This window comes from Lucilia cuprina, chromosome 2 (assembly GCF_022045245.1).
Source record: "Lucilia cuprina isolate Lc7/37 chromosome 2, ASM2204524v1, whole genome shotgun sequence".
NCBI lineage: Eukaryota > Metazoa > Arthropoda > Insecta > Diptera > Calliphoridae > Lucilia > Lucilia cuprina.
In genome coordinates this window covers 25,824,971-25,897,059 of record NC_060950.1, presented here as the reverse complement: position 1 = coordinate 25,897,059, position 72,089 = coordinate 25,824,971, and the positions used below count along the sequence as shown (strand labels likewise).

The 72,089-nt window shown below is 29.5% G+C and overlaps 1 protein-coding gene across 4 annotated transcripts; it reads right to left on the bottom strand.

The window, feature by feature from the left end:
• Positions 1 to 24,856: 24,856 nt before the first annotated feature.
• On the bottom strand, positions 24,857 to 60,110 carry LOC111678895 (myb-like protein I). 4 transcript variants are annotated; one of them, XM_023440338.2, is made up of 11 exons: positions 58,891 to 60,110; positions 53,858 to 53,884; positions 39,050 to 39,207; positions 34,402 to 34,678; positions 33,500 to 33,600; positions 33,039 to 33,311; positions 32,395 to 32,904; positions 32,168 to 32,251; positions 27,690 to 28,046; positions 26,880 to 27,377; positions 24,857 to 25,293 (listed from the first exon to the last, which is right to left on the bottom strand). In XM_023440338.2, exons 1-11 carry the CDS (start codon positions 59,988 to 59,990, stop codon positions 25,157 to 25,159), a joined length of 3,522 nt encoding a protein of 1,173 aa, XP_023296106.2. In that variant the 5' UTR covers positions 59,991 to 60,110; the 3' UTR covers positions 24,857 to 25,156. The 4 variants fall into 4 exon arrangements, with proteins under 4 accessions (XP_023296106.2, XP_046807047.1, XP_046807058.1 ...); XM_046951091.1 differs by having other exon boundaries at positions 39,050 to 39,186; XM_046951102.1 differs by having other exon boundaries at positions 39,050 to 39,180.
• Between the last annotated feature and the right edge of the window lie 11,979 nt (positions 60,111 to 72,089).

Genomic DNA, 72,089 nt, shown 5'->3' with positions numbered 1-72,089 from the left:
AGTGCGACTAGAAGGGTATCTATTCATAGTTGCTGAAATCTTATTAAATAATCACACAGATCGAACGACCATATAGGCAACCAGACATAAATATTTAAAAAGCGATATAGCATAATATACCATGTTGCAAATCCAGCTACAGATTTTGTCTCGATCTCTTTTCGTTTTGATCGCTGCTGAACGTCTCTAATACTTATTATTTCGGGGCATTATGTCCAAGATTATATAAATTTATGTTTGGTTTAAAGAGTTCAATCTATTCATAACTGCTAAAATCTAATCATTTGAATTCAAGGTAGGTGAAGCCATTAGTCAACATATAACCGGACCAGAAGACTTTGCCTTCTTCATCTTTTAATCCCTGCCTTCTGGCTGAAGTTCTCCTGGATGGTCCTGATTCTTCTATATTAAGGAGTGTCTTAATAGCTATAGATTCATGTAAAATTACGAACCACTTTTCGTGAGTGTAGTTTTATGCGAATTAACAAACATCAAAATTTGAAATTAACAAAGCAAAAACATTTCAAGAACAAACAAAAAAAAAACGTTAAAGATTAGCAACAAAAAAAATAGACGACGTATGTTGCATGTATTGCATTTAGTGGTATTTGCGGTATTCTATTGTGCATCACACAAAAAAACATACACACAACATTTTGTACGTTGATTCTCATTTGAGTTTTACAATAAAACTCCAAATTGCCTTGTGTTTCTTTTTCCTCCGATTAAAGAAGTTTATTCAACTTTATAGTTTATCTGGCACCTGTCATACCTAGAGAATGAAATCAATGTTGCTACTGCATACTTACCTCATTGACTACTGATCATTTTTGTTCATTCTTTGTTATTCTTTACAAGTATTTATTTTTTGGCTAAAGCAAGTTATTCGTCTATGTTTTAACTGAAAACACTCCCACTGAGTTCTATGAAAAATAATCAACTATAAATTCAATAAAAAAAAATTCTAGCAAAAGTAGCAGCAATATCGATGTCTGGGGCAAAACTCAATTAAATCAGTTTTGTCTTCCTGTTTGCTATAGTACGTTTGTTTTTTACATTCCTCCCCCTCCTTTGATTATCTCCTTATTTCCTATCTTTCTAAGCTAAAGCAAACTAATTTCGAATTGGCCATTTTAACAATTACAATTAAAACTAGCGTTAATTCCAAAGAAACCAAACTGAACATTAAATTGGAAATGTAATTTGAAAAAAAAGACAAGAGATTTGTTTCTCTGATTGTTTTTACAATCATATTACAATGCCAATTCATTTAGTTTTAGTTTCTTTACAGCGCGCGTATTTGTATCTTTACCATCGTTGCAACGATCGATCGATCGAACCAACCTACTACTTAATCTTTATTTAAAATGTTGCCCAGTCACCTGTATCTATTCGTTATATTTTCTGCTACAAACAAATATTTGTACAATCGAATATTGGCTAGAATAAAAGTTTCAATTAATGTGCAACTGCATTACTTCTTTCAAATCAAAATTAACAATGTTTAATATTAAAGTACTCTATAATGGGTCATGCTGTTAGTGTATTTAATACAGTAACTTGTCTTCGCAAGTCACATTTTTATTATGTAAACATTTGAGGTATATCGATCCATAAGCTATATGTCTAACAAAATCGCTATAGATTTCGAAATAACGTAACTTGATATTGCGATATATGTTTGGCTACATGAATCGAAAAGCAAGAGGTGGCTAGAGTTTAAACCCAAATCACAGTGGGAATATGATGGTTTGAAAGATTGATGTGAAGTCTAGTTTTGGAACTAACGACGCCGTTCAAAAAGCAAGAACTGACTACAGCTTAAGCCAAAATCGAAGAGGGCATATTGGTTGATAGACTGATAGGAAATCTATATTTAGAACCACATCACTCAAGTTTGCGTTTCGATGTTTCGCAAACTTAAGTGATGTGGCTACAGTTTAAATCGAAGCCATAATTTAGACTGGAAGCCAGTAACACACGAGATTGCTATGGCTGTTTTACTACGGTGTTCGAAATGTATGAACGCGTTATGTGCGATCATTATAGGTTGGTAGTAGTTTAATGTTAGCATTCCTATATAGTAGATTCCTCAATTGTTGACTCGTAGCTACTTTTCATGCTATTTGGCTTCAGGTTCTATAAAAGTACCGGGGAGACCATTTTCATTGTTTTAGTGGTCGTTAAATCCCCTTAAACCGATTAATTGGGGACAATACTGTACGTAAAGGAGATTGTCGAATGTTACATGAAACGGCATGTTTAGAAACAATACTTGTAAAGTTGAGGTTCGTGTTATATGTGAGGCACATATCTATAGTCATTGGCCTGTCTAAAGTGGCATCATGGGCGAGAGTTGTGGCAAAAGAGAATACTTTTCTTCTCTAAGGTTTGATGTTCGTGTCATAGTTGATCATTGTGCTTTGTGAGAGTCACATATTTATATTCATTGGCCTACATAGTCCTTCTGTCTAAAATGGCATCATGGGCGAGTGTTGCGGCAAAAGTGAACACATTTCTTTTCTAAGGTTTCTGCAAAACTGTTACATGATATCGCTACTGGATTTGACAGCCATTGGTTAAATACTTTTGAATAATTCTCTACAGTATATTTTAACCATGAGTTGGTATTCGATATAGTCAACCATTGGCAACCTATTTTTATCTGAAATAATAAAGCTCTAACTACAAAGTAGAAACAATGTAATAAAAATCACCAAAAGTTGATAGTTCCCTCACGGCTAGTTATAAATGTTAATGTACTTTACGTGAGTACGTGACCTTACGGCTCAATGTCACTGTAACCTTTTGCACCCATTGAAGGAACTTTAGACTTTCCACCACTTGCCTAAATGAAGAAGAACATTCAGGTGGCAATCATACTCCTGGAGTACTTGAGCTATCTTATTTCTAGCCAAGTAACACTTTTGCTGGAGTTCTCGATCTCTTGCCATGTGATCACGCTGTAGAATGACAGCCAGCATGAGACCAATCCCAATGATTAAGTAACACGACAAGGAGATACAACTGCTGTACACATCAATAGACTGAGGTTTCTACAAATAAAAAATCGTATCGGTTGTATTACTATATCTTTGAGACGGAACAAACGGATCCAACATTATCATAACTCTTTCACGTATAAGGGATGAGTCTGTCTCAAGATTTTTTACATTTTTCTCGATTTAGAGCGTTATTTTAAGTTCACAGCTACAGTAAATGGTTATTTCCAATAATATATAATAAGTTATTTTTAAGAATTTGATGTCACTACATGCTAAAAAGTAATAATATCATTCAAAAACACGTTTTCCATTTTTCATTAAAAATTATCGATATCCAGTCAAGAACGTTTCTAAATCTTTTAAATTCCTCACAACCACAACACAAAACTTGTTGTTTTGGCAATAGCATTGTATATAGCATATTTGTTAGACCGAAATACATCCCCAATAAATGAGGGTCCATCTATTATGTCAAGATGACATAACAAAAGAAATGTTTAGAATCAAATACGATCATGTAGCATATCAGCAATATGATTTTTGTTAAGATGGCAACAGCAGCGAGATGCTTAATTAAGTAAAACGAAGAAGTAAAACCCTTACTGATATCTCAGGTAATGGAGGAGAATTTTTTAAATGTTTATCAGTTCCAACAGGATCAAGATCCTCCCTAAAGTAAAAAGGCGTACTAAATCCGTACTAATATTCCAGATAGTGGGGTGAGTTTCATCAATTTATATCAGTTCCGATTTCTGTATATAATGATCAATCTACGGAATGATAGACAACTACCAAGTGATCATCTGAGAATTAATTAACACATGCTGAGGCCCTATAACAGGACGGGTACCCAACTATTTAAGACTTTTCCCCAACACATGTTTCATTGTCATATAACCGAGTGGCATCTGTTAAATTGGCAACATCACCAATGATATATCAATTGTATATATTAGTCATTTAACAACCATTCTCTCCCCGCGATTTTGGGCTTAAAATACACGATCCACAGAGAAACTAGGCCAATGACTAGCAATGTGGGTAACTGGGTCACGTAGTTTGAGAATTTATGTTTTTCTATTTAGATCAAATAAATAACAGGAAGGGAGGAGGGGTGTGCTGCCGTTAGTCAGAAGAACCTTCCTGGCGTTAACTATTGGCAACGGTCCGTAAATTTGTTAGCATTTAGAAACCGAATGTGTATAAAATTTTGATTTCTACAATGAACAACTTTGCGTTAACAACATTACATAGTGTTGTCGTATGTACATATCTACTTTGACAGTGGATGTTATTGAAAAAATTATAAACATTTGGTGTAAATTTGGTACCAGGCGTGTATATTTTTTCCCTCTATGTGCAGATTCCTTCATATTTGCTGACAACTAATTAAGAAATACAGTTACAGAGAAAATTATCTCTAATTGCGATATCGCTGACATCTAACTAGTTTGCTCTGTACTATAGCTATAGCTCTGTGTCGTGGAATTTCCTCCTATGGTTCTCATGGTTCTCAAAAAAGATTGAACAGAAATACTTTCGATGTAAAGGACATTCTATTCCGTAAAAAACTCAACTTCATGTCCTTATATTTTATTACAACGATCAAAAAAAAAATCAATAACAATCAATTAGCATAAAGAAAATCTGAAACCATACCTCAATTTCCGAAAAACAATCTGAATCCTTTGAATGCAGCTTATCTTTAAATCTACATATATACATATCATAATAACTTTCATTCCTACAATTTTTAAAAATTCATCTTTAATAGAAATATACAATAAATATCTATTTCACGGTCGATACACTAAAGATCACATTATATTATCCAGTCATTCCATTCAAGTAGGGTACACTATCACTTTCATCTCATACACTCTCACACTGAGTTTACTCATTCATCCATCTGTAAATACATACAACGTATAAGCAACGCAAAACGAATGATCAGTTGGTTTGGTGGGCGTGTCACAAAAATCATCGTTATGAAATTAATTTTTAGAAAAATCATTGTTACTATTGCTGTAATTTTTATTCATTTGTAATTTTACTTATTTTTTTTCTTTTGTTTCTTTAGCTGCCGCGCTGTTGGTTTTTGCTGTTAGTCTGGTAAATTATATTTATTTCATTCTATGTTTTTCGTTTTCTTCAAAAGTTTGTATTTCCCTGTAGTTTGAGATGGCTCTGACCTAAAAAGATGAATTTATCTTAAGATTAAGATTAGCTAGATTACTTTTGGACCTTAAAGTTTTATTGTATAAATTCTGTATGTAAAGGACTAGCAATAAACATAAATAATATACAGATTTTACGATTTTTGAAGATTCTAGCTATAACAGTTTCCCCAATTAGTACCTCAATATTGATATGAATGTCAGAGTTCTTAGTGCAAAATTTGATGATTATACATATCTCTAGAAGTTTCCCAAATATACAAATTTTTGCAACTTAAATCTTATGGGAGATGCCAACCCCCCTTAACGATGGTACGCATGGAGGTTCAAGTTCTTCGCACAAAACTTGAAGATTCTAGCTCCAATAATTCAATAGGAAATACAATCTAGTCCGCTAATTTGTTACACAAGTATTGATGATTATACATATCTCTAGGAGTTTCAAAAATATACAAATGTTTGCACCCCTAACGATGGTCCGCATGGATGTTTACGTTCTTCGCAAAAACCTCCAATAGTTCCCAAGCAATCAAATCCGTCGCTAAAATCAAATCCGCTTATTTTCTCAGAAAGGAGATTTTTAGTATGTAATTCCTATGGGAAGTGTCACGTCCCCTCTTGCTAGTCCGGCAATTTTTGTCCTAAATATTCATGTCGATACTAAAGGGGTCTAGACAAAATTTAAGGACTCTAGCTGTTATACTTTTTCAGTTATACGAATTTAAGATTTGTTTATATAAGAGGTGTCCCGCCCACTGTATATAGGCTTCCCATTTTACTAACATGCGTTCACATGGATGCCAAAGTTGTTCAATACAACTTGGGGACTCTAGCTGTTATAGTTTCTGACATATGCAACCTAAACAAGTATGAATTTATAGTCGGACATTGCCGACCATATGATACCCTACACCAGTCAGTATGTTATAATTTTGAATTTTTTTTGAATAAAGCATTTAATTTGTTTTATTGTGGAATATTTTTACTTATTGTTGACAAATAAAGAGATTTTCTACAAGAGGGCTTATAGGGGAGAAGGGGTAAATATGGGCCTATCCTTATAAATTATGGTAGATGAATTTATGTCTACTTCAAAGTCATTTATGTAAAATTTAATCGTTTTATAAGTAATTATAAGTTAATTTTGACCTTCAAGTCATTTTCTGAAGGGGAGTCAGTATGGGGGCTAGGGTCAAATGAGGCCCGATCACAATAAAAATTAGTATTGTCATTTATTGTTTTATAAAACTAATTTTTGCTGATTTTTGTTGATATTATAAAACATTTAACGTACTTATGAGCCTAAAGGCCCGATTCGGGGGGTACGGTTGTATGCGGGCTAGGAGAAATTATGAACCGATTTGAACCATTTTTAATAGCGATTGTCCTTGAACCAAAGAAAGAGTATGTAATAAATGAAAATTGCGCCCTGTAGCGTGCGCACAAGGTTTACATGGACACACAGACAGACAGACGGTCAGACGGACATAGCTAAATCGACTCAGAAAGTGATTCTGAGGCGATTGTCTGAAAGTGGGTCTAGGACCAATATTTTTGGGTGTTACAAACTTCAGCACAAACGCATAATACCCTCCCCACTATAGTGGTGTAGGGTATAAATACTTATTATGCATGTAGGAGTGGCACCTCTCCTACTTGAATTTCCAAAACAAAAGATATATATGCATTGAAGATACATTGACTCCTATTAAAACTACAGGGTTTTTTTAAGTCAGTTGTTTGATACATTGGTAGTTGATTCCTGTTTGCCTTGATATTGCGTGCAAGGCACCATTAGTTTTAGAATCTTGCTGAGGTAATTTTTTTGGTAGTTTCTCTTGTAATTGAGAAAAGCTAGCGAATGTGTGTGATTTTTGTAAATGTCTATTGATTATAAATGCAATTTGTACATTTTTGTACAACATGTTATTTCTACTCCAACTGTTAATAAATTATTAGTGTTTTTTCCCCCTTTTTTATTTATAATTGAATTTCGCATGGGTTGATTAGAGGTTAATTTCCGTAGAAATTTTGTTATAAATTTAAATTAAAAGAAGTTTAGATATTTAATGAATAATGTATATATATGATATAATTTATAAATTTCCAAAATAGTTTGAAATTTTTAACCATTTCCTTTAACAAGAAAAACTTTACATTAATGTCCTTTTTATTATCCTAATGTTAACTTCAGTTAAGCCTGCAAAGAAAAAAATCTAAACCAAATCAAAAGTATTAAATTTATAATAAAAAATATCACCACAAGTATTTTTGATGCTTTTTTTTTCTCTACTCCTTTTTGTATTTAGAAATCTATCATTTAAAGCGGCATATGTTACTTTCATTAACAGTATCAAAAGCACATTGAACAATATCGTTAAATTGGATCTGCATATAAAGCACACAGCCAATAATAATAACAACAACAAAACCAACAGCAACAGTAATACATGTCGATCGATCGTACTGCAACATAAGACACTACAACGACAACAGCAACAATAAAATGACAAAAAAAAACTAAAGTGGCGACAGCAGGCAAAGTGCCACATATTAATACTTAAAGGAATAAACAACAAAAACATTAAACATTTATACCACAACAACAACAACAAATATGAAAAGTAAACGACAAAAAAACTATCGTAAACGCGACAAGCAGCAATTGGGCTTTTAAATAAAACAAACGTATATTCAACAATAACAGCAACAACAATAAGTATTACAGCGACAAGCAACACAAACTGCAACAATATTTTTAAGAGGCATAAGGATCACTTGAGATGGCACACAATAAAATTGCTACATGCTTAAAACATTTTTTATCCAAGATTTTGCTTTTTTTTTTCTTTCTTTGTTTTAGGTATTTTTGTTTTGTTTCTTTTACTTCTTTCACTGGCTTTGTGCTGCTTTAAGCATTAAAAAAAAACTTATTCCCACACGCGATCTTTAAGAGAAGAGGTTTTGTGTGGCTGCGCGATCGTCATATGTTTAAAGGAATAACATTTTGATCATTACAAAAATTGTTTAATTTCTTATCGGAGGATGGTTTCAGAAGATCTTCGTACGATTGGACTTGGTCAAATTAGGGTCGTAATTCTCGAACAACTTTCGAGATCGAAAGTTCCAGCAGTTTCCGGTTCGACTTACAGACTATGATTACTTCGAATGTATCCATTGATAACGTGAAACAGTCACCTGCAAAAAGCAGCTAATTGAAACAGAAAAATATTCTCTCATCGGTGCATTAGTTCATTAAACACACGAGATCGATTCAGAATTATAGGTGGCATTCCAGCACAACTGTTCTACAACTGTTACATGCACCTTGGATCGATTACCAATTTCAAAACTCTGGATGTAAAAACATCTATGAAGGCCTCATCAAGACCATATACATGTGATGCTATAAGATCGATCGATGTCATAAAAAGCATCACCCTTAAAAAAAAACAACATAGGTCGGAGGTTTTGGCATACTCCGGCCCCATACACCCCTCTATAATTAAATTAGATTGAATGCGGAAACTTCCACAAGGAACATGCATTTCGCACACAGGTGTTAGTCTAAGCAAAATAGCGAATAGTGTCACTTAACACCGTAGCTGTTAAGTGACACTATTTAAATGCTGAAATTAGGGTAAAATTCTCTATCAGATGTATGTGCCAACACTCCAACGATTAGCATGGCTGCTTACATGGCTGCGATCAGTTTAAGACAAGCCACTAGATAGAAAACGAGAGTGGAAAGCTACTATTCCGTGAAATAATATGATTATTGGAAAGTTGTGAATGTAGGAATACTTCTTAATTGACGCATCGTTTGGCATTGAGTTTGGTGCATTTCAGAATTTTTTATACCCTTCACCACTTTAGACTGGAGGGTATATTGGGTTTGTGCTGATGTTTGTAATAAAGAAAAATATTTGTCCTATACCCACCTTAAAGTATACAAATCGGCTTAGAATCGTTTTCTATGTCCGTCCGACTGGTTAACTCCATGTAAACTTTGTGCGCAAGGTAAAGGTTGCAATTTTCAAGATAATTATATGAAATTTTCCACACACTCTTTTTTGTCCTATTGAAAATTGATAAAATCCATTATCCATTATTTCGCCTAGCCCCCATGCAACCGTACTCAACGAATAGGGTCTTTGGGCTCATAATTAAGTTAAATGTTCTATTATGTCAATAAAAGTCGGCAAAACTTAGTTTTATAGAAATTTTAATGACATTACCGATTTTTGTAATGATCGTGCCTCATTTGACCCTAGCCCTCATACAAACTCCCATCAGAAAATGACTTGTAGGTCAAAATTCACCTGTAAACACTAATGACACTTCAAATTCTACATAAATAACTATGATCAAGATTTTGGTAGTGAACTTAAACACTTTTTAAGAAATATCTATATATAAATACATATGAAATATCAAATCTATTGGTATCTGTTGCTAATGGATTCGAGGTGATTCACTATTAATATCTAAATTTAAAAACAACGAAGCTGTGAAAACAGATGATTTGCCTTTGAAGCATTGCCGAACCATAAAACTACAGCTTGCTGAGTCAGAGGCATAGGAAGACAATACCATACTCCAGATGTAAAAGTATAATAACCTTCGCATTGTATATAAAATTCTGTCGTGAGTGCTCCCCCTGGAAGCACTCATGAAAGAACCCATCTTGGTGGTGATCAAATGTATACTCGGTTTTTTCTTGAAATGATTTGACATGACGAAAAAAATAGGTAGACCGCATGGCAAAGTTTCGTACTTTATATTGTATTGCTTATTGGAGAGGTCACTACGAGGTGCATGTAGTGGCTGTGATATAAACCCAAATTCGCTGGAAGAGAAAATCTATTAAAAGTTAAGTTTGGTGATGTTGCCGATACAACAGATCCCCTACAGAGGAGTGGCCGTGGGACTAAGCATTGGAAATGATTTGGTGTTAAGTGTATATGATGCAGGATGAATGATTGTGTCGGATGTTGCTCTCTATGGGTGTTTCAAATGAATAAGAAGTGTGCTGGGTTGAATGATGATGGATGTAGCCATCTTTTGCAAGTGATACCATTGAATTTTCCATTACTCCATTCTTATCAGATTTACCCCAGTGTGTTCTCTCAGTCCGAAGAACTCCTTGGCTTATTTGATGGATAGGCTTTTCCGTCTAACAAATGAATCTCTATTTTCTATTGCTAACTCAACATAGGTCATCCCATCTGCGTTGTAAACGGAAGTGAATTTTTGCATCTCGGAAGTTAAGAAATGCGACAGCAATTGTCAGCTTTTATTGCTCTTGCACTGAGCAAAGTTCTTGTGCATGTACCGGCAGCATGTAGAGGGTCTGTGTTATATTAATAAAAAAATATTAATATTATTCTATAAATTTAGTTTAATGTCTGGGAAATCGACTGACGAGAAAAATAAATCGATGCATTTCATCTTTTTGTGGATTAAAATGCCCGTTTGTGATTGTCCAATACCTTAAGTATACCATTTCAGACAAAATGAGAATCCAAACAAAGCGATTATGTATCGTGTCACATTTTCAACATACTTTTGAAAGACTAAGAAGTTGTGGAACATACAAAAAAGGTAGATCTTAATAAAGTCCTTATTATAAAGAAATGAAAACAAAAGACTTAAGAAACAAACTTTATTTAATACTCGCTGAAAATGTGTATTAAAAATACAAACTACTAAACATGGCCATAAAATTGTATGATATAATACTTTTAAACAACTGTTTTTTTAGAAAGAAAACGAAATCTTTGAAAAAAAACTCTCCAACTAAATCGCACTCCAGAAAAAAACCCTTCGTTTAACTACACAAATATGACTAAAAACTACTACAACAACTAACTAAGTAAGTATGTAGTATGTGGAGTTCAAAATACAAATGTTCTATGATCATGTGAATGTACGAAAAGATCGCGTTTAAGCGCGACTCAATTACATTTATTAAATGACTCTGTAAAGCTCCTCTCTAGCTGAATGTGTAGACAACTAAAAGAAAATAAAAACTTAAACAAAAATTGTTGCTGATTTATAACTTGGTAACGCCAATGTTTAGTTTAGTTAAAAAAAAATGTTTTCTATTTTTTTCATTTCATTTTACACCAAAAAAAATTATGAAAAAAACTACAAATGTGTTGAATTGTTGAAAATAGTTTATGGCTGAAGCATTAAAAAAATTAAAAATATGAACTGTGTAAGAAAAAAATGTAGGAAAATTATGTTAAAGAAAACTTAAATTGATGTCGGTTTTATTTGGCTAAATTATGGAAGATAAAGAAATGATTTCATGATGAGTGTTTTTCTTTTACAAGGAATTGAAAGACTTTAAATAATGTCATTTAATGACTGAAGCTAAGTAATAGAGGGAGGATTAGAAGAGAAAACTTTTTCTAAATTTAGAATTCTAACCAAAAAGTTTCTTGTAGTTAAGGGCCACAAATCTTAAATGCAAGGATAATATTTTGCATAAGAAATTTTTGCTTGCTGGTAAGCGATAAACCACTGTCCGAGCTCGAAAAGGTATCTGGAACTATGCGAAATATTTTTTTTCGAGCGCGTGTCTTTAAAAAGGTTTTAACAGATCTCAACATAAAGAATAACTTTTCTCGATTTATTTCGAGCTTTCTCAGAGATCGCACATATGAGATTCAATCTCATCTAACGAGTTCAAGATGAATTCAAGCGAACCGCAAGGCTCCGTTTTTCCCCTAACCTATTTCTAATCTTCATAAATGACCTTTTATGTCAAACGTCCAACTCTATCTGTCATTCTTATTCATTCAATTATAGGCCACGCCCTCTAGAGATTAGAACAATCAGGCGCAATATTAATGAATGTTGTTTCTTAACACATAAACTCTTGGCAGACATTGTTGTTCCATCTATATATATGGGTGGTTTAAATATTAAGGAATCGAAAAGTCTTGATGTTATGGGCATGAGAGATTAGTACGATGTCCGCTGCATCTTGCAAGTATCAAAAGAAGTATTTGAGTGTCTCGGTTTTTTTAAATGGTGTTCTCTTTAATATTTACATTTACGAGACCGAAAATGGAATACAGCTTTCATACATGGGGCGGAACTTCGAAGTCTGTATCTATCTATCTATCTATCTATCTATCTATCTATCTATCTATCTATCTATCTATCTATCTATCTATCTATCTATCTATCTATCTATCTATCTATCTATCTATCTATCTATCTATCTATCTATATATCTATATATCTATATATCTATATATCTATATATCTATCTATCTATCTATCTATCTATCTATCTATCTATCTATCTATCTATCTATCTATCTATCTATACTACAATGGAATATAACTAGGGAACTTGTTCCAGCTACCCGTATAGTTTTTCGTTACACACGTCCATCTTCAAGAAAATACCTACTTGAGGTAGATTGGCCAGTTGATAACACAACACATTACAGGGAAAATTAATTCTTCAACTGCACTGTTCGTATGACGAATAACTTCCTGCATAGGTATTCTCAGGGACTTTCAATATAAGAAGATTTAAATCAAATGTCCACAAACACTACGCTCTTTATCTTCCTTCCCACAACCTCTTTCCTAGTTTCAACGCAATGCCTTGCATAAGTAGGGATCGTCATGACAACTAGACTTTATATGCGCTGTGTAACTTTAAAATAGTTTTTCAAATATTTTTATTGAAATTACAAATAGATCGCAAGATCTAAACATTTTTTCAACCCACATCGCTCACAAAACATTGACATTATTTCATTGTTGTATTCCTAGCAAACCAATTCATTCAGATAAGAACTTTCACATACAATTTGTATTCAGCAAAAATTTTATTGATTTCTATTTGTCGCAAATATTTTGTTCCAAAGATTTTAAATGGATTAAGTATTTAGATCTCAATATATCTTCTCATAGATCTTCGAAACGGCAAATTAATTCTAAAATAATCTTCAAAAAGAAACAACAACGCAACGATTGAAACAAATCCATCTAAAGTTTGCCAAATGATTTATGTGTCTTTCTCTCTCTACACCCTCAATTAATAGAAAACAACACAACCAAACCAATATTTAATAATAATTATCGACTTGAATTCAAGAAATAAAAATCAACTTTAAATTCTTCTAAACTTGCAAATATAAAATTAAAAGGACTGTATAGTGATCATGATTATTGTTGCAAAATTATATTTAATTTACAGTTAAACGATCACGTACCCAAAACGTTTTAACGCACAAATACTCTGAAACGTCATAAATGAATGCATGATATGAAATCAAATCAAATGAAACCACATTTCAGACACAACAATAAAATTAGATAAAAATTTAACTTCAGTCAAAACACCAACAACTTTTAAACGGCTCAAAAATTGACCTCAATTATCGATTTAAGTTTATTATTGGTTTTGCTGTTTCGGAATGGAATGAAAAAAATGAAAAAGAAACGAAAAAAATCAAAAACACCACAACAAGAGGATTTAAAGTGTATAGTTTTCGAAACTCTTAATTTGTTATTGTGTCGTTCTTTTGGATGATTTCAATTCGCGTGTAAAGATTTTGAAAATTGAAAATCACTTCAACAGTTATATAACGACTATGAAGTGTGCTTCAATATAATGAATAATAATGATATATGGGAAGTTTGTTGAGTTGAATATTTGAAATATTTTCTCTCTATATTGGACATCTCCCTAGCAAAAACTCTGTAATGGGTTGTACTTACATAACCACTTACTTCTCATTAACTATTTACTTGCCGTCTGCATTACTTTGAAGTACTCGAGTAATGACTTTCTTTCCATCTGATAAAGAAGTAAATTTTTTCGGCTTTGTCATTTTTCTTAACATTTAACTCACAAACCGTTCTGGTTCATATTCTCACTGGCTGCTTTTTATTATTAAAACCAAAACAACAACTTACTCAACAACTTCTTTGTAAGCTATATATACTTCTTTAACTCCCTATTTATAAGCAATCGTAGAAGTACTTGCCTCCAATGACATCACCGTGTTAAAATAATGAGTTAAAATGCTAGTGACGAAGTAGTGAAAAGAGCTTTTATTAGCATTTTAACTCATTACTTTTCAATGTAAGTTTTTCCTGGATTGTAAATGCTGTGGTCGCCCAAACCAAACTGTACTTTTAACAATTAACAAAAATTGATTGGATTCGTCCAATGTTCAAATAATATATTTTCCCAGCAAAAACTCGGTAATGGGTAGTACTTCCCTAACCACTTACTTTTCAATGACTACTACTTCCCGTCAGCATTACTTAGAAGTACTCTAGTAATGACTTTCTTCTAATCTGATATAGAAGTACTTTATTTTCGGCATTGTAATTTTGTTGGCACATTTTATTCAATTGCGTGTTAGAAATTGTGTTTCACAAAAAAGAAAACAAAATTAGTTTTTGTGAAAACCATTGTTTGACGCGCAATAAAATAGCTAAGCATTGGTGCAGTGAGTAGAACATTTGACTGACAAACCGAAGTCCCTGGTTCGTATTCTAGCTGGCTCTTTTTTTTTATTAAAAATAAAACAACTTACTCAACAACTGTTTTGTAAGACAAATTGCAAGTACTTCTTTAACTCCCTATTTGTAAGCGAGCGTAGAAGTACTTGCCTCCAATGACATCACCGTGTTAAAATAATGACTCAAAATGCTAATAAAGAAGTAGTGCAAAGAGGTTTTATTAGCTTTTTAACTCATTACTTTTCAACGTAAGTTTTTCCTGGGTTCTTTCTCAATTTCTGCCAATCATCTTCAATGAAATACCGGGTCAGAGCATTTTATATTTATTTTAAACAAGTTATATATATGTTTATCATCTTTGATAGCTCTTCCAGGAGAAGATGAATAAGATTTTGTGATCTCATAAATAAACTCGATGGAGTGTAGTCATAATCGAGACTGTAAAATTCCGATCGTATCGATTGCGTTGATTTCCGAGTTGAGTTCGATTTGGAGCAAGGGAGAAATGTTATGGGAGCAAATTCTTAAGTTTGTACCAGTTATACTTTTTGAAACATAAAGAAACCGTTCCATTTCGAAAGACAGTCTTTACAGAGCAATCTACTGTATTTGTTATGGTTTGAGAAGTCTTGGGCAGGACTAGGTTAGAGTTTCAATCTGGTAGACCAAAGATTGTGGGTTCGATTTGCACTTATGGGACTGGCAAATGAGCGCAAAACCGGCCCGATAAAGGCGTAGTTTCATTGTATGTATCTATGTATTGATGTATGTATGTATTCATCCTTTTTTCGGTTTTCTCTTGACAATCGCCACTGTCTAACTTGTCGATCGTATGGCCTAGACTGTATTGTTGTTGTTTTGTTATATAATTATACCCTACACCACGATAGTGGTAACACAATAAAATATTGGTCCAATGTCCACCTTAAAGTATACCAATAGATTCAGAATCATTTTTTAAGCCTTGTGCGCCAAGCATGTTTTTTGGCACAGAGACAAAGCCTATAGAAAATGGTTGAAATCGGTACATTATTTCACATAGCCCCCGATACAACCATACCTCCCGATTTGGACTTTTGATGCCATAATTACGTAAAATATACTATTATTTCTCTAAAAATTGGCACAAATAATTATTGGCATTTATTTGACCCTAGCCCCCATACAAACAACCCTTTAAAAAATGTCTTAAACTTATAAAATTGACTTGTAACCATTTGTATCGCAATGAAACTCAACAAAACAAACTGTTATTTAAAACTATATCCTTTTCCCAAATATACCGAGGATCGGCCCATGTTTGAACTATATTGCTATACAATGCATCATTTAGTCGGCCATGCCCGACTATACTTTCCTACTTGTTTTTTTTCCATTCAACGGTGCTGATTAAACCAGCTTGGATAATATAATACCAAGAGCATTTGAGTTGTTTATAACATATATTAAGGGACCAAAAGGACCCACGTTTGCATCTATCGTTTGCCTAGACTACCAACCATCATATATAATAATTTGTCTTATTTTAATCAGTCTCTAGCTAATTTCGCCGTAGGTCTTTCTTTGTATTATTTGGTATGTCCTGCTTATCAGTCGTTTCTTAATAATACATTCATTCCATCTTTACCGATTTATACTAGGTCGTATTGTAAGACCCTCAACAATTATCGTAGTTCTATGCTTGAAACAAAACGTAGACTATGTTCTTGTCGTTTTACAAATTATAATTTACATTCTTTGTTCCTAATGAAGTCTGCTTACATGAGAGAAGATAAGAGTATTTTTGTTAGTGATCGTTATCAAGCCAGAGCTGGTCTTGTTCAAAGCATCGTTCATAATCACTTTCTGATCTTAATACTTTTAGTTGGTGCTCGTGAGCGATCCAGGGATGACATATGGCATAGGTGATATACAATTTTTATACCTGGTAACTATTATCGGTAACTATTCCTTTTTTTGGTTTCTTTTCTTTATTTTAGCTTCATACAACCGCGAGCAACCCACATTGCTTTTTCCTCATTGTACTTACAGTATCAAGAAGTACTCACATCGTAATCTACTACTTATTGAAAAATAAAGTTCTTCATAAAACATGCTAATGAATATAACTTTAACATTACTCTCTTTTAAGTAGGGGTACCCCACTTTAAAAACATCACAAATTCAAAAATACTTATATGATTGTATGTTGTGTGATTTTAATATGGTATTTTTCTTTCATTTTTATTATCTGGGTCCTTTTCTGGACAAACGGCATTAGATTATAGGTTTTATTCTACAAATACAAAAAAAAAACAAAAATACTACAGAAAAAAACTAAACGTTTTAAATGAATGTTTCACATTCATTCAAACGTTTTTTAATTCTAGTTAATTTTCACAACGTTTAAGTGATTGAAGGTTTTATATGGATCTTTAACGACAAACTGTTATTTGGTACAAATTTCATATATTTATTACGTTTTTGCCAATTCATTTGAGAGAAGTGAGAAATGTTGGAATTTTTATTTTTTTTTAGGGGGGAGAAGTTCATAAAAGGTAATATCTACTTAACTGTTTATTTCAATAAATCAAACAATTAAATGAAGATATAATTAAAGACAGTTGAGTATTGTTAAGTTAGGAGTAAAAAATTAAAACTTGCACTTAAAGAAAAATGTTGGTTGAAATCAAACCTTTAACCGCAAAACTCTACTCTACTTCACTATTAATTATGTTCCTGCCAATTGGGAAAAGTTTAAAGTCGCTATATTAAGGTTGGTTTGCTGAGATGATATCCATGTTTTATGTATATATGTACCGATCCCACAAAATTAAATTAAATAGCCTTCTTTAAGATGTTACCTTCAATAACGGATACGAGATCAAGATAAGAATATGTTAGGATCTAAGATGCCAATAGTATATCGAAGCTTATACCTTATTCGGCGAATATGCCATACGAAGCGAAGGATCCAGCTGCTAAGAGTTCTTTAACGAAACATGGTAAAATTGGTCAAGATAAGAACGTACAGAATAACGAGGAAAGAACTGTTTTTCATATCTCAATCTTTCTGGAGTAGTGTTCTGTGAAGTCAATGGAATACCTACACTTATACTTCTTTCGGTTAATATGACGTGACAGATCCTGATATCAAGAAGGTGCTTGTGATAACGAAACATGCTAGAAGTAAGAATGCTAACCTAGTAATGGGTAGTGATGTCAAGGGGGAGGGGAGGGGGTTTATGATACAAAAGTTAGATATTACAAACTATGTTGTGTTATAAGAAAAATGGGTGAAACACAAAGTTTAATACCTAACACTAACAAACCGTTACGAAGATCTTCTTTGTGATTGAAAGGTCTTCTTAAACTTTTACTATATTTTTATCATAAAATGACCCTAATAATTTTAAGACTAATCGTAAAGAATAGAGTCCAATTAGTGATTCATTGTTGAAGAATACAGTCCAATACTTCGTAATAAAGTTAATTGTTCTTATCAAGCCTAATTCATGATTATAAACTAAAGTTTAGATCAGCACGGTGTTAGGAGAAAGATTATCAAAGAGATATTATTAGACTGTACTGCAATCTATATGAATATGAGTAAGCGGATCGTCTTGCAAGACAGGACACGATTCTTTACATAAATGGAATGGACAAGAGTTTCAAGTTAGCTAAACAGAGAGTGTTTTTAATTTAAAAAATCTCAATAGAAAAGAGTTAAATTGTAATCAATAACAAACCAAAAATGAGAAGCAGAGTGAACGAGTAGGAAGAACTAGGAGAACTAGAAGAAAAGAACTACATCGGTCTTAGTTATATCATCATAACATTTTATATATCAGAATAGTAGTCCCTGATTAATGTTCGTTTACAATTCGTTCCAAGAGCAAGACAATATGCTAGAAGACGTGCAATCATCTCCTCATTGTCGTCATAATGACAGCTCTCACAGATGGGATTATATGGAGATCCTATCATTATATAAAGATCTTACTAAGTTAGGGTTCATTCCAGAAATTAATGATGAATTTATATAGATTGTATTTAAATGGACAGAGGTGTTGGTTATGGTGGAATCGGAATTCTACACCTCTTCCGAATAACTGTGACATCATTCAGTTTAGTCTAGTGTTTCTGCAACGAAGCCGGGATAAGACTATTTAAAAGTCGTGTATGAGAATTTTATATAACAATTTTCTTTCTTTTAATTCTTCTATTAAATTCTTACATTACTACATCAGTATTGAACAAAGTAAAATATTTTAAAATTTTGGTAATGAGTATTGTAGGTAATGTAGTTATTACACACATTACTTGGTAATAAGTTGTCGTTATTAATAACATTATCAATAACATTAACACATAACATGGAGCACTGAGTAAGAGAATATACTTAAAACAAGTAAGAAATTATAGTCGGACGAGGCCGACCATTTAATACCCTACACCTGTTACAAAAATAAAATGCGATTTAGTTTTCATAATGAAGCATTTCAGTTGAATTGTACCTTGTCTCAGACATACAGTAGTTTTCCGATTTAACGAACCCATATGTTGTCAGGCTTGTTCGTAAAATTGAAAAGTTCGTTATATGCAGTACTAAGTAAAACGTGGGTTTTTGGTAGGAAAATAATTAAAAATAGGTACATAAAATATTTTTTAAATGTATTTTATAAAAATTAATTCTTTTTTATAAAAATAGCACAAAACACAGAATTCCGAATCTTATATGCCCACCTTCAAACCATATTTGTGTCGAATTTAATCGCTGTATTTTTAATTCTGCCATGAGCTTTAAAGTTATTTCTCGAAGTTCATCGCTATACTCGTATTTTTAAGCGAGTAATGAGCGTTGAAGTAATTATCTTAAGGGGGCCTGATATGAAGGGTAAGGGCCGATTCCCATAAAATTTGTTAGAGATATCGGTTAGTAATCGGCGTACTCGTATTGTTTAGCGAGTATTGAGCGTTAAAGTCATTATCTAAAGGACGGACATAGCTACATCGAACTAAAATTTATTAAGAACCCAGAATGTGTTACAGTTTTGGTATAAAAGCACCGCTTGCTACAACTTAGGTTATTTGTTATTTTTGATAAATGTCATTTTATCTTCATTTAAATAATAATATTTTTATTAGTTCTTTAAACAGAGTACAAAAAACAAGTTTGGTTCGTTATTTAAGGTATTCAATAAGAAAAATTAGCTTGTTCGTTAAATGCGATGTTCGTAGAATTGAATGGTCGTTAAATCGGAAAACTACTGTACTTAAACCATTTATTGTAGAATAAAGTTGTGGACATTTAAGTCAAATTTTTAAGGGCCTAAGGGCCTTTATAAAGGGCCTAGGGCCAAATGAGGCCTTAAAATTATAAATTTCGTGGGAGTTATTAAGGCTAGTATAGTATAGGTATTACACATAATTAAGAACTTAAAAGGCCTATATCGCGGGTTCAGTTGTATGGAGGCTAGGTGAAATATGGTTCGATGTTAATCATTTCCAATAGGCTTCGTTTCCGGTATCATAGAAGATCATGTAGCAATTTTCAATGAATTATCTCCAAAATTGAAGCCTGTAGTTTGATGAGAAGGTTTACAAGCCCTATTCGGGGGTTCAGTTGTATGGCGCTAGGTGAAATAATGGACCGATCTTACCAATTTTCAATAGACTTCGAAAATGTTTTAAAGCCGATTGGTATACTTAAACGTTGGCATAGGACAAGTATTATTGTGCATTACAAATATCAGCATAAACCCAATATACCCTGCCCACTAAAGAGGTGAAGGGTATAAATATTGAAAATTACTCTAAAACCGGGTTTAAATCCAGAAAAGTCGAGTAAGCACATTTGTAACCAGTTATTTTATGATCATCGCCGAAAAAAAGTAAGTACTTAGCCTTTGCTTCAATATTACTTGCATATTTAAGTAAATATTTTGCTAGGTAGGTTGTCTGTCATTACCCTGGATAGTATCTTTAGATTCTTTCTTTAAAAGGAAGTATATGGAATAATCATGAGGAACATAAAAAACGTCAATAACTATATATTGGTTCAGGCGCGGATCAACGGGAAAAAGGGAAATGTCTACCCAAAACCCAAAATTTCTCTTAGAGAATATATAAATAAGGAAAAGAGAAAAAAGAAAGTAAGTTAAAAAGATAAAAAACACTGGAGCTGAATCCGAGACTGCATTGGGTGCTAGGAAGACATGAACGTCGACACAAATTTTGTCACATTTTAAATAACTGATATAAAGAGGAAAAGTTTCTGTGTATATTCATCCCTAGATATGGAGGGAAATATGTTCCTCCTATAAATGAGGAAAAGGGAAAAAAGAAAATAAGTTAAAAAGGTAAAAAACACTGGAGCTGAATCCGAGGCTGCATTGGGTGCTAGGAAGACATGAACGTCGACACAAATTTTGTCACATTTAAAATAACTGAGATAAAGAGGAAATGTTCTTCTAGATTTCTGTGTATATTCCGCTCTAGCTATTTAAGGATATATGTTCCTCTTCATCCTCTTATAACAAAGAACAGCGCCCTTTTTGATAAAATTTCTTTAGAACTTACCATCATCCTTTGTGTAATAATTTTATATCGAACTGTAACTTCTTCATTTGACAAATGAAATTAATCATAGTATAGATGAATATGAATATAAGTTTAGATGATACAATCCATTTAGATACGTATAATGATATTTCTCACATTTATTCTTTTAATAAAAATTAAAACTCTTTTAGGTATTTTGTTTTAATAATAATTTATTTTTTTATTTGTTTTTCATTTCTTTTTTATTTTATTTTTAATAATTAATAATAATATATGATAGTTACATCATAATTTTTTTTGTTTATTTTATAATAATATAATAATAATCGTAATATTATTAATAATTTATTGTTATTAGTTTTTTGTTTTGTTTTTGTTCTTGTTGTTGATTTAAATAGCAAGCATTGATAACTGCATGTTTTATTATTTTTTATTTATTTGTTTATTTATTTTTTTAAATATGTATAAATTATTTACTTATTTGTTGTTGTTATTATTGTTAAAATATTCATTATTATTATAAATATATTATTGTAAAATGTTTGTAATAGATACTAATTATTAGTGTTGTTTTTAATATTATTTCTTTTTGTTTTTCAATCTATGTATATTTTATATGCAAATATTTTTAGAATTAGTTATTTAATATTTTTTGTTGCTGTTTTAATTTTACTGCTTTGAAATATTTATAATGAATAGAGAATGTTTTGGCATGTTTTTATTATGCATTTTTTAGTTAATTTTGAAATTTTTAGTATTTTAATTAATTTGCAAGTGATTTTATTGATTTTTTTAATAAATCTTTAAGCTGGTTTTGAAAATAGTTTAATACAAATTTAAACCCAATTTTAAAAGAAATACAAAAATGTTTCTTTTATTGCAGGAATACAAAGAGTACTTTTTAATATATAAGTACTATTTTCTTAAATTTTTAAAAATGCAACCACTCCAACCACTCTCTTCTCTATAAAAAAGTACGAAGAAAAGAACTAAATAAATGCTCAAATAAAAAATACCAATCCTTATTAAACATCTTTAGAGCTATACAACTACTTCATTATAAAGTCTTCTTTTATAGTATATTAGCTTATACCACATAATAGTCCAATTCATAATCTGTGTGGTAAGGTTGTATAGTAGTATGTCGTAATTGTTTTGTTATTGATTAGTGTTTATTTCAAACAATTTTATTTGAACAAATTTTATGACATACAACGATACGACATCGATTGTGAATTGGACAAAGTACTAAAAACCAAGAAAATGAACAAAACTGTGTCGCAAAAGGAATCTCCTATAAATATTTGGGTAATAATTGGAATAGGTCTTAAGCCAATTATAGCCGAGTTCTTCGAATTAAGAGAATACATATTAATTTTTAGAAATATTTCATTGGGTCTATAACCTATAATTCAACGTGTGAGACAAATTGAAAAATCACGAAAAAGAACATAAAATAGTAAAAAAAGGCATCGTTAAATCTTGGGAGACATTTAGCATTGAGTTTTTCTATAAAAATGTAAAAGTACCAGAATGTACAAAAAGTACCTAACAAATTTCAACGACAATTCTTTAAAACATCTTCAGATATTAAAAAATAAAAACATTGTTTTCTATAAAACGTCTTAAAAACGATTCTTTGAAAGATTCTACATAATTTAGACCAAAAAAGTACCGAAATTACTGAAAAGTACTAAACAACAAATTAAGACAAAATATATACAAAACTACTAGAAAAACACATTTAATTTTAATGAAATGGTGTTTTCTTGAGCATTATGTATGTAAAAGAACCAAAAATGAAAAAAGTGTAAATGTATAGTCGGGCATAGCCGACCATGTGATACCCTACACAAGTCAGTATGTTAAAAATGAGGATTATTTAAAAAAAACATTTGATTTGTTTTTTAACTTAATTCCGGAACATTTTTACCTTTTTTTGACAAAAACAAAGAGATTTTTTCAAGAGGGCTCAAAGGGGAGTAGGGGAAAATATGGTCCTATCCTTTTAAATGTTGGTAGAGGAATCCACGTCTAATTTAAAGTTACTTATGTGAATTTTTTACCTTCAGCCATTTTCTGGGGGGAGTTTGTATGTGGGCTAGGGTCAAATGAGGCGCAATCATTACAAATATCGGTAATGTCATTAAAAGTTCTATAAAACTAAGTTTTGCAGACTTTTGTTGACATAAAATAACATTTAACTTAATTATGAGCCCAAAGGCCCTATTTGGGGGGTACGATTGCATGGGGGTTAGGCGAAATAGGCTCCGTACTTGGCCCAAAAAAATAGGGTGAGCCAAACTTGAAAATCTTGAAAATTGCGACCTGTTCCTTGTAAACAAGGTTTACATAGACAGCCAGCCAGACGGACGGACGGTCAGACGGACATAGCTTAATCGACTCAGAAAACGATTCTAAACCGATTGGTATTAAAGTATACAAATGGTGGGTGAATATTTTTGTATGTTACAAAGATCAGCACAAATCCAATATACCCTCCCCACTAAAGTGGTGTAGGGTATAAATTTAAAATTTATAGAACTTGTACTTTCTAGTAAAATGTACGGATATTATTAAGTATTTAAATGAAATATACTTTTACGAAAAGTAATTTAAATTAATTTTAATTTAAAAAAGTTCAAAAATATATAAAAGTACTAAAAATGCAAAAAAGTACCAAGAACTTTAAAAAACTGTGGTAGTAAAATGTACCGATAATATGATATTTAAATAAAAGGTACGTTTACTAAGAGTAGGATAATTAAACAAAAATTCCTCCAGGGATTTTATGAAAATTTCAAAAATTACTTATATGGAAAACTATGAAGAACTAAAATTTTAAATTTGGTACTTTTTGCAAAAAAAAAAAAAAAACTTCATATTTATTAAAGGAGCTCAAAACCAGCTTCAAAGACTTTATTACATTCACTTGTTCTTTAGAAATACTGTTATAAATATTGTTTTTTATAATTCATACACAATTTTTTTAAATTATTATTATAATTATTTAAATATGTTTTTTTTAATATATATTAAAAACACTACAATAATGCTAAAAACTAAATTAATAAGCCCTAATTTTATTATATAATTATTTAAGTATAATTTTAAGTTGTTTGCTTTTATTATTTAATCTTATTTTAAGTAATATTATTTTGTGATTTATGCCTACTAAGGGTTAATCTATTGTGATAAAAATACTTAAAGTATATTTAGAAAAAAACTTATATTAAATTAAAGTATTTCTTTAAAAACCAAAAAAAAAAAAAACTTATAATTATTTTAAAATGTCTAATTAACATTTTATTTTAATTTTTAAATATTTTTAGGCCATTATTAAAAGGTTTTATGCTTGAATTTTATTTTACATTTTTAATTTTAAAAAATCGAAATTTTATATTTTGTAAAATTTGAGTTAATGGGGGTGAGGGGGCGCGTGTCTCTTAATTCTAATTTTAAAACATAAAAACAAAAGTCTTGCATTAAAAATTTTTTTATTTACATTTTTAATAAATTTAAGTATAAATTTAAGACTTATTAACTAAAAACTAAATTCGGAGCTATTCCTAAAAAACTTTATATACATTTTAAAAATTTATTGGATTTTTTTTATAAAAAAACTAAAAATTTTTCAAAATTGCTATTTACAGTTTTATATTAAATATTTTGCTAAAATCCAGTTTTCTTACTTTGAAGCAAATTTTTTTTTTCATTTTTTTTATTTACTATTTTAATTTGGGGGTCAACTAATTTAGTTGTTTTGCTATAATAAAATGTCCTTTTTTTAATTTATAAATCTCCTTTTTTCCACCACAATTGCACTTTGAGATCATAATTTTTGTTTTTACTTAAACGCCTTTATTTCTATTTTGTTTCACTAAAAAGTCCTTTTTTAATAAAGTTTGTTAAATACCTTTTTTATATTTAATTTGCACTGCCAAATAGTACGGAATTTTTATAATAGGCCGCCGCTTGTCTTTCAGCCAATGGACTTTTAACATCACGTTCTGCATTGGCGGAACGGGTCTTACGTTCCAATTCAATTTCTTGGGCCAAAGATTCTAAAATTATAAAAACAGAAGCAAAGAACGCATATTAGTTTAAGTGAATTATAAGTTGTAGTCAAAAAGAAAAGTACTTTTTGAAAGTATATTCTAGTTACTTGACTACAGTCTCGCAGAATCCAAGCTATGGACAATACTATAGTCCGACCTAGCACATTCTATTCAGTCCAGACTATAGTCTATTCCATAGTCCAGACTATAGTCTGTTCTATAGTCCAGACTATAGTCTGTTCTATAGTCCAGACTATAGTCTATTCTATAGTCCAGACTATAGTCTATTCTATAGCCTATTCTATAGTCTATTCTATAGTCTATTCTATAGCCTATTCTATAGTCCAGACTATAGTCTATTCTATAGTCCAGACTATAGTCTATTCTATAGTCCAGACTATAGTCTATTCTATAGTCCAGACTATAGTCTATTCTATAGTCCAGACTATAACCTATTCTATAGTCCATACTATAGTCTAATATATATAATCCAGACTATAGTCCAATCTATAGACCAGACTACAGTTTAATCTACAATCCAGACTATAGTTCAGACTATAGTCTAGTCAATAGTCCAATCTATAGTCTGTTCAATAGTGCAGGCTATAGCCTATTCGATAGTCCGGATAGTCCAGGCTATAGTCTATTCGATAGTCCAGAGTATAGTATATTCTATAGTCTATTCTATAGTGCAGACTATAGTCTATTCTACACTCCAGACTATAATCTATTCTATAGTCCAGACTATATATAGTCTATTCCATGGTCCAGACCATACTCTATTCTATAGTCCAGACTATAGTCTCTTCTATAGTCCAGACTATAGTCTATTCTATAGTCCAGACTACAGTCTATTCTATAGTCCAAACTATAGCCTATTCCATAGTCCAACCTATAATCTAGACTATAGTCTAGTCAATAGTCTAGACTATAGTCTATTCTGTAGTCCAGACTATAGTCTGTTCTATAGTATATTCTATAGTCTGTTCTATAGTCTATTCTATAGTCCATACTATAGTCTAATATGTATAGTCCAGACTACAGTCTAATCTATAGTCCAGACTATAGTCCAATCTATAGACCAGACTATAGTCTAATCTACAATCCAGACTATAGTTCAGACTATAGACTAGTCAATAGTCCAATCTATAGTATGTGCAATAGTGCAGACTATAGTCTATTCTATAGTCCAGAGTATAGTATATTCTATAGTCCAGACTATAGTCTATTCTATAGTCCAGACTATATATAGTCTATTCTATAGTCCAGACTATATATAGTCTATTCTATAGTCCAGACTATAGAATATTCCATAGTCCAGACTATAGTCTATTCTATAGTTCAGACTGTAGTCTATTCTATAGTTCAGACTATAGTATATTCTATAGTTCAGACTATAGTCTGTTGTTTAGTGATGGCTATAGTCAATTCTAAAGTATATTCTATAATTAAGACTATAGTCTATTCTATATCCCAGACTATAGTCTATTCTATAGTCCAGAGTATAACCATAAAAAAACACTAAAGTTAACACGAAGTCCCCTAAAAATGTTTCTATTCAAGAAATCAAATCATAAATTTCTTAAACTCACCCGAATAATTTTGCCAAAAAGCCCCAGTAGCCATAAGATCAATGCCTGGATATTGCCATTGGCCTTTACCGTTAGCAGCTGCAGCCGCCGCGGCAGCAGCAGCAACAGCCAAACTATTTTCGGCTTGAGATGAAGGAGGACGATTACTTTCACGATCGCTAGAACGACGTTCATCATCATGATCACGATCATTAAGACGATCCGACGACGAGTGACGACCACTATCGCTGAGAGCACGATTATGATGAGCATGATGAGGGATTGAAGAATGATTATCACCTTCATGATCGGATTGAGGTTCACGCTTAAAGCTAGGACTTTCCGAATGATGACGTAAATGGCGTTGTGACTGTTGATGATGATGATCATCACTCTGTTGTTGAGGAGGAAGAAGTGAATGTTGTTGCTGCTGTTGTTGTTGTGGCGCTTGTGAATGATGCGAGTTTATTGAGGACATTGAAGATTTATCAGACTTTTCACTTTGTTTGCCATCATTATCTATGAGGTTAAAGGGAAAGTACAAGAAGAAGAAGAAACAGAAACAGAGGACGCTGTGTTGGTTAAAAAGGAGGTTACACAGAGAGAAATAAAAAGTTAAACACGCATTAGGTGGCGTATTATTTCACAGTTTTTTTTTGTGTGTGAGTGTGTGTGTCAATGTTAAAGTATTTTTTTGAATTTATACTTTTTATTTACATATTTAATCTGGCAATAAATACTTTAACATGACATTTATCATAAAAACAACACAAGAAATTTAATAATGTAAACAAACAAATAAAACAACAAAAAAATCGTAAAACAACTTACCTTGTTCTGATTTTCTTGTTAAATCCGAAATACTGCCACTGTGTTTGCTGTGCAATGAGGTGGAATCTATTGAACGGACATCGTCATTAACACTATTATTGGAATTTGTTGATGATGATGTATTGTGGTTATTATTATTATTGTTGTTGTTATTATTATTGCTGCTACTGTTGTTATTATTATTATTATTGTTGTTGCTGCTGTTGTTGTTATTATTGTTGTTGCCGCTTAGATTTGAGGCCATATTGCTGGTATTTACACCACCCGCATTTGGTGATTTACGTTTGCCACCCTCGATTTGTGTTTGATAACGTATACGCATTTTACGTTCACGTCTATAACGTTTTTGATAGAGTACTGTTGTTGTAGTTGCAATGAAAGAAAAAAAAAACATCAAGGAGATGAAATTATTTGTGTTTGTTCTGTTTATTTATATCGAAAGAAACTTGATATTTAGAGAAAGACTGAGGAGAGTTGAAAAACTATTTTTGTTCGATGTTTTTTTGAATTAAAATTTACAAACTCAATCGATCATATTTCTATAAAAAAACATTAAAATTAAATCTTTATTTTATTATTGCCAGCATAATTTATTGCTTAATATTTGCTGTGTGTGGTCGGTTTGATTGTGTCGATCAATACCATTATGACCCGATCATGTTGAAATGATAGTTTGTTTTAGTAATTGGTGAAATTTTCCAAATAGAGAGAATCATCAGTTCATCGAACTAAAACAAAAACTAAAGAGGTCATAAACGTCTAATTGAAGCAACTTAGTTAAAAGAGAGAAAGCTTTCTAAAGAAAATACTACCCAATAAGAAATAATGTTATAATGGAACTACTTTTCTTAAAGAAAATTCGACTGAATTAGAAAAGGCTTTATTAAGATATTAACATATTATTACTTTCTACAATGGAGCAACTTTTCTTAAAGAAAATGTTTAATGGAAAACAATAACTTTTTTCGATCAATGATCTAGAAAAGTTCTTTCAAAAAGCTTTTCTCGAGCATGGATCTAGAATCATTTATAAGCCTAAAATAAAAAAGCTTTTTGAAGCGAAGTTATCTAAAAAAGGGAAAGCTTTTTAAAAAAAACAATACTGTCCAATAAGAAATGTGTTCAAACAATATTGAAGAAAAGCCGACTTAATAGAAGAAGCTGTAGTTTGAGCAACTTTGCTTAAAGAAAATGTGTTATGAAAAAGATTAACTTTTTCTTTACGCAAAGTTCTATACAAATAAAGCTTTTCTGGATCATTTAAAACTAAAGCTTTTCTCGCTCAAGGATGTGGAAAAGTTCTTTGGATCTAGTTATCTTATGAAACACTTTGGTTTTTATAAGCTTTTGCATTTTTAATGCCGCTGAAGTTTTCATAATATCTTAATAAATTTCTTAATAAAAGTTTTAATGGAAATTAAAATTAATAAACTTTTTTTTTCAACAATGTATTCCTTCTCTAGTGAAGTGTTTATAATATGAAATGACTCAAATAATGGCCCATAATGACACCTGATATCGTTGGGGTACAACAACAAAAAAAGAAACATAAATAACAACAACAGCAAATATTACTAAAGAGTTGTATTTTATATATATATATTTAAATCATTACTACGTTTGTCTTTTAACATTTGTGTGTGATCAACCAAACAACTTCCCTTTAACAGAGTAAAGACCATTTTCAAGATTGACATTTAATATCTTTAAGTAAATATATGCGACGAGAGTTGTATGTTGATGAGGTCCTTTAGATGATATATATATTTTTTTTTTTCATTGATTAACTTTTGCTGTTCTTTTGTCTTTCTGTTTCGCTTTGAATACAGTTTTATTTTTCTTGCAGTTATTCTTTGTATTTCAACAGAAATCATAATTCAAATAAATTTAATATCATTTGATTAGTTCATAACACTTGAATGCGATTTTCTTAAGAAAAGACAATAAAAGAGTTTTTTGCAGCTAAAGAAGGAAATTATTGTGAAGTTTCGATTTTGAAAAGAAACATTTTTTTTTAACTATAAATTTGTATTAAATGAAATTTAAGAAGTTTGTTTTTATTTGTCCAAGTAATCAGAAAAATACTGTCAATGTTAGATACAAAGTTTTGATTAAAAGTGATTGAACCCTTTTTCTGTTGAAACGCAAAAAAACTTTATAGACAGATTTTAAATTGATAAAAATAAGATATTGATTTAAATATTTTTTTTTTTAATTTTTAAAAATTTTAACAAAACGTACAAACAGCGGGTAGTTAGAAAGATTTTAGGTGAATATAATTTCTTATTATTGTTAATCTCTTGATCTGCTATAAAAATGTCACCTAAATATTATTGATTTCTTTAGGGCAAATTGTAAAAAATTTCTTTAAATCTTTTCATACATGAATGAGTATTTGATAACAACTTCTTATATGGAAATTGACACACCTAAACGCCATAATCATTCAACTGCAGCAAATAAATACATATTTGTTGATGGTTCTGCAACAAATAGAAATCGAGTTAAATGTTTAATTTAGCAGCAGTATTGTTTCCATTTCATTTTCCTTTTTTTGTTGTGGCTTTAGTTTTTTTTTGTGGCATGCAAAAAATTGTGGCAAATATGATTCCTCTTTTAGTAATTTTTAATGTGGGTTTGAGGAAATTTCCCCGCATGTCAATAGATTATTTAATTTCTTCACAATGCGATGAAAACATAAAAATTCAAAAATATTAAAGATTTTAGTCTCGAATATACATAATTGAGTGTTTTAGAACCAATTAAATATGACATTTTTCGAAATTTTCGATCGGAATTTTTAAATTCGGATCCTAAAAATATTTAAGGTTTTAAAAAAATTGTTTCTATACAAAATCACATAACTTAATGGACCCTTTGTTCAAGATTTAGATATCGAAGATTTCTGAAATAATGCTGACAAAAGTGGGGATGATTTTTAAAGAAACATTGTTAGAATAGAAAAGCTTTTCTTAAATGTAAGACACCTGAAATACAAAAACTTACTGCACTCAAAAGAACCTTTAGTCAGATTCTTGCATGTATTGGTGACAACGCCAAGTAAGACTTTATCGAAATCAAGGAGAAGCTAGAGGTTGAAAAAGGAAAGGAGCCGCCAGTTTAAGCCAAAGTTGCCAGAAGAAGACGATCTCTGCTATGTAGTTTACGATGCCGGTAAACCGACAGGCAAAATTCCAATTGATCAAGAAAGTAATATCTGTTCAACAATATGATAGTTAACCTTGCAATCGCTTCAAAGGCAAACAGGGGAGTTGCTTAAAGAAATGATCTTTCTTAAAATAATGCTGTTGTAAAGAAGAGAAAAAGCTCCCTTTCACCTAACAGTCATACTTCACTCAAAGGAACCTTTAGTCAGATTTTTGCATGTATAGGTGACAACACCAAGAATTATATTCCGAAGAGCAAGACTTTAACGAAATTAACGTCGAAAGTAACGATATCTCAAAAGAAGCCCCGAAAAACGAGGAAGCAGAAGCTATATGTTGGAAAAGAAATAGAGCTGGCAACTTACGCTAAAGTTGTCAGAAGAAGTCAACTGCACGATCTCTGCTATGCAGTTTACGATGCCGGTAATTTGACAGGCAATATTCCAATAGACTAACAGAGTGATATAAAAGATCTGGTCAACAATAAGACAATCGATCATTCAATCGCTTTAAAGGGCAAACAAGCAATAGAAAGCATGATCTGGTCAACAATAAGACAATGGACTTCGCAATCGCTTCAAAAGGCAACCAATCAATAGAAAGCATGAACTGCGACTTAAGCATGTGCGTTATATGGATGAAGTTGGCATCTTACCAATGTGTGCTCCCCCCTAGGATGGGCCTAAGCTAGGACTGGCAAAAAAGAGCGAACTTCCGGTTCTCTTTAAGTCCAAAGGATAAGGCAGTGAACTGGCTAATGAACGTAAACTAGTAATTTTTAAAGGACAAAGTGCTCAGCTGAAGAAACATTTTCAGGTTGCCTAAACATAAGAAGCTTTCAAAGATAATACGGTCTAGTGTATGTAAAACAACTTTTTTATGAAATTGTTTATTCTAGAAGCTTATTTGGAAAAGTTTTACTTAAGCTTTCCTCATGAATTACCAAAATTTTCAAATATTTTGCTCTAAAAAGTCTAAAACAAAATGCTATACAAGATTAACAATTGCCAAAATTTTTCAGTATCAGAAAAGGGCGCACACACACACTAACTTATATAAATAAACCATTAACCATATATAGACACACTAACAACAGCTTAAATTGCCCTGACTCCTACAAAACCTTTAGGTCATAACATTATGGTCATTAGCTAATTACAAAAACTGATCAAGCTAAAAGATCTTGAAAACGTGTCGTTAAGTTTGTCCACCTCTCTACAATACCAAATGCTAACGACAGTTAATTTTTAAATTGAAAACAAATAAAAAAAAACAAAAATTGAAATGCAAATAAAATCTTTTTGAACTTACCTCTTAATTTCCGCTCATCAACTAATTGCCTTTCTAATGAGTCTTTAACTTCACGTTCGCGTAAAACATCCATTTTTAATTCAGCTAATGAAACAAATAAATAAAAAAAAAAAAAAAACAACAATACAAGAGAAAGTTAGTAAAACAATGGCAAGAAACAAATAAAGCTTTTAAGCTAAACACAAATAAATAACTAAATACTTTTAAACACTTCCTCAATCACTTACCTTTTTCATAACTTATGGCTCGTTCCTGTTGACGTGCATTATCTGCCGCCACCTTCAAAAGACTTTGTATATTACGCAATAAGGTTTCGGTGGAAGAGGGTACACCAGGATCCATGGCCAGTGGGCCGAGAGTAAGACCTCCTGCTGCTAAGGCCGCAGCTGCTGTGGAAGCATCACTTGCTGCCAATAAAGCTTCGTTGGGTGTTAGAGCACCACCACTGCCGGACACGGGTAGTGAAGGACCATTAGCACCACCATTGGCTGCAGCTGCTGCCGCCGCCAATGTGGAGTAATTTAAAGCACGTTGATGTTGCAACGCAGCCACGGCTGCACTATGAGAGGGAGAACCATGTTGCAAAGCTGGATGAGTAGGATCGTGATCGCTTAAAACATTCACCGAAACACGATCTACTGAACTCACCAGCGAGGCATTATGATGGGGCATATTGTGGGCGCGCTGATGACGTTGTGAGGCAGGAGAATGATTATCGCGTTCAACATCACTTAAATCTGAGAAGAAAGAAATAACACAAAGAAAAAAAACAAAATAGCAATTAGTTTTAAATTTTAAAATTAAAAATATTTCCGAAGGTTTTTTTATTTCACGCTAAAAAAACTTTAAATTCAAAAAAAATTCCCCTTACCTTCATCATCTTTGCCCATTCTTTCATCAACTTCCGATACATTGTCATCACTTAGATTTTCAATATCTTCATCTTCATCCATATGGGTGCCATTACCACCACCTATATCGCCAACACTACGACCACTGTTGCGTTCTATACTATCATCACGTACCGAATGGGCTGGGGAATGCATATCACTACGTTCACTACGCTCATCACAATTGCTACCCTGATCGGTATTACCACCCGATTTGGAAAGATTTAACACAGGACTTTGACGATTGGGAGAGCCTAAGCAAAAAGTATAAAAGAAAATAGAAATAAAAATCTAATTTTAAAAGGTGTTCTCTTTTTCATTACAATTATCTCTGTTCAGATAATATGAACAATGATTCAGATCGGTTATGAATAAAAATAGGCGCTTTACAATTACTTAAACAACTTTCTAAAATTTTTTAATTTTTAGTTATCATACTTACAGTTACGTGAACTTAAATCTCGGGGCTTTTGTTCACCACCAATAACGCCGCCACCAACTCCACTCATTTGTTGACGTTCATCGGTACGCTCTTCGCGAAGTCTACAATGAAAAATAAGAAAGGCGTTTTAATAAAATGCTAAAGTTTTAAGCATAAAATATTTAGAAAATGTTTTATAATTGAATACATAGCTTTTTTCAACAAATTTTGAAAAGTCAATAATGAAAGCTTTCATTCAAATACGTAAGCTTCAAAATCAAGTTTTAAATGCACAAAAGTTCATAAATCATCAAAAATGAAGAAAAGCTTACATTTGAAAGCTATCCAATATTCTAAAGTCATCTTAAATAATTCCTCATGTAAAAGCTTTCAGTTATTTGTAAATTTTGAAAAGCTTTATTTATTTAATTTTGTCTTAAACTTTTCCGAAGGCGTTCTTAAACTTTATTTGTTTCTAATAACTTTAAGTCTTATTTAGGGCTGGATTTTAAAGATAGCTTATAATAAAGCCTTAAAGCTTTTTACATATATAAAGGCTTAAAGTTATAATTACACACAAAAGATCTCAATGCTCCCTTCAAATATTGAAGTTTTTATGAAAGAATAAAAACTATTTTAAAAAGCTTTCTTAAGCTCAATTAAATAAATTTAAAATAGATTTAAGACTTAAGACTTTCATAACCTTTAGAACTAAAGGTTTAAAGGTTATGAAAGAGCTTTAAGCCTTCATTTGCATAAAAGCTTTATGTTATTAAAACACTCAAAAGATCACAATAATGAAAACATGCTTCAGCTTTTGCATATAAATATATAACATACTCTTAAAAAACTTTTCCAAATGCTTAATTAAAGCTTTAATTACAACATAATTTTCATAAATTGTTGTTGTGCCAAAAACTTACCTTTCCAAATGTTTAACAATATCTTCATAAGCTGCCCGACAATTCTCCCATATACCGGATCTAGCTAAAGCATCCATATTTGCTGCCGACATACCACTTTGAGCGGCTGCCTTTAACATTTGACTGTCGGGACGGGCATGTAGACCATGAGGAGGCATACCGGGTGACATAAGAGCAGAACCGGGATGATGATTCATTTGCATAAATGCCATATGATTAATAGGCGGGGGATTATAGCCATTGGCTAAGAGAGGAGATTTTTCCAAACGATTCATATCTGAAAATATAGAGAGAGAGAGAAGTAAATAAAAATGAAGGTTATTAAAAAGATGACCATATAAGAAATCACGCTGAACTGCAGGGTAATTGAGACCTTTTATTAGTTATTTTTTGTTGAAATTTTGTTTTGTTATTATAAGTCTAATACATGTCTGTGTTTTTTTTTTTTTTTTTTTTTTGTTTGCTACCATTCATTTTAGCTCTATTGTTATGGCCAACTTTTCTATATGCTTGTTGTTTTATACATATACCTTCTTTTATAAATATTTGTCACATTTTTGTTGCTGTAATTTAAAAATTTTTTGTTGCAAATTTAAAAAAACCAACAACTATTTTGTTGACATTTTTGTTAATTTCAGGGTTATTTCAACCATTTTTTCTCCCCCTTTTTTGGTCAGTTTTTTTTTTTGTCCGGAATATGCGTGTTTTAATATTTAGTTTATCCAATCTGATTGTCATACAATATTGTAGTTTCCCAGCAGTTTTTCGTTATTGTTTTCTCTTTTCTTTTTGATCTGGGGTCGTTACTGTAAAACCACAAAAATATGGTTGAATAGTTTTGAACAAATTATTTTTATCTGGTTTAGAGAAATATTGTAAAAAAAATATTGCGGTAATTGCATTTTAACATTTTTTTGTTTAGGAGGAAGTCCTAAAACGATTAATATATAATTAAGAAAAAAAACTATTAAATTGTGATAAAAGATTTACTCAAAATTTACAAAAAATCTATTAAAACATTACTGTAAATTCACATTTAGAGGAACAGGCAGTAAGTCTAGATAATAGTACAGAGTTTGATCTAAACAATAATACAGACTATAGTCTAGATGATAGTTCAGACTAAAGAATAGGATGCAGTATAAAATATAGTCTAAGCTTTAATACAGACTATATCTTAGAGTTTAGTATAAACAAAAATACAGGTTTAAGTCTAAGCTATAGTACCGACTATTGTCTAGGTATAGTAAAAGTAAAATCCAAGCTATAGTATATGCTAGAGTACAGACTGTAGTTTTGGGTATAGCATAGGCTATAGCCTAGTCTATAGTAAATGATATAATACAGACTATAGTCTAATCTATAATTCAGACTAAAGTCTAGGATATAGTCTTACGGACTTAGTTAGTTAGTTCAGACTGAAGTATAGGATATAATTACAGAATATAGTCTAAGATTTAATACAGACTATAGCCTAGAGTTTAGTATAAACAATAATACAGGTTTAAGTCTAAGCTATAGTACCGACTATTGTCTAGGTTATAGTAAAAGTAAAATCCAAGCTTTAGTATATGCTAGATTACAGACTGTAGTCTTGGCTATAGTGCAGGCTATAGCCTAGTCTACAATACTGACTATAGTCTAGTCTATAATTCAGACTAACGTCTAGGATATGGTCTTACGGACTTTAGTTAGACGGCAGTTAGTTAGTTAGTTTGAAAGGAGAATGTATATATATATATACATCAAATCCGAAGAAATACACCTAGGCCTCTATCGGGCATATTGTGCGCTCCTTACCTAGTGCCACAGATGGGAATCGAATCAACCACCTCCGGTCTACCAGACTAGAACACCAATCACTAACCCACCGGAGGCCACACTTACGGACTTAAGTCTAGTCTATACTTCAGACTTAAGTCTAGCCTATAGATTTATAGTACAGACTTTAGTATATTGACCAGACAATAGTTAAGACACTTATCCCCGATCTCAAGGAAAATATTTATATATTTTAAAATCACAAATGAAATGTCCAACTGATCACTATACTTTAAAGAACTTTCCAAAAAATTAAAACAGAAACCACACACAAATTCTTAAAGTTAAACTTAAAGGATTTTCAAAACAAAAGTCTAACTCAGTCGTTCTACTACTGGCTCTATATATTTAACAAATCATCATGGATTTCTTACTTTTCTCAAGAAACCTACAAACAAAAGATACAAAAATTAAAAAAATGAAAAGAAATACAATCGTAAACCAATAATCATAAGAGCTAAAAAAAAATGAAATTATTTCAAATTACAATACAACCATTATCAAGTCCGACCAACTAACCAAGAGACAGATAGACAATCAAACAAATCATATAACACAGATAATGGTGGACTCTTTTCAATATTTGTGGCTTAAACGTTGCATAAAACAAGAAACTGCTAAACAATAATGAAATATAACTATAATTCGGGGGTTTAAGGCACAATCATTGAATAAACCATAGATCCAAAAAAAAAAACATACATATGTAAAGAAAACAGGAATCTGGAGATGTTAAACCTTAAAGAAATAAAGAAATCGTGCTTAAGTTTGCAAAGACATGCACTGATTACAAAGAAACAGTGCAAAACTAAACAGTTGAATGAAAAAATATTAAATGTGCAACAATTTGATTTGTTTTCATAGTATTGTTGTTTACGACAATTGTAGGTTATGGTTGCACAAATATAATTTGTGTAACTTGCAACCATCATCATCGACAATTCAAATCTTCATAGTTTTGTGTTTCTTTTTTTCGTAACATTTGTTTGAATGAATTGAAACTTGTTTTTGATGTTTTTAATTCTTGAAATGATTTGTTTCATTTCACAACCCCAAAGGAAGTCTTAAGATAATGATTGTATTGCTTTTGTTTGATATTTGTTGCTTGTAGTATTTATTACTTTGAGGCTGTTTTTTTTTTTTTTGTGAATTATTGTGAAACATGTCGAAACAATAGAGTGGCATCATATTTGCGGATTATTTTAAAAGGCCTTAAGTATCAAATTTTGCAAGCTTAAAAGTCATACGCATTTTATAAATGGCAAATAAGCGGTTGTTGGCTGAGAAATTAGTTGGAGGCGAGAGAGCGAGGGTATGATTAGCTGTTGTAGTAGAAAAACAAACTCTTAAAAGATTAGACAATATTCCAATAGAGAAATCTAAACAATAATATAGACTATAGTTAAGACTATATATTACAGTTAAATCCAGGCTTTTGACTAGATCATAGAAAATCATGTATAACAAACTATAGATGAGAACATGGTACAGAATAATGTCTAGACTACAGTTCACACTAAAAAAAGACTATTAACTATAGACTAGATTGTATTATAGATTTGAAACTAGACTATAGTCCAGACTACAGTCATAAACTATAGACTAGATGATATAATAGACTATAGACTAGCCTGCAGACTAGACCATGGACTATAGATTAGACTATAGACTAGACTCTAGACTAGACTATAGACTAGACTATAGACTAGACTATAGACTAGACTATAGACTAGACTATAGACTAGACTATAGACTAGACTATAGACTAGACTATAGATTAGACTATAGACTAGACTATAGACTAGACTATAGACTAGACTTTAGACTAGACTTTAGACTAGACTTTAGACTAGACTATAGACTATATTACTTACCATACGTAAGACTAGCCTCTAGACTAGACTATTGACCATGATAGACTATACTCTAGATTTTAGACTAGACTATGGTTTGGACTAGAATATAGTGTAATCAGTGGACTGGTCTATAACTAAGGCTTTAGTCTTAACTAGTCGATATTCTAGACTTTATTTAGTCAAGTATTCGGATATATAGAAGATGTTGTAAGTACAAGAAAACGAGTTTACCACTTCTCTTTACAAATCCTCATCAAAATGTTTCTACAAGATCAAAATCACTGATTATTACTCATACAGAAATGTTATTGAACTATTGCTATAGAATTTTCACCAGTGAAGTCTTTTAAACAAAAACCTTTCTATTCATTTGCTATTCTTAAAATAGATTTAAATCTTTTCATATAGATGTTCAATTAAATATTCTCACAAATATAAAAGCTGCAAAAGATTTTCAATTATTTAATGGATTTTTTTTTTTACTTTATAACGAATCTTTCATTTGTAGTTTTCAATATCAATATTTTTTTGACAACTTAACCACGCCTACTTCTATTTATGTTTAATATTGAAAATAAAAATTTATTATATATATTTTTTTAGGAGAAAAAAGAATCAATTTGTTCTTTAACACTAATGTATGCAATGATTTGTTAAATTTTCTGATACATTTCATTGTTTTTATTGATTTACAAATTACAAGATTATAATTCTTTTATTCTTTTCAATTTGAGTTCTTAAGAAAAATACTACTTAACACACATTTATGAAATGTATAGAAAAGTGTTAAGTCATGGAGGCTATTTGGCGGCGTTTTAGTGATTTTTTTGATTTTTGAAAAAAAGATCTTGTTTTGCGGCTTCTTTTTTATAGATATTCGAAGGCGTTGAATTTTAAATGATACGGCAAGTTTGGTTTTTTGAAAAATATATTTAAATGATATATATTTTGTTGATTTTTTTTTGACTTACCTGTTATATGACCATTCTCATAGGGATAATCTCCATTATCAAGACGATGTTTTTTCAATTGTGGATGCTGGCTGAGATGGGTGGGTGGCAAGGATAATCCCACAGGTCCACGTTTTGGCGGTCTACCCGGTCTGGAACTGCGGAATTGCAGAGAGTTACTGTTTGGATTAAAATTAATTGTTTAAATAAAATTAGTAACGCAAATAAGCCGTTCTACTAGTTTTAATTACAAGTTTTGGTTTTAGGATTTTTATACAGAGATTTAAAAGAATGTATATATTCTTTTAAGTTTCTGTTAAATGCAGCACACAATCATACATTAGAGTTTTGAAATTTGAAATTTCTTTTACGGTTTTAATGTATTAAATGCACATTTGCGTTACTTTTGTTTTAAAAGAAAAGTTAAAAATTTTTAAATTTAAAATTATTAAGGGTATTCACAGTTTAAAGGAATGTTATTATTAGATTTAAAAACTGCTAATACCCTTATTATATTAAACAACTTAAGAGTTTTTTTCAGCTTTTTTCTTTATTTTAAAGCAAACTGTGAGCATCCTAAATACTGCAAAATTTTAAGAAATTTTAGTTTTTGTTTTTAATAATTTATTAGTTTCTTTCAAAAACTACATATTCTTATTCTTATTTAATTAACAAAATTTATAATATTTATAATTTATTAAACTGCAGGAAATTATGAAAATACAACAGACAGACTCCCCATTAGTCTAACACACTTTACCAGACAATAGTTTATTTATTCATTTATTTGTTTATATTAATATAGAGATAATAATATTTTAACATTTTCCAACTAAATTCTTTTTTTATATTTTTCTATATATGCATACTACAACAACAACAAAACCTAATAAAAAATCCTATGTTGTCTTAAATCTTAAATAAATAATAAAACAATTTATTTATGACTTTGTTTAAAAAGTTAATTTTTAAATAAATATGCTACTGTTTTTTATTATTATTATTAAGTATTTTTTATTGTTTGGTCTTAAATATTATTACCCTGTTGTACATATTTAATTATGTGCGTGTGTCTGTGTATGTGTGTTTGTGTAGCTTTTGGTCTTATTTAAATAAATTTGTTTTTGGCAAATATTTTGTCTAACTACTGTGTACAAACAGAAACAAAATTTATTATAATTTTTTGTTGCTGGTTATGACTAAATCACTTCCTATCTCTAGTGGGGGAGCAAGAGATAAGGTATTTTATCTAATTTTTAGTTTTTTTTTTTTTCTTTAATAAGCTGTAGGGTATTTTATAGTTTTTTTATTAGAGCGCCTTTATTTGCTAATCGTTACAATTTACCTAGAAAAAAAAGGTCAAGTTTTTAGGCCAACTATTATTTACTTGAGTAAAAAAAAGAACAGATAAACAGTTGTAATTTCGAAATAATGAGAAAATTGTAGATATTAACAGAAAACTTATTAACAAATTGTTTACAACAAACTAACTTTTTAGTTGTAGCGTCAGACTATAGAACAGAGACTAACAACTGAAAATCTCATTGGGGAGAGAAAAATATAAAATGTTTACAACAAACAAACTATTTAGTTGTAGCATCGGACTATAGACCAGAGATTTTAACAGAGACTAACAACTAACAATCTAATTGTTGAGAGAAAAATAAGAACTGTTTACAACAAACAAACTTTTTAGTTGTAGCAACAGAGACTTGAACATACGACTAACAATCTCATTGGGGAGAGGAAAATATGAAATGTTTTTAAGTTGTAGCATCAGACTATAGACCAGAGACAATATTAATGACTATATTTCAGTGTGCAGTCAATACCGAAGATTAAAGTCGAGACTGTAGACAATAATATAATCCATAGTCTGCAGTAGACTCTAGCGCCTACTATAGACAAAACTTTAGTTCAGACTACAGGTCGGAATATAATTTATACTATACACAAGGACATACATATGACATACATAGACCAGACTAAAGAGCATAACATAATCAGGCTATAAAATATACTATAGACCAGACATTAGTCCAGACCATTGACTAGAAAATAGTTCCATATAGTTTAAGAATATAATCCAGACTATAAACTAGACTATGGTCAGAATATAATCAAGAACTGGAATATACTACAGACTGGAATATAGTTCAGACTATAGACTGATATAGAATCCAATACTTTAGACTGGAATAAAGTTCAGAATATAGATTGGCATAGAATCCAATAATATAGACTGAAATAAAGTTCAGACTATAAACTAGAATAGCATATAGTTCAGAATATAGACTATAATATAGGGAAGACCATAAACTAGACTATGGTTGAGAATCGGTCCAGAATATAATCATAACTACAGTCCAGACTATAGCCTAGACTTTGGTCCGAAAAATAGAAAAGACTTTAGTTTAGACTATAGACTACAATATAATCCACACTATAGACTAGGATAATCCACATTATAGACTATAGACTAGACTATAGACTAGACTACTGACTATACTATGGACTAGACTATAGACTAGACTATCACCAGACTATAGACTAGACTATAGACTACACTATAGACTAGACTATAGACTAGACTAGACTATAGAATAGACTATAGACTAGACTATAGACTACACTATAGACTAGACTATAGACTAGACCATAGACTAGACTATAGACTAGACTATAGACTAGACTATAGACTAGACTATAGACTAGACTATAGACTAGACTATAGACTAGACTATAGACTAGGCTATTGACTAGACTAAAGAATAGACTATAAAATAGGCTATAGAATAGACTATATACTAGACTACAAACTAGACTTTAGACTAATCCATAGACTAAATTATAGACTAGATCATAGACTACACTATAGATGAGACTATAGACTAGACCATAGACTAGACCATAGACTAGACTATAGACAAGACCGTAGACTAGATTATATACTATACAAAAGTCTAGCCTATAGACTAGACTATTGACCAGAATAGACTATACTCTAGATTAAAGTCTACACTATGGTCTGGACTAGAATATAGTGTACAGTGTACAGATATATATTGAATTATAATCGCAATTTTAGTCGCTTCTATGTTAGACAATAGTTCAGGCTATAGACTAACATATAGTCCTTACTTTAGTCTAGACTAAATTTTAGGCTATAAACTAGAACTGACTATTGATTAGAATATAGTTTTGATGTAATTCTAGTCTACTATAGTCTAGACTAGAATTCAGACTATAAAGTAGAATACAGTCATGACTATTGATTAGAATATAGTCCTGGCTAAAAACTATAATGTTATCCATACAATAGACTAAAATTCAGATTATAGACTAGAAAGTTGTCGAATATAATACATATTATAGTAAAGGCTATATCAGGCTATAGAGTAAAATATAGTCAATACTATAGATTAGATATTAGTCCAGACTATGGACTAGAATATAATCCAAAGCTTACTATAGTCTAGAGTATATTAGAGACTAGACTACACTATAATCCAGACTAAGTATTAAGCAAATTATAGTCATAGTATGTCAGAGTATACAAGACTGACTATAAACTGGACTATATTACAGATCAGGCGCGGATCCAGGGTTGGTGGTTTGTAAAAGCATTACTTTTTTCCTAAACCGAAAATTTTTAATACAAAATACAAAAATTAGGAAAAAGGAAATAAAAAATAATTTAAAAAAGAAAACACGCTTGAGCATGATCCAAACTAGTTACAAACTATAGATCATATTATTCTTATTCCTAAAAAAATCTTTATTTTATTCACAAACAAGTAATGATCCTTTGCTCAAGAAAGTGAAATGTCTAAAAGCTTTTTTGCTCTCCAATAATTTAAAACTTTTAAATATTTTTTTTTTTTGCCGTTCGGTTAAAAATTTGCCAAATTAACAGTATTTTAATTAAATTTTTTATTATGTTTCCTTTTTTTACATTTTAAGATCAACAAACATGTTTAACGTTTAACTTACATAAATGTAATTTTTCCAATACTTATAGACTTTTTTTTTGCAATTTTTGTTTAAAATATTAAATTTTTTTTTATATTGAATATTGGCAACAGCTGCTAACAGGTTTTATAGTAGTTATAGTAGTAGTAGTCTGTGGCAAAAGCTAAATTTTGCTAGTACATTGTGTTTTTTTTTAGTTTTTTCATAAATATCGTTGTATAACTAGTAATTTTATTAATTTATTATTTCTTTTAAGCCGTTTTTTTTTGTTGTTGTTCGTTTCTGTATTTTGGCTTTCAGCAGACAAATTAATGTGGCTGTCAAATTTGACAGGTTGTTTTGTCTTTTGAAAATGGTTATTTGTAATTGAAAATTTATACAAATGTTTTTTGTTTTTTTTTTCGTTTTTGCAAACAAAGATTTGGTGGGGGAAGGAAATGTATGGAATTTGTGTAGGAAATCAAATTTGAAAAGAAGGAAATTTTGATTAAAAGAAGTTTTTAAAAATTTGTGGGAAATGTTTCAAAAATTATGATCCATAATTATTTCAAAATGACATTTTTATTATTCGCGTTAAAATTCTTTAATATTCTTTTAATTGCATGTGATTAATTGTGTCTTCTCTTAAGCTTGATGGAGATACAAGAGAGTAAAGAGCAATCCCTCTTTAACGAAGGCAAATACTCATTACAAACAAAGTAGTTAGAGAGCTCTTTGTCACCTCTTGTCAGTACATCATTAAGGTCAAGAACATGTGTAATAATAATATTTACTTTTTGAAATTATCGAACGTATTGAAATTAGTTTTTGTTTAAATCACGCATCGGCAAAACATGAGAAATGAGCTCTGCGATTGCTGTTGTTGTCGAGTTGATAAGCTTTTGTAAAAAATGATTTGAATAGTTCCAATGCGAAGATGCAACTATCGTGGGAACAAGCTCTTTCATTCTCTCTCTATCTCATAAATTAGGCATTGGCAAAGCATGAGAAATGGGATCTCTGGTTGTTGTTGCAACAGGTTATATTGTTAATCTTTATGGTTGTTGTTGTTCTTGTTGTAGCGTGTTGTATTGATATCTTTAAATTAGGCATCGGCAAATCATGACAAATGTGTTCTTCGACTGCTGTTGTTGTCGAGTTGATAAACTTTTGTAAAGAATGATTTGAATAGTTTCAAAGCGAAGATTCAACTATCGTGGGAATAAGCTCTTTCTCTCTCATAAATAAGGCATCGGCAAAGCATGAAATTTGGGCTCTATGGTTGTAGTTGTAACAGGTTAAATTGATAATCTTTATGATTTGGATAGTTCCAAAGCGAAAATGCAACAATCATGCTCTCTCATAAATTAGGCATCGGCAAAGTATGACAAATGAGCTCTTTGATTATTGTCGAATTAATAATCATTAGTCGAGCATAATTTGGATAGTTCCAAGGCGTAAATCCAACTATCATGGGAACAAGTTCTCTCATTCATTGTCTATGCTTTTTATTAATGTATGTGTAAGACTAAGTATATAGAAAAACAAGCTCATTCACCACTCTCTCCCGATGTCTTAAATTTAAAACACGTTTAACCCCTTTTTGACTTTTCTTTTTGAAAAATATTTAACCTTTAGATTACAGCATTGAACTTTAGATAAAAAAAATATCAAAATCGTTGACAATAATTTACAAACAAATATTTATTGAAAAAATAAAGAAAAAATTTATTGTTATCTCAAAACAAATGTTTAGTTATTAACAGAAAATACTCGTAAAAATATAGATAAAAAAATATAAATAAATTGTAACAAATGCCATGAATTTTATGCAAATATTATAACAATGAAAGTGAAAGGTAAATTTAAAATATATAGAAATTTATTATGGAATCAATTAAGAAATCTATTCTAATATAAATTTTCATGATTATATTATATAACCAGAAACTTACTTATAGAGATACAGAACTAGTCCCGTGACTGGTTCTTGGGGGATAGTTTACAGTTTTTTTAAGTTCTTCTGTAATACTGGACAGTTTTGAAAGTGTATCATATTTTTGATTTATTTAGCCATGTCAGAAGTTTGCACAGAAGGAAAAAAAGACGCTTGACATTTAAACACGCCTGGTACGAAATTGACATCAAACTGTTTATAATTTTTAAACAATATTCATTATCGAAGTATGTATGGATAATTCTCAAATCAAGAACAAAAACATAAAAATACAGGATTCGTTGTCGAAGATGGATGCATTGCCAAAGCGACATAAAGCTTAATCGAAATGGCAACAATACATTATACAATAACAACGATGCGTTGTCAAAATTATAACTGTATGTTATCAGTTAAATGTTAACAAACGTGGTAAGGTCACTTTTGATAAAGGTTTGTATCAATTTCGCTACCGGTTTTTTTTCCAATGTGTAGTTCCTTTTAGTAATTAACTTAAATTTCTTTTTTAACGAAAATTATTTTATTTTTAAATAATTTTCTTAAATTTTTTCTCTTTAAACAGGGTTATTTAAATATTTTTTTTATAAAAAAAAATTATACAATAATATTTATTTATTAAATAAACAGATTATAATTTCAAGTTAAAGTGACATAGACTCTGAATTGCTTCAGAGCCTCAGTGTATAATAATTATTTTCTTTTTTAATTTATTATATTATTTGTTATAAATTCGTTAAAAGAAATAAATAAGATAAAATATTATTGTTGTTTTTTTTTTATTCATATATTTAACATTCCATTTAAATTCAAAGAACTTTAATCTCAAGAGAAAGAGAGAAATAAAACATTACGCAGTTTTTAAAACAAATATGAACAAAATGACTGCAAAATAAATGTGACATAAAATATTTGCTTTAGAAATTGTTAGACTTTATGAAAAGGAATTAATAGGAATTTTTTAAAATTTTTAATAATTTTATAATTTTTATTCTTAAAAATTTGTTAGTTTTGCTTTGAATTGAGCAGCATTTGATAGTTAATAACATCTGTATTAAGGCACAAATTTTGATGATTTATAATTCATTTGATTAAGGTAGTCTTTAGCTATAGGTCCTGAAAAATTTATTAAATTCCATTGGATTTTCTAATTTTAATGATTTTTTTAAAAATCAAATATTTCTTTAAATTTTACTTTTCTTTAATAATGAAAAATTTTTTTGTTAAATTAGTATAAAATTCAAATATATGCAACAATATTAAATAATTATGATTCAGTCAGTTATCGGCTCTCTCAAGCATTTAATTTTGGTTCTTTTTAAAAAATTTAAATTTTTTATTTTCTATTTCTGTCAATAGGAGCCAAGTTCACCTAATTGTTAATAAAACCAACAATTAAGCATCGATTTTAATGAATTATATATTGTTTTATTCCCAACAAATTTAGCTTTCCGATTGTGTAATATATTTAAAAATTTAGTTCTCTTTCAATTTTTAAAGAATTTTTGAAAATTTGATATTTTTTATTTTTCTATTTTTTTCCAATAACTACATTACATATTAGTTAATAAAATCAACAACTAAGCATCGATTTTTATCAATTATATCTTGTTTTATTGCCAACAAATTAAGCTTTCCAACTGTGTAATAAAAATAACTGTATCATTCATTATCAATTTTTAATATATTTTATAAAATTTAAAAATTTTTTGTTTTTTTTTTTATTTTTTTTTTCTTTATGTCAATTGGAGACAACTTCACCTAATTGTAAGTAAAATCAACAACTAAGCATTTATTTTAATGAAGTATATCATGTTTTATTGACAACATATTAAGCTTTCAGACTTTGTAACTAACATTAGCTTTTTAGTTATTTTAGATTTTTTATGAATTTTTTTTAATAAAAATATTTTTGAATTGGTATTTTGGTTACTATCTCTTAATGCCAAGTAAAATCAACAACTAAGCATTGAATTTAAATAAAATATATATCATTTTATAGGTAACTTAGAAAGCTTTTCGATTAATTTATATAATAAGCCGTTAGTGTTCTTTTTCGATTTTTAAAAAATTTTAAAAAATTTAAATTTTTTTTTATTTTTCTTTTCTATCAGTTTTAGATAACATAATTTAATTATTAGTAAAATCAGCAACTAAGCAGAGTTCTTAAGGAAATATATCTCGTTTAATAAATAACATGTTAAGCTTTCCGACTATGTACCATAAATACACAATTTTATTATTTAAAATTTTTAATGAATTTTTAAAAATAAAACATTTTCAAATTCAAGATTTCTGCAAATTTACTTAAAATGTAATAAAATGTTTTAGATTAACACTTTGTGCTTCTATTTGACCTTTTTGACATTTAACAGCTTAATATAAATACATATGTATATCCAATTATATTAAACCCTTTTTATCTAATAACAAAATCTTTTTATATTTTTAATAAATATATTTTTTTTTTTAAATTTCCTGCAATTTACTTAGTTATCGATCTAAATTTCCAATACTATACAACTGACTATATTATATTTTCCACCATTTTCTTTACACTAAATTCACCGCAAATCATTTGTCTATAAATTATTGACACCAAACAAAAATTATGAATAAAATCGATAATAATAATTTATAATGCCAACAAAAAATACAAGTAGCTTTTGAAAAAAGTATATAAATAATTAAATACCTAAGGCTATATAATTACAAATAACATATAGACAACAGCCAATAAAACTATAACAATCATAATAATAAAAAAACAACAATAACAAAAACAACTAAGAAACGTATAAATATAAAACAATTTATAACTAGACCAAGTAATTTTAATTTAACACAATAAATCAAGAGAAAAAAAATAATGAAATTGAAACAAAAAATCGTGTCACTAACTACTGGTCAGAAAAATAATCGAAATATTGAACAGACTAGGAGGTAATGATTGACTTGTACTTAAAAGAAATCTTTTAATGATTTAACAGCAGTTTTTATATTGATTACTTTACTAATTCCAAAATGTCTACAATTTTAATAAGAAAAGAGTGCTTTTTAAGAAAAACTTTTGATAAAGCTTTACTTCAGAGTTTTTCAAGTTGAGCTTAAATAGACTCCTGTTAAAGCTCATTGTTCAAAGCTTAAAAACTATTTCAAATTCTGTAGTCTATTTATATTACCGAATTTTAAAACAGGAAAGTATGCTTTTTAAGTAAAGCTTTTAAGTAAGCTTAGCTTTAATATTTTTCAAGTTAAGCTTAAACAGAATACTGTAAAAGCTTACTGTACAAAGCTTAAAAACTACTCCAAATGCAGTAAAATTAATTTTGTTAATTCCTAACAAAAAAACTCACATAAAAATTGCTTAATTTTTATAAAAACTTTCCAGAAAATTTTAGATTTTAAACATTTTTAACTTCGTTTAAAGTTAAATTTTACTTTTATAAAAGCTTAATTTGTAAAGCTTTTTTGAAATTAAAAATTCCGTAAAATCATCCCAAATTACAAAATGTAGCTTTAATTGAAAGCTTAAAATAAGTTCAATTTACTCTATAATATTATAAGCTTTAAACTGATAATATAAAAGCTTAATCTTAAACGAAAGGCTTTTAAATAAAGTGCTTTTCTTTAGCTGTAATTAGGTTTAAGTAAAATCATATATATATATATAATATATATTATATATATATATATATATATATATATATATATAATATATATATATATATATATATATATATATATATATATATATATATATATATATATATATATAATATATTATATATATATATATATATATATATATATATATATATAAAAGCTTTAAACTAAAACCTCAAATTCAAGTTTTTAAATTTGGACCAAAAAAGCTTACATGAAAATTGCTAAATTTTTACACAAACTTTATTAAAAATTTAAAAGTTTTAGACGTTTTCAACTTTGTTAAAGAAAAAAACTTAATTAGTATTAAAAAATTAGTAAAATTATCCCAAATTACAAAAGCTCACATCAGCTTATTGCAAAATATGATAAGAAATGAATAAAGCTTCAAACGAAAGCTTTAAAAAATTCTTATATTAGCTCTGATCTCATCTTATAAAAGCTCAACGACAATTTGATTTGAAATAAATTCCTTTCCATTAACTGTATTTTTAGGTTTAATTAAACGCATATATTATGATCTTATAAAGCTTTTTAACTTTCAATAACCAAAATCACATAAGTGATAGAAAACCCAAAAGCTTCTTTAACATTTTGTTTTTTTTTTATAAATTGTTTTGAGTCCTATTTAGAAAGTTTTTGAATTTTCCATGTCTAAACTTTAAATTCGATTTAATTAAAACCAAATGTGATCTTTTAAGAGCTTTCAGCATATGTGATCTTGTAAAAGCTTTGTACAATAACAGCTTTTTAACTTTCAATAACAGCAAATATACATTAATGGCTTAAAAACATAAAAACTTCAACATTTTGGTATTTTTTCTAAATTTCTTTATACCTAGCTTTCAAACTTCCCTTTATGTAACTCTTTATTCGATTACAATTAAAACCAAACGTAATCTACTAAAAACTTTATCTTAAAAGCTTTTTAACATTAAAAAGCTGTAAAATCAAATATGCATGGCATGCAATCTAAAAGCTTTATAAATAATTTTAATATTTCTAAAATTTCCTTGTTCGAAAAGCTTTCATTTTTAGGCTTTAAAATATTTTCCTATTTCCTAAAAAAAACGCAAAAGCTTTAACTCTAAAGCATTTTAACTATGTAAAGCATTCACATCAAAAATTTTTATATTTTCAAGATTTCTTGTTCAAAAGGCTTTGAAAATATTTTTCCATTTGTTTAAAATAAATACAAAAAATTATACAAAATATTAATTACATTAAAACTAACAAATACCAAACCGTTTGAGTAATATTGTTTTTCATCTAACTATTAAAGGGTGTGATTTTTTTTCTTCTTACAAACTTTTTCTATATAAAAAATTAATTGAGCATAACAGCAATTTGGCTTTAGATGGCTATATTATGTTTGATGAAAAAAACAATATAAAGTACATTTTGTTTAATTTTGTTATTAGAAATAATAATTACAAAAAAATACAATTTGTTTCTTTTTTTAATATTTTTTATAATAATAAAAAATATATATAATATAAAAAAAATATTATATTAAAATAAATAAAAAATCATATTCCCAGCTGTTAGAAAATATATATATTTAATAACAGTTGCAACATTTAAATTCAACATCATCATCACCACCAAGCCAGCAGCAGCAGCAGTTAGTTAGTTGTAGACGTTGCGCACAATTTTTACTACAACAAATTGTGCATGAATTGTTAATAATTTTTTTCTATTTTTTTATTTATTTAATATTTTTACTACTATTTTCCACGAGTGTTGTTAGAGTTGAGGTGTTGTTTCAATGATTAAATGAGTTACAAACACGCTAAATTAAATTAGGTTTATTTGATTTTTTTGAATTTTTTTTCTTGTTCTGTTTTCAATTCTTTTTTTTATATACATACAAGTGTATGTGAGTATTTTTAGTTTTTGTGGTGGTGGTGGTGGTGTTGAAGAGGGTTTTGCAAAAAAAATCAATTAAAGTTTTATTAAGTTTAAACAATAATGTTGTGTGTTAAAAAGTTATTTCAAATAACAAATTTGTGAAACAAAAATATTTAAATTATTAAGTGTTTTTAAGTTTAAAAAAAGGTTCCAAATTTGACCCCCTTATTCTTTTGAGGGTTAATTTTTAATAGATATCTGCTCTTTAGCCATCTTGAAACAATTCTGTAAAGTTTTATTGAAATCTAATCACTTATTTCTAAATCTATAGACTATAGTATTGTCTAAACTAGATTATAGACCATACTATAGTCTAGACTATAGACAAGACTCTAATATAGACTAAAGACTATTTTCCACACTTTAGGTAAGACAAAAAGTTTCGACTAAAGTCCGCAAGACAAAAGTTCGGACTATAGTCAAAACCATTGCGTGGACTTTAGACAAGACAATAGTCTAGACTATAGGCAAGGCAATAGTCCACACTATAGATAATACAATAGTCTAGACTATAGACAAGACAATAGTCTAGACCATAGACAAGACTATAGTCTAGACCATAGACAAGACTATAGTATAGACTATAGACAAGACTATAGTATAGACTATAGACAAGACTATAGTATAGACTATAATATAGACCATAGACAGGACTATTGTCTAGACTATAGACAAGGCAATAGTCTAGACCATAGACAAGACTATAGTCTAGACTATAGAATAGTCTAGACCATAGACAAGACTATAGTCTAGACTATAGACAAGACTATAGAATAGACTATAGACAAGACTATAGTATAGACTATAGACAAGACTACAGTCTAGACTATAGACAAGACTACAGTATAGACTGTAGAATAGACTATAGACAAGGCTATAGAATAGACTATAGACAAGTCTATAGTATAGACTATAGACTATAGACAAGACTACTGTATAGACTATAGAATATGCTATAGACAAGACTATAGTATAGACTATAGAATAGACTATAGACAAGACTATAGTATAGACTATAGACAAGACTACAGTCTAGACTATAGACAAGACTATAGTCTAGTCTATAGACAAGACTATAATATAGACTATAGACAAGACTATAGTATAGACTATAGACAAGACTATAGTATATACTATAGACAAGACTTTAGTATAGAGTATAGAAAAGATTAAAGTCTTGTCTGGACCATAGGCCAAACTATAATAAATTCTTTGACAAAACTGAAGAAAACAATATTTTTTCCTTCTTGTAACGCAAAGCTTTTAAAAAAAATTGCAAAAATAACTTTAAAACAATAGCTTGTTAAGCATGAAAGTTTTCATAACAATTTCATATATGACAACCTTAACATGTCATCAAAAATCAATCACAAATGTCAATCATTATTAATTTTATTAAATGAACAATTAAAATCCTTAAGGTAATTTATATTTCTAAAAAAAAACTAAAAAAATTGACAACCATAATAAAAAACAAAACAATGTTCAGCAATCATAACAAGACAACGTTATTATTGGCTTATTGTAATCGAGTAAAACATTATCATGACTTATTAAAGTCCCTATTTGTAAGCGAGCATGTAAGGTGTTTAGCTTAAAGTTAAAATAATGAGTTATAACATCAATGTATAAGTAGTAAAAGCTTTTTAACTCCTTAATTTACTGAGAAAATTATCTTTATTAAAACTTTAGTAAAGAAAAGTTATTGAGAGTTATTATTCACTAATTAAATGTATAAATTAAAAAAATTAATAAACACTTTAAAACGCCCCCATTATATGTTAAAAAAATATTAATTATTGGCAGTAGATTTTGCTAAAACAACTTTACTAAACCTTGACCTGTTTATTTTATTCAAAATAAAAACATATTTTCATTGGATGCAAAATCACACTTGTGTCATTATAAATTTATTGGTATTAAACATCATTTGTCACAATTAATGTTTAACTAAACATTATTTTTCGTTTAAAAGTAATTTGCAAAAATTATTTTTTTTTTTTGCGGTTTTTTATTTATACCGACAAAAATTTTTATATATTTTGTCATTTTACTAAAAGAAATAAAGCAAAAAAAAGAAAAACAAGAAATGGGTACAAAATAAAACAAACAACAAGACATGACAGGAGTAGGGTATTAAAAAGTAAAATAAAAATAAAATAAAACCTTTAACAAGACAAAATCTGAGCAAAAAAATAAAGTACGTGTATAGAGTCAATATGTATGTACATTTAACAAACCATTTTATGGCCAATTCCAATGTACAGATCAAACCAAGCCAATACCATCATATTTATAATGTATAAAGAGACCAGACCACAAAAACATTTAAGCCGGCATTTAAACTTAACAATGTGTAAAGACATCAGAGCATAATGATAATAACCAAAATGATGATGATGATGATGTTGATGTTGCTTGATGATGACGATGGTGGTCCAGAATAAATGAACCTCAAGCCATGTGTCACTTGTGATCAACAAACAGATCAGCTGAATGATTTTTTTATTTACAATTAATTTTCTGAATTGAAACGAGAAGAAAAAAACCAAAAAGTCTTGAAGTGCAGCACACGACAAAAATTGCAAAATATTCTCGAAGTCAATTAATTGTGGTTATAGCTTTTCAAAAAAAGGGGGAAAACGAGAAAAAGGGGACATTTTTGTTTTTAACAAAACAATATTTAACTTGAAAGTTTTTGCATCTTTTTAGGGGGAAAAACTGGGAGTTATGAGATTGAATAGTTTAATACACAGCTTTCAAAGTACCTTTTTATTTTAGTACTTTTTTTGTGAAATTTTTTTAACTTCATACTTTTTTCACTTCTTTTTCCAATATTTAATGCTCTAATTATTTGTTTTATCTTTTTAGTAAAATTTTCAATTTAGTTCTTATTTAACATTTGTATTCTTTCTTACTTCCTTTTCCAATATTTACTGCCTTTAGTACCTTTTCAATTTAGTACTTATTTTTAACATTAAGTTCTTTCCTTACTTCCTTTTTCAATATTTAATGCTCTAATTATTTGTTTTATCTTTTTGTTCACCTCTCATCCTTTAAAATTTGTTTTAAAACTAATTTTCTAAACCTCCCTTTTTAAACAATTTCTGTCAACACCTAAACGCCCCTTTTTTGGGCCCCTTTTATTACACTTTATACTTACACTCTAGGTTTCTTTTTTAGTTTTTAAGGATACTTCCGGCTTTGTTAATTTTGAACTTTAAACTGATCAAATTTTTTAATTTCTATTTGTTTCGCTCTAAAAACTCTTAAGTTTGTTTGTTTTTCAAACTTATCGCTTTAAAATTGTGTATTTTTTTGTTTAAAAAATTTTGTATTTAATTTACCTCTCTGGTGGTTTGATCGATAAACATCTGTAATTAAAAGAAAAGAGAAAATTTATTGATTATGATCATTATATATCATTGACGTTAAAATAGGAATATTAAAGACAATTTGCTCAAAATTTTTGTTTGAAATAATTAATTTATTAACAATTCTTTAGAAAATAAAGAAAAATAACATACAATTAAACAAGACTAGTTCTGGTACTTGGGGGGTTACCAGAAGGGACAATAATTATACCCAGCAGTATGATAAAGAGTCAATGCAACTGAAAAAGACAGAGAATTCTATTAACGTCTAACCATGTGGCTCGTCACGAATGTAGTCTTTGTAAGACAATCGTCACAATGTCACCTTTGGAAGCGAGAGAGTAGACACTTGAAAAACAAACTTAAAGCAGTGATACACGGTTGTCATATCTTACAACGTTGTCAGTAAAATGTTCAGAAAATATCTAACAATAGTATAAACTTACAATTTTTCTTACGCAACGTTTTCAGAAAAAGCATTACTGACAATATTGCAAAACAAAATTTGTAAGTTGACACAGTTATTAGACATTTTCTGTACATTTTACTGCCAACTTTGTAAGATCTAATAACTGTGTATATATAATAACTGTACATAGCATTAAGTTTTTTGCTGTCTCTTCATAATCTATGGTTTAACGATTGACTTTCTCGTAAGACAAGCACGTGTTAAAATAGCCAGTCACCTAGACACTAGATGGCTAGTGATAGTTCGGAATTGTCCAACCTTCTTACTGGACATAAAAACTCTAAATTGAGATTGACGAAGACACAATATAGATTGAATGTGAAAAAATCAAAATTTTGTTACAAAACTTCCTTTCTAATTCGCTAGATTCGAACCAAGTGTGGTAGCGGAAAGTAAAGCTATTTAAATTGAAATAATCGACATTATCTTAAACTAAATAACAAAATAATTCGTTCTTAATCATGTCTTTAAGTTTCTACTACAATTAAGTCGTCGTTATAGAGTCTCAGTCCGCCAATCTAAATTTCCCGTCAATAGTGGAACTCTTAAAACAAAACCAAGATTTAGTTCTAACAAAAGTCTGATTGTTAAAATCTTAATCGCAACAAATTTGATAAGCTTTAAAGCCATTAAAATGGTTTTAATTTGGTCTTTAAACAAGCTTTCTTCAAAGTAAAAAGTGATCTTATAAAAGCTTAATTCCATACTTAAAAGTTTCTGCTCCTAAACTAAGATCTTAGAAAACTGAAAGTTGTTTTTAGTTTTACAAGATTTTCAAATTAAAGCTTTGCAAGTTTTAAAAAAAGCTTTACGCAAGATTTAATTAAACTTAATTTTAAACAAAATGAGAATTTATAAAAAGCTCAATCCTTAAATGTTTATACTCTGTTAAGAAACAGTCAAAGTAAACGTGTGATCTATAAATTAAGATCTTAATAAACTTAAACTTGTTTCTATTTAAATTTTTGAAGAATTTCAAATTAAAGCTCTGCAAAGTTTTCGCAAACTTTTATGTAAGTATTCTAAATATTCAAAATTAAACAAATTAATTTTACAAAAATAAACAAACTTCTACTTTTTGGGAAAGCCCAAAAAGCTTTTTTTACTCTAATCAAATATATCAGAAAGCTAGTATGAATTTAAGCTTAATATTATGCTCATTTTTATATTTAAAATTTATTAAACCATGTCTGTCCTTCGGGGACCTAATAAAATTTTATATAGAATTAAACAAAAATTTACTCTTTGACTTAAACTTTAAAACATTATTAAACGTATTCAGTATGCTAACTTGTTCTAATAAAACTTTTGCTTAAAATAACCCAATTTAGGTATTTTTAATGTAAATCCTTGATTCTCTTCTTTACAAAAAACCACTGCATAGTGGTCAGCCACAATTATTAGTTAGTAGCATTTTATAAAGAGCTCTAACAGCTCATTAAGCCCCATACTAAGAAGTCCTTAAAATTGTAGTTTTTCACATTTATATTTGTTATATAAATTTTAGTTTAGTTATCCTTGCTTTTTCCAATCCCAAACTGACCTTTGCCACAAACCTATGGACACATGTTTAAGGATTTAGTATGAGTTTTTGTAACATTTAATAGAGCTTAAGTTTCAACAAATTTTATTTTATTACTTTTCAACATGTAAATGTTAACATTTATTTAAAGTTAACTAACAATCACTTTTAAATTTTTAATAAACTGGAATAACAAAAATTTTGAAAAGGATAAAAGAAAACTGATACCGAACTAGTTACTTAGCTAGTTTTTTTTGGAATAGAAATTTATTGCAGAAAAGAACTGTTGGAAAAAATAAAGTACCCATTTCTATACTTCATTCTTTTATTCTTTAACCAACCTAGTGCGTTAACACATTTATTTATTAAGTCAATTTGCTGAAAATAGAAAAACAATACACTCATACACATTCTCTTCCGATGTAATTTTTTCTCATTTCCGGTTTCCTGTTAAGCGAAATAGAAAAACTCTACGACTGTACAAATCAATAAGTTTTGTAAAAAATTATTATTGAAATAAATGGAGAACAGCTAAATAGGTTTTTTTTCATTTATTTTAAACAAATGGCAAACGACACAACAACAAAACAAATCGTAAAAAACAGAGTAAAATAGAAATAACTGGGTGTAGTTTTAATGAGCTCTAGCTATAAAAAAGTACAACACCATTTCCAATGATATAACAGGACTTTTTAGAAGAAATGTATGGGTTTTCGAAAGTTTAGTGAAAAAGGAAAGACACTTCCAAAATTTAGTTAGTTAATTAGAAAATAGTTAGTTAGCTAGTTAGTTAGGTAGTTAGTTAGGTAGTTAGTTAGTTAGTTAGTTAGTTAGTTAGTTAGTAAGTTAGTTAGTTAGTTAGTTAGTTAGTTAGTTAGTTAGTTAGTTAGTTAGTTAGTTAGTTAGTTAGTTAGTTAGTTAGTTAGATAGTTAGTTAGTTAGTTAGTTAGTTAGTTAGTTAGTTAGTTAGTTAGTTAGTTAGTAAGTTAGTTAGTTAGTTAGTTAGTTAGTTAGTTAGTTAGTTAGTGAGTTAGTTAATTAGTTAGTTAGTTAGTTAGCTAGTTAGTCAGTTAGTTACTTAGTTAGTTAGTTAGTTAGTTAGTTAGTTACTTAGTTAGATAGTTAGTTAGTTAGTTAGTTAGTTAGTTAGTTAGTTAGTTAGTTAGTTAGTTAGTTAGTTAGTTAGTTAGTTAGTTAGTTAGTTAGTTAGTTTGTTAGTTAGTTAGTTAGTTAGTTAATTAGTTAGTTAGTTATTTACTTAGTAAGTTAGCTTGTTGTGACGTCTTTTACAACAACCTCTGCTTAAAATCGACTTCAACATTTGAAAGAGAAATGGTGTACACTTTGTCAGTTAACAATTGCTATTGTACTTCTCTCTCTCGATAAATGTAAAGTATTTGTTTATTGTGTAGGTAGATTTCTATGTATGTTGTAGTATATAAATAACAACAACAACAAAACGAATAATTGACTTACATACAAACCAAGTTAGATTTACAACTTGTAAAAGTTTTGTGACTGTTTGCAAAAAAGTTTAAATTTAAACTGCGTTCGAATTTACAGTTGCATTTGTTGGTTTGTTTATTGTTGTTGTTCTTATACATTTTACATTTTGCGATGACATTAAACGGAAATACGCAATACAAACCTATGAAAACCTTAAGAAAGTAAAAAAAGAAAACTTTGGCAAAACTTAAAATAAATTGTAGTTAAGTGGTACGATCTAAAGGGGTAGGTCAACTAAAGAAGTTTTCACACGTATCAGATTGATCTTTGACCTCAATTTTACCAGTTTATTAATGTTTGAGAAGCAGTTAAACTTTCAAAGAGCTTTACCTAGGATTTAATCAAAATTATCTCTACGTTCTCGGAACGTGATGCTAAAAGCTTTTTGATCTTGAAGAAGCTTTAAGAATTAAACATTTAACACTGGCACCAAAGCTTTTAAATTATTTAAATTTTAGGAAACCTTAACAAAATGTTTTCGTAAGCTTAGAATCTTGTATAACTTTTTCCGTGTACAAATTTGCCAAATGTCCCTTAAAAATTGTCTACAGCCTGTGTTTTTTTACCATTTTACCATTTCAATCATATAACTTTTTGTTATGCGTTTAAAATTACAGACAAATCAAATCAAACTGTAAAACTTTTCTAATCTAAATACTAAAAATAAAAGTTTTTACATAACTTTTGACTTTTAAATGTGAGTTTTATTTACGTATGTAAATACTGGTAATAATTTTTTTTATTTTACCTTTTTAAAATATAATTAATAAATAATTAAAATCGTAATAAATGGAACATATATTTTTATAAGAAATAACCCAACAAACATTTGTAATTATTAGAATTTAAACTAAGTACTTAATCCGATAGAAATAAAATTTAAAATGAAGAGTGGAGTTAAGCAGAAAAATATTCTAAATTTAGTTTAGATGACAAGTTCCTAAGACGCCTCAGTAATACTTAGAGCTATGCGATCTCAATATAACGTACCTCCGATACTTGTATTGGTCCTATTGGAAAGGATCATCTGAAGGCTTTAGCATAATAAAAATGTCATGAAAGCACATTTTACAACAACTCTTCCAATTGCATATTTAAAGAGCTATAAACCATATGTTCGTCACTCGAAAATGTAGTCATTTCCATTGATGTCTTACTACACATTTAATGCTAAAGGAGAGTCAATCATTACCTTAATATACCCAAGTAAACTAGAGAGTAGTCTTCACAAAATCGATTAGAGCTTTTTGACTTTTTCTTTATAAACTAAGGAGTAACGATTAAATTACTCTTAGCCCAATCTAAAAAAAGCTTTCATAACTCAATAAAAGCTTCTTACCTTAATAAAATACACGATAAACTTTAAAATTTAATTTGAATATCATCATCTTTTCACATAAAAACCAAAAAAAAGTTCTTTTTGTTCAAATCCCCTTTTCAAACAAAAAACTTAATTTTCTTCCTATTTAACACAAACATTTAAAAAATGCAAAAAAAATACTCTCTTACCTGGCAGTTGTACAGTCACGATACAGTATATCAAAGTCTTTGCACGACAACAGCTTACAACGATTCACCCCCGGTTGTATGGCACCCAAACCGCGCAATATTCGCACCTGTTCAACATTGCACACCAACGGCACAATGTCTAAACGCTTCAGTTTCGTATACACCGTATGTAGGCCACCGACTAAATGTTTGAGAAACAATTCAAAAGCCTGCGGCAGACACAACATGGTCTCACCGCTTATTATAAAAGCGGCAACTTTCTGACCACGATACTCGACCAATTTACATTCATTGGCACTGGGATCTGAGGTGGAAATGGGTGGCGGGCTATTATAGGTGCGTGGTGGTACATGATGATGAGCCGCCGCCATGAGTTCTAATGGTGAGGCATGATGCATCATTTGTAGAGAATTGAGCAAACCCAACGAATGGGGTGGCAGACCATGGGGCATACGTGGTGGTAGACCGGCAGGTAAACCATTCGGTGTGGGTACACCACCCACATGTGGTGGTGGGCTTAATTGATGATGTTGTTGTTGCATTTGTTGCATCATTGAGTGATTAAGGGAAGTAACAGGACTGACAGCATTAGGATGACGTGTAGGTGAAGAAGCTGGTGAACAACTGGAACCACGACCGGTATGTGAAGATCTACCATTGGGACGTTCATCACCTCGATCAGTACCACGACTACTGCTATTATCACGTCCACCGTTTTGTTGTTGCTGCTGTTGTTGTTGTTGTTGCTGATGATGCATCAGCATAGTGGCTGAATTCATTATAAGATTATTATTATTGTTGTTGTTGTTGTTATTATTATTGATAATATTACTATAATGTGTAGGACTAAGTTTTTGATGTAAAGGACTTTTGTTGTTGTTGTTATTGATTAAAATTGTATTTTTATTATTATTATTATTATTACTGTTGTTGCTGTTGCTCGTATTGTTCATTGCCGCTTTCTTAGTGGCGTTATAAAGATATTCACGTTTGAAATTTATTAATGCCGAGGTCGACTTTTCATAGTCCAAACCATTTGTTGAGCTTTGTTGTTTTTCACTTATATTCAGATATCTTGTGTTATCACAGTTTGAATTCATTATATTTTGAAAATGTCTTTAAAGACATTATTTTTTTTATTCTTTTATTTTTTTTTTTTTTTGCAACACTTTATCACTGTTTATGGAAAATTTAATTTTAACACTTTTTTTTAATTTTTTATTTCAGTTTAGTTTGTAAAAATCTGCAAAAAGAAAAGTAGAAAAATTTTATTTATTACAAATTTTATTTAGCTAAATTTTTATTAATTGTAATATAGTTGAGTTATTAAATTATTTTGTTATCTGTACAGTTTAAAAAAGCTTTATTTAAGTTTAAAAAGTTTTAAATTAATTGCTACAACAAAAGAGTTAGTCAAACTGATTAAAGTTTATTTGCTATTAATATGAAAAGTTTTATAATAAAATCTTTACAATTATTCTTAAAACAGGTTATTTTCTTTAACAAATATTATATTTTATTACTTTTGATATATTATAAGTGTTTGTATTAATGACATAATGACATTGTTTTAATTAACTTTTATTGCTTTTTATTGATTCTAATTAATTGATTATTGCAAATTATTTTAATTTCATTTTAATGGCGTTAAATAGTTAAGTGTATTTTAAAGTTGTCAGAAGAAATTTTCCTTTATGCTAATTGAGTTATTAAAAAACTTAAAGAAAAGTTTAGTTCTAATATCTTAAAATACTCTATTTACATTTCTTAATGATTGTATCAAATGAGCAAAAATGATAAAAATACCTTTCACATTCATGAGAAGGTTGTATATATAAGTTTGTCATTTAGTTTATAATTTTTACAATATTATTTTTCGATCCTATAAAGTATATACATTCTAGATTCTTATAGATAGCTGAGACGTTTAAGTCATGCCCTTCTGTCGGTGTGTGTGTTCAAATCCATTTTAAGAAGATCTTAGATATCTGTCTGTCTGTCTGTCTGTCCGTCTGTCTGTCAGTCTTTAATAATTCTATATGACTTGTTTTTGAGAAGTTTTATCAAAATCGTTTCATAAATAACGAAGATATAAGTGAAAATCTGAGACAACTTTGAAAATTTTGCCGAAAAATTTGTATTTTTTACATGCAGCCGCAAGAAAAGATATTAAAGTATTTATAAACGTAATGTAAAAGTGAAGAGTATGTCACATGCGATCTGGCAATTTTTAGATCAGAAATATACACTGATCTTACTATAATGTAGCGTAATATGTAATGTTAATAACTTCTACAGAAGTAATTCTAAGGAAGACCCATGTGTTTTATACAGTTTCCAAATCATAACTAATATCAGAGTACTTAACAGATACCTATGAAGACCTAGATATTGTGTGACTGTCGAACTTGAATTAATTAATAGTTATACAAAATTATGCCAGAAAATTATATCAGAAATACTAATTTGAGATTTGAAAACCTATCATGATCAAGCTTATCAGTCTGAAGTTTTGAGGATTCTCAACTGCTTCACTGCTCGGTAAATTAGGTTTAAATATATAATTTGTAGTTGTATTGCAATTAGACAGTGAAAAGATATCGATAAGAAAGTAATTTTCTTTACTAAGTTTTTAACAGATATCTATGAAGACCTAGAAGTTCTTAGCTGCTTCATATTTATCTATACAACTCCATAAAGTTCTTGTAATCGTAATCGTTTGACCATCGGTCTTGAAGCCTAATATTTATACAAAGTTGATTTCCGAAATATTTAGAACCATGAAAACCTATCATGGTAGTGTACAAGCTTATAGCTTGTATTCCATTTGAAACTCTCAACTTCTTTAATGCTCGGTAAATTATGTTTGAATTTTATTTGGAATTGTAATGTAATGAATAAATAAATTCAGAGGTAGTGAATAGGTATCGAAAAGAATGTCTTTTTCTTTACTATGATAAGTGTTTAACAAATATTTATGAAAACCCAAGACCACTGGTCTTAAATCCTTATACACATGGTCATCATGGTAGAGTACGAGTTCATTAGCACGGAGGTTTGTGTGTTCGATTCCAATCAAAGACTCTCATCTACTTCGCTGCTCGGCCTGGAATCCTAATATACATACATAGTAGGTTTCAGACACTTTTTAAACTTTGAAGATATATCATTGTAATGTACTAGCTTATCGGTCTAACGGTTCGACTTTCACCAAAGACTTTAGTGTGCTTTACTGCTATTGGGTTAGAATATAATTTATATTAAAATGGATGAGGCAGTGAATAGGTATCTAAAAGAAGGACATTATCTTTACTATAAAAAGTAGTAGTTGGTAGTTCTCTTCTTTTTAAAAATCGGAATGATTTTCTGTTAAACATAGCATTTGAAAAATTACTTTAATATCAAGATTTGGACCCCGAAACATGTTTATAACAAACCTACAGACATAAAGACAGACGTACGAATATATCATTATATCTATAACGTTATCTATAAGGATTTACCATATAGGTGAAGGATATGTTAAATGTCACTTTTTGGCAACTTTTTGAATAATTGTGAAAATTCAAGACGTAGACAAACAGCTCGTAATATTATGGAAAAGGTAGTTTTCGATATAATTATTAAAATTTCAAATTCGTTTCTAAATAATTTATTGAGAATTTTTTATACAATTAGACCAATGTACATAATGAGATATTGAATGAAGTTCAACAGTAAAAACATTTTTATTTCACATTTCTATATTTGTTTACTAAATCTTTCATAAGTTTAAAACACATTTAAATGACACATATTTTGCTGTATACTTTTAGGGGCATTTCAAACAATCCATGATCACAAATCAAAATCACTTCTAAAAAATCTCAATTTTTTTGGGAATTTAGAAATAAAAACTGCATTACATATTCTAAAATTTAAAGGATCTAGAATTTTCACATTTGTTTAAGAAACATTTACTACTTTTGAAACATCAAACACTCAAACACCTTAAATTTAATTGTAACAGAAAATTTTAAATAAAATTTAAAAAAAATTTGGTTTCTTAAACAGATTTAGTTCTGAGGTTTGGGTTAGCGTAGTAAGGAGCTCTTCTAGAAAGTGTTGGAGGAAAAAACTTTTTTTGTATGAAGCTCTATATAGTTATTATCATGAGATGTTTGGAATATCAGTTTCTTTAATTTTTCTGAAGATTTTAATATCTGCAACAACATTGCTTCTTAAGTATTTGGATCTAATTTCGATGACATTCTGTAAATGATAAAGAATGTGTCCCTAAGTATCACTGTATCCTTAGCACTACATTCGTCTTAATACGTTCATTAAATTTTGTATAAAATATGAAAATTTTTCAATTTGATTATCAACTTATCAAAGGTTTATAAGACACATTTCTCATGCACATTTTCTCCTATAGACGTTTATTCACTTGTTACGAATAAGACAATTAAACTTTTGCTTACTTATTCATAAACATCTATTAAAGTTTTAGAGAAGAATATTTGTTTACAAATTTGTTTTATAAACCTTTAATAAATGTTTATTTATATTTATAGAGATAGACTGTTAATATCTGTTCACGGAAAAAACAACAAATTATTTTTGTTTTACAATATAAATTTCAAATATTTTTTTTTTTTTTTTTGGGAAACATTTTTATAAATTACCAAAAACGTTTAGTTATTTAACAATGTAATATTATTAAAAAAATTTTTAAATATTTAAATCTAATTCTAGCCTCCAATTTTCAATATCAATTCCTTATTTCTTAGCATTTTTGAGAACGTGTTATAACTCTGTTATAACTTGTTACTAACAACAAAATATCTTAAGTTTGGAACAAATTAAACTGAATTTTTTATCCATTTTATAAGGAATTTATAGATCTGAATTTTTCTCTTAATACTTATACTTCTTGAATTGTTTGAAAATCTCTTATATTTATTGAGATATCGTGCTTTAAAGCTATTGATATATTTTAAAATTTTGGTTGTTGCAAAATTTAGTTTAACATATCTCGAAGAATAGAGTTGATATTGGGGAAATAACACATTTATTTTAAAGTCGATAGATTGTACTATCAGATGGCATAACACTATTTATAAATAAAAGAATATTCAAGTTGTTTAGAAATGTTAATTAAGGCAAAAAACTGAGGTTTTCAAACTTGAGGACTCAATATCTTAAAAACCTTAGGTGATGACATAACACACTTTATAAATAAAGGAGTCTTCAAGCTCTTTTAACAACTCAATTATGGCAAGAAAAAACTAAGGTTTTCTTGATGTAGGAACTCTGAGACCAAATTTGGATTCAGTGAAGCACTCTTGTATTATCAAAGACTTGTAACACGAAAGTTTTCTAAAAAAAATGTAGTTTTTAGGAAAAATATTTAAAAACAAAAAAGATTTTAATATTGAGAATTTTTATAAAATTTTTTAAAAACTTTTATTGAACCTTCAAAACTTTTTGCAACATTTTTAAATTTCAAAAAAAAATGTATTTTATCACTGTAAATATTTTCTTAAAAACTCAACTAAATTTCAAAATATGTTTTATGAAAATAATAATTGCAAACATATATTCACCTTTTTTGTAATTAATAAATTAATTTTATTTTTTGTTTAAAATTAAACAGTTTAATTAATTTCTGTTAATTTTTGTTAAAAAAATTTTCACAAAATTTCTTTTTATGTTTATTTTTTAAGAAAAACTTCAATTATTTTTAAGTATTTTTCTAAATAAACAATATTATTTGTTTATAATAAATGAAATTTATTTTAATTAATTTAATTTTTATTATTTTTTGTAATTAAACAATTTAATTTGTTATTATTTTGTAAGTATTTGTGAGAAAGTTAGAGTTAGTTTTGCTCTTTTTTTCTTTTTACTGTTGTTGTTGTTGCGATAAAACGGAAATGAACTTTTATTAAATAACCGTTATTATTATTATTTATTTATTTGCGGGCGACAAAATGCAAAACTCAAAGACGAACGTAGCAAATAAATGAGAGACGATGACGACAAGCGTTATAATGATGTTGTTAACCGACGGCGTGTCACACGACGTATGATTATTGCTGGTAAACGTTAAGCAATCGTAACCGAAAAACACCAAACGTAATGGAAATGGAAAACAACAACACAATTGTACAAAAAAATATTATATATATGTATGTATGTACATATATAGGTAGATGTGGTTGTTGGTATATATTTGTAATTGTATGTGTGTGTGTGAGTATTTGTAATAAGGGGAGCAAAGACACTTTTACAAATATAAATTATTTCTTTCTTTTTATTTTTTTTGTTTTTTTTTATGATTATTTCTTTTTATTATGCCATTTCAACTTGCAGCAGCTATTTATTGATACATACTCACACTTAAATATAACTTTATATACTGGCGTTTCTATTTTGCTTTTTTTTAATATTTTGCTCTTTTTTTCTATATTTGTATTTCTTTTTACTTATTTATTTGTATATATTTTTTTTACACATTTAATTTACAAATGAAATGCGCGCGCGTATGAGGAATTTTTAGTTCTGTTTTATTTGTTAAAAGATTTTTTTCATTTGTTCAAATCCGACGACAATTGTACAACTGGCTAACGTAAAAGATTTGTTTACGTCAGTCACTCACTCACTCACTCACTCACCGACTGACACGGCTATAAAACCAGCAAATACTACTACGACGGCAACGATTTTTTAAAACACAAATTCTCTGACGTTTTGGCTGTTTAACTGACAGACTAAAATGAATGGACTTGTCAGCTAAGAGGTACGTCAGTATGTTCTTTCGCTTAGTTTAAGTTAGTTCGCTGCTGGGTCTGTTGTGTGTTTTGTGAATGTTGTACCTTCACTTACGAATGACAAATTCGTAATGAAAAACGAAACATTGCTACGAATATCAATGTGTTTTTCAATACTCACACATTTATTAAATATACACTCTCATGCTTAAGCACACAAACGCACACACACACGGATACTCTCCTATACAAAAACACACAAATTGTACAAAACTCAAAATAAAAATTGTAGAAAAAAACACAAACTGTTAAATTTTGGTTTGGTCTGTTGGCTGGTTGTTTTTTATTTTTTTATTACGATTCTTTTCTCTGCTTTTACACACACACACATACATACATACAAAATGAGTGAGTACATTTTCACAATCCCATTCAAATACTCAAATTCATTTACTCTTACAAATACAACACAAATGAAATGAAATGAATTGAAGAAACAAGAAACACAAATAAATCGACAAACAACAAAAAAATCATAATAAAAAGAGAGTGAGTACAATTGTTGTGTTTTTATTATTATTGTCTACATTTGTTTGTAGCAATGATTGTTTGTTTGTATGTAAGTAAGAGTGTGTGTAGCTATATGTGTGAGTATTTATTTATTTGATGATTGTACTCCACCTCCTGCTGCTGCTGCTGTTGTTATAAAAGAGTATTTGCTGCTGCGTCTGCTAACGTTATTGAGCAGGACATTTGTTGTTTTTTTTTACGATTCGAATTTGAAACGAATGTTTTTATTTGTTTTGTGTGTGTATGTTTTTTTTTTTGTCTTTTAGAGTAAATGTATTCGTTCTGTATTTCGACTGCTTATTGCCAACTACAACAACAACCACAAAAAGGGGATGGTTTTTATTTCAATAGATGTTTTTGTTGTTGTTGCTGGTTGTAGCCTACACGAATACGAAACTGAATTGTAGATATTTTTTTTCTTTCTATATTTCGTATTTAAATGTACGACATCTAAATAAGGTTGTGCTGGTTGTTGTTGTTGCTGTTACAAACAAATAAACCCCCTTAAGCTAAATATATGTTATATACACACACACTCATACTAACACACAAAAACAAAAAACCCACACACAATACCAATATCATTTCTACTTTAAGGACAAATGGCAAATCATATTGACACAAAAATCCCAGAGAAATTGTATTTACCGTTACATTTCGTTTCAAATTGCAACCCCAATTGTAATCATTATCATCATCATCATTACTATCATAATTAACTTAAATGATTATTTCACAATGCTCTCTCTTTTTAAGCTCCTGCTCATTTCCTAACAAAACCGGCATTTCTACACACAATGACATTTAAATACATATGTAAAAAATTTTATTATAATTTTACCAGTTCTCACTCCTTTTTTTTTTTGTTTCTTCTTTCAAAAAACTTTACTCAGAGACATTATATTAAAAACCAACGAAATCTTTATCCCCTAAATGAAATAAATTTCTTTAATTTAAAAATCTTCTGTTTTATGCTCACACTATTTGTTTAATACATTTGTATGGAAAAAATCATAAAAATATTGCTTGGAGAAACGAATTGAGAGTTGAAATTGCTTGCTTGTTGGTAATTGTATATGGTGGGTAGAGTGAAAAGTACAACCTGTTTTATAGAAGGGGGCCATCCCTGCATAAAAGCTGCAATACATTACAAATTTATTTAACGAAATTTTTTGTTCTCTTTCTCTCTAAATTTATGAATTACTAGTTAAAGTTTAATATAAATATATTAATCGAATAAATTCTTAAATTTACTCAATTATTCGAACGAATAAACATAAGGTTATGTTAATTGAAGGATTGATACTACTACACCAAATATAAAGAAATTCACCAAAGCCGCTATCGGGGATATTCCAATCAGTATAGCACTCCCAAGATATACAAATAGAAGTGTTCACAACACCCCTCGGGGCATGTAACCTGTATGATATCTCTATCTTGCTGTTATTACAATATCCCGGGGAAATGAGGTGATGATCAAATCTATCCTTGGCCTTTGATGGAAATAATTTTGCATGGGCTCAAACCAGAGCACCATATAATATGGCACTTCGGGTGGCCAGTTGCCCTCAAGACTTGTCCTGCCTGGTATATATTTTTTTATCATTAAACTTATTTTATTTAAATAAACAATATAAAATGTCAAAATCAGCTGACATTCTCGTGCGCCGCTTGTGACGCTTATAAAAGTAGATCTACTTTAAGCATTCTACGCGCCAAGGCATTATACGCTTTTATGCTTGTAACTTTCAGCATACAAATACATTGACTTTACTTTTTTGAAAGACGCATAGAATGCGTGGTGTGGACCTCCTGCTTTATGATTGCGGCTCGCCACTCAACTTGACGGATCCCGCTTTATCTAAACAAAAAGAGAGATCCTGATCAGGCAATAAGCCTGAGTATCTCGGACTACCAAATACGTCTCTATGTGCTTTTGTCGAATCAACAGAGCCATATCATCTAGTGTGGTTGTGCGGGCTTTAAGAGGTTACAGAATGCACTAAAATGGGAAATTAGTTGATGGGGATAGCTTAAATATGTGATGCAATCTTTCATGACATCTAAATGGTGGTCACCTTGCGGTTTTCCAGAAGATTGATTTCACCTGATGTTGGGGTCGCCCATTCTTTTGTCTTCCCTTGCCGGGATATGAATCCCATTGTCTGTCATTCCACAACAGGTTCACTATGGCAAGAGATTAGATAGCTCGATTACTTGAACAGTGCGCTTGTACATGGACCGTCACAGCCATGTACGAAGATTGCCTTCTGATTTCTTTATAGACCGTTCTAACTCTATCCAGTGGCTAAAAAATACCACCGTCCGTCATGCAGTTTCAGTTTGCCTAAAGTTAAGAGATCTGTAAATGCCCTATTATATCGAATACATGTTTCACTTCCAGAATCTTCACTAAAGTAGTAGACATTGCGCAACTTACATCTAAGTAAACTTCAAATACTAATTCCATGTTATACTTTTTACACAGATTGCACTGGTTTATTAAATCGTAAGTTAAAAATGGTCTTATTAGGCTCCTTCTTAACTTCTCCTTTAAAGCTTCCAAAACCTATGTACCTTGTTGATCTTATTCCTGCGGTGACTCTATCTTAATTTTCGGTCAAGGATTAGAAACGTTTTCTGAGTCGATTAAGCTATATCCGTCCGTCTGACTGGCTATCCAAGTAAAACTTGTGCGCAAGGTACAGGTCGCAATTTTCAAGATAAAGATAAGGACGAAGCTTATTGAAAATGGATAAAATCGCCTAGCCCCCATACAACCATACCCCCTGAATAGGGCCTTCGGGCTTATAATTAAGTCAAAAAAAGTCGGGATTGGGACAATTTTAGTCCGATCGTAATAAAACGTAAAATCATGGACAGATTTTGCCCATTTTCAACACTAAATTATATCTTCCTATCCCTCTTTTTGACGCTTTCGTGCCAACAACAGACAGACGGGCGTACATAGCAAAATCTTTTTAGAATCTTACAAACGTCCAAAAATTTTACTAAAATTTTAAACATAAAAATGTTTTTGTTATTGTTCTGTTTTTGTTTACTGCGGGCCTTAGGTTTCTAGCTTCGCCACAATACAAAACCAGAGAATTGTTAACTCAAAACAGAGAGCAAAATCAAGATTTTTTAAATTATTTTTATAGTATTTGTTTGTTTTTTTCCTTTTTTCTCCATTTTATTTTAATTTTTTTCCAATATGTATTAAAATATTTCTATTTATTTGTTGTATAAATATCTTTTGCCGTTTTTTTTTTGTTCGAAAAACATTCAGAAAAAGAGTAAAAGGAAAATAAAAAACACACACTAAAAAATACGAATTCAATTCCATAATGTTTCCAATTGTGCTCCTACTATCGTAACTACTACTCACACAACAGACGCAATCACATCATTCCATCTCATTCGTAACAATAATATTAATAATGTGTGTCGTTGTTGTTTCAATTGTTTTACGGCCATTGCAGGTGGGTTGCACCAATAACAATCGTCATCGGGCGGCAAAAACAACTGAAAAACAGTAGCAGCCACAATTGTATATACACTCGTCCAACACTCACACACACACAAATAAACATTTAAATATATATTTTCCAAGATATTTTTTTGTTTTCTTTTTCATTACAATTGCATGAGTATTCGTTTAATTGTATTATTTTCTTTTTTGATTTTGGTGTACAATTCACCAAATGTAAGTACATGCATTCTTAGTTACATATTTGCTTTTTCTCGCTCACTCTCACTCTCTCTCTCTCTCTTTGTAACTCTCTTGCATTTTGTATTTAAATTTGTAAACATTTTATTATTTTTTTTTTGCATTTTTTTATTCGTTTAAGAAAGAGGGAGGGTGTTTCATATGCTTTTGCATTTTGTTGTAAATTGCTTCGTACTCATACATTTAAATGACAATTGTGTTTTTTTTTGTTGTCTTCTTCTTTTCATATTATTTTGATTTGAATTGAAAATAAAAATAAAAGAATTTTGGATATTTTTCATCTTGCTCTAAAGTAGTCTCTCCTTGTTATGCTTTGAGTTGTTGCCTATTTTTTGTTTTTTGCTCAGTCTTAACATTTTAATTAAATGATTAATTTGTCATTTTCGTTGCTGTTGTTGTTGTTATGTTTTTATGCATATAAAATTATATGTACATTTTCAAATTAACCGTTATGCAATTTTCTTCTTTCTTTGTGTTTGTTCACTTTTTTTTGGTGAGCATATTCGCGTATGTCAACATTTATTTTTGTAATTGCTTGTGTTGCTTTCTTTTAATGGAATTTCATTTATTACTTTATTTCTGTTGTTGCTGTTGTTTTTTTATATTTTCTTTCTTACAATGGCTGTCACTAGAGGAGGTCTTTTCTTTTAACCTTTCAATATTTGTTTTCTTGATTTTATATAAAAATTTCGGTACTTCTCTCTTTTCATTTCATTTAAACACTATAGTTTAAGTTCTTCCCAGTCAATTTTTACCTTAATAATTGACAGTGTGTGAAAGTGTATTTATAAGAAATTTGTCAAGCATGACATTTGTTAAATTACACAAGTCAACAAAATCGAACTTTTTGAGTGTTTCCATCCGCTGATTTCAAAAATCGTTATTAAAATTTTCGTTTAGCTCTAGTTTTTGAGATATTGCAATTTGTTTACGTTACTTGTTTTTGAAGTTTTTACTTAATTTTTTCAAAACTGAAACTAAATGCCAAAGTTTTTCTTAACAAAAATCTACACAAAATTATCTTTCTAAAGAGCATAATCATGATGACATTTATTGCAGTAGAACTAGATTGTCTAGCAAGGAAGTTGAACATTGAGACTTTTTTTGTTGTATCCTTAAACCAATAACTTGGGCTAAAGTTATTTGAGATTTTTTTATAAAGTACTACCAACACAAATCAATAATACCATTTTTCGGTAAAAAGAGGAAATTCGTTAAAAACATAGTGAAATATTTGGGATTGAATTCAACTTTTGTTAGATATTTTTTCATACTCATGAATTGAAAATATTAAACAATTCTCAATCATTGCCGTAATGTTGTGTCTCGTAAATTTTCACTATTCTTTTGGTTTTGTGTCAAAATATGTATGTTAATGACATATGATGATACAATAATACGATACCGATAGTGAATTGCATATATGCGATATCCTTTCTTTTAAAAAATATAGTTGTAATCAAAAATCATGAATTTATTCCAAAATATTTCACAAAATTTTTTATTTTTAAATTTTCATCATGATCATACACTAATGATACATCATTTTATATTAATTATCATGTTATTGAATAACTCTATGAACATTGGTCCGGTTCTGAGAAATTAAGTAAAAAAAAATTCAAAAAAATGTCTTCAATATTGTGGTTTTTACAAAAACCACTATATTTCGGAAACTAAAACTAACCGAAAATTTTCATAGTAGATAGAAATAATCTATTTTTATTTAAAAAACATTTTCAGTGTTGCCTAGTGTTATCAATCAAAATGGCTTTATTGTAAATGTTAGTTTACTGATTTTCTAACATTTGTTTAGATCGATAAACAAAAGGGGTAGACTTGAGAAAATTTACTGAAATGGAACATTAATCAAGGTCCAATTAGAATATTTAGCTATTTAGTACATAATTTGTTATGGGATATGAATTATCAAGATCACTGTATGTTTTAGACTTCAAATAAGAGAAGTGATTTCAAGACCCTAGTATGATAGATATTACAAGCCTACAAAATTTAAAAGAAACTACTTCTATACTACTAAGTAAGGTGTAAATATTGTTAAAAACGTATTGTAGTAGTTGTACCTGTCTGTCCGTCGGTTTCTGGATGATATCTCGGAAACTACAGCAGATTTTGAAAAA

Bases quoted from the DNA above. Each gene is read 5' to 3' on its own strand.
- LOC111678895 (XM_023440338.2), bottom strand. From the start codon at position 59,990: ATGAATTCAAACTGTGATAACACAAGATATCTGAATATAAGTGAAAAA. The intron at 53,885-58,890 runs GTAAGAGAGTAT...TTTTAATTACAG, and splicing joins CGTGACTGTACAACTGCCAG to ATGTTTATCGATCAAACCAC. The intron at 32,252-32,394 runs GTAAGTGATTGA...TTGTTTCATTAG, and splicing joins AGCCATAAGTTATGAAAAAG to CTGAATTAAAAATGGATGTT.